Genomic DNA, 72089 nt, shown 5'->3' with positions numbered 1-72089 from the left:
TAAAAGCCATCCATGTCACACCCACAGCCAACATTATACTGAATGGGGAAAAGTGAAAGCATTCCCTCTGAAAACTGGACAAGACAAGAATGCCCACTTTCACTACTTCTATTCAACATAGTACTGGACGTCCTATCCACAACAATCACGTAAGAGGAAAAAAAGGGCATCCAAAGTGGTAAAGAAGAAGTCAAACTGTTGCTGTTCACTGATGATATCGTATACCTAGAAAACCCTAGGCTGGGCATGGCAGCTTACACCTGTAGTCCCAGCACTTTGGGAGGCACAGATGGGTGGATCACCTGAGGTCACCAGTTCAAGACCAGCCTGGCCAACATGGTGAAACCCCATCTCTACTAGAAATACAAAAATTAGCCAGGTGCAGTGGCAGGTGCCTGTAATCCCAGCTACTGGGGAGGCTGAGGCAGGAGAATTGCTTGAACCCAGGAAGCAGAGGTTGCAGTGAGCCAAGATCATCCCACTGCACTGCAGCCTGGATGACAGAGTAAGACTTTGTCTCAAAGAAAAAAAATGAAAACCATAAAGGCTCATCCAAAAAGCTCCTAAATCTGATGAATGAGTTCAGTAAAGTTTCAAGATATAAACTCAATGTAGTTAAATCAGTAACACCTATACACCAATGGTGACCAAGCTGAGAATCAAATAAAAAACTCAACCCCTTTTACAATAGCTGCAAAACCAATTAAAATACTTAGGAATATACCTAACCAAGTACGTGAACGACCTCTACAAGGAAAACTACAAAATACTGCTGAAAGAAATCACAGATGACACAAACAAATGGAAACACATCCCATGCGCATGGATGGGTAGAATCAATATTGTGAAAATGACCATACTGCCAAATGCAATCTATAAATCCAATGCAATTCCCATCAAAATACCACCATCATTCTTTACAGAACTAGAACAAAACATTTCTAAAATTCATATAGAACCAGAAAAGAGCCCACAGAGCCAAAGTAAGACTAAGAAAAAGAACAAATCTGGAGGCATCACATTACCCAACTTCAAACTATACTGTAAGGCTATAGTCACCAAAACATGGTACTGGTATAAAAATAGGCATATAGACTAATGGAACACAATAGAGAACTCAGAAATAAAGCCAAGTACTTACAGCCAACTGATCTTCAACAAAGGAAACAAAAACATAAAGTAGGGAAAGGATACTCTATTCAACAAATGGTGCTGGAATAAATGGCAAGCCCCATGTAGAAGAATGAAACTGGATCCTCATCTCTTACCTTATTAAAAAATCTACTCAAGGTGGATCAAAGACTTAAATCTAAGACCGAAAGTCATGACAATTCTATAAGATAACATCAGAAAAACACTTATAGACATTGGCTTAGGCAAGGACTTCATGACCAAGAACCAAAAAGCAAATGCAACAAAGACAAAGATAAATAGATGAGACTTAATTAAACTTAAAAGCTTCTGTACAGCAAAAGAAATAATCAGCAGAGTAAACAGACAACCCACAGAGTGGGAGGAAATCTTCACAAACTATGCGTCCGGCAAAGGACTAATATTTAGAATCTACAAGTAACTCAAACAAATCAGAAAAAAAATAATCCTATCAAAAAGTGGGCTAAGGACATGAATAGACACTTTAAAAGAAGATACACAAATGGCCGACAAACATGAAAAAATGCCCAACATCACTAATGATCAGGGAAATGCAAATCAAAGCCATAATGCAATACCAACTTACACCTGCAAGAATGGTCATAATTTAAAAATAAAAAATTATAGATGTTGGCATGGATGTGGTGAAAAGAATAGAATAGAGAGCCCAGAAATAAACCTTTGGCACTGCTGGTGATAATGTAAACTAATACAGCCACTATGGAAAACAGTATGGAGGTTTCTTAAAGAACTAAAATTATATCTACTATTTGATCCAGCAATCTCACTACTGGGTATCAACCCAGAGGAAAATAAGTCATTATATGAAAAAAACAAAAAAACAAAAAACAAACAAACAAACAAAAAACACGCTTCCACACACATGTTTATAGCAGCACAGTTTGAAATGGCAAAAATATGGAACCAGCACAAACACCCATCAATCAATGAATGAGTAGATAAAGAAAATGTGATATATATACACACACATATACATATACATACACACACACACACACACACACACCATGGAATACTACTCAGCCATAAAAAGAAACAAAATAATGGCATTTGCAGTAAACTGGTTGGAATTGGAGACCATAATTCTAAGTGGAGCAACTCAGAAATGGAAGCCAAACATTGTATGTTCTCACTTATAAGTGGGAGCTAAGCTATGAAAACACACTGGCATAAAAATGATACAATGGACTCTGGGGACTCGGGGAATGTCGGGAAGGGGCTGAGGGATAAAAGACTACACATTAGGTACAGTGTACACTGCCCAGGTGACAGGTGCACCAAAATCTCAGAAATCGCCACTAGAACTTATCCATGTAGTAAATAAATAAATAAATAAAATAAACAAAAAAGCACTTGACAAAATTCAACACACTTTCATGATAAAAACACTCAACAAACTAGAAATGGAAGGAAACTATCTCAACGTAATAAAACCAATATATATTAAGAAACAAAACACACAGCCAACCTAGTATTCAGTAGTGAAAGACTGAAAGCTTTTCTCCAAGATCAAGAGCAAAGTAAAGATTCTTTTTCTCCACTTCTATTTAACATAGTTGTGAAAGTTTTAGCCAGAGCAATTAAGCAAGAAAAATACATAAAAATGATCCAATTTGGAAAGAAAGTAAAATTATTTCTGTTTCCAGATGTAATCTTTTTTTTATTTTTTATTTTTTATTTTCTGAGACAGAGTCTCGCTCTGTCGCCCAGGCTGGAGTGCTGTGGCCGGATCTCAGCTCACTGCAAGCTCCACCTCCCGGGTTTATGCCATTCTCCTGCCTCAGCCTCCCGAGTAGCTGGGACTACAGGCTCCTGCCACCTCGCCCGGCTAGTTTTTTTTTGTATTTTTTAGTAGAGACGGGGTTTCACCGGGTTAGCCAGGATGGTCTCGATCTCCTGACCTTGTGATCCACCCATCTTGGCCTTCCAAAGTGCTGGGATTACAGGCCTGAGCCACCGCGCTCGGCCTCCCGATGTAATCTTATACATAAAAACTAAAGATTAATACAAATTGTTTGAATTAATGAATTGACAAAAGTAGCAGGATATAAAGTTAACAGATAAAAATTGTCTTTCTATACATTAACAACGGACATTCTGTAAAGGAAATTAAGAAAATAATTCCATTTACAATAATTTCAAAATGAAGAAAATACTTAGGAATTAACTTAACCAAGAAGATGAAAGACTTGTACAATGAAAACAACAAAAAATGCTGAAATGAAGAGGGCATAAGTAAATGGAAACACATCTTGAATTCATGGGTTGGAAGACTCAATCTTGTTAAGACATCATTATGACCCAAAGCGATTTATAGATTCAGTGGAATTCTTATTAAAATCCCAAGTATTTTTGCAGAAATAGAAAAACCTATCCTAAAATTCATATGGAATTGAAAGGGACCTTGAATAGCCAAGACAATCTATTAAAAAAAAAAATAAAGCTAGAGGACTCACATTTCCTGATTTAAGGACCTACTATAAAGATACAAAATTTAAAACAGTGTGGTATTGGTGTAAAACAGATAAATAAAACAATAGAATAGAATAGAGAGCCCAGAAATAAACCTTTACCTATATGGTCAAATGATTTTTGACAAGGACATCATGTTCATTCAATGAGGAAAGTATAATCTGAATAGACCATGCAGTTCTATCCAACATTTTTTCAAGTATCTCTACACATGTATCAGGCTCTTACAATAAGGGACATGTTGATGTAGGATCAATTTTGCTGCTGTTTCTGCATTTCTCTGCTAAACTAGAAGTGACATAGCAAAATTTATCTTCCAATAGTTTAATAACATCACAATGACTAAGAGATTATTAACAGGCACTGGGATTATATTTCCAAATCTTCAATTTACCTGGTGCTATCAAAATTTGAGCTAGTCTAAAGTACTTTAAACTAATGTTCTGTTTGTTTCATTTTAGCCAAAAACAAGTTGATTTAATATTTGGAGAGAAAGAGGTAAAGTTTATAAAGGTATAGATGTATACTGTATAAAGTTCATATTTTCAACTGTTCTGTAAAACACATAATCATTTTCTTGACTGAATTCATGCTGTACCAAATAATCATTAACATTTATCGGAAAGGTTGAGTTCAAACTTTATGTCTAGGTATTGTTAAACACTAACTTTTCTAGCAAAATTTTATCCACAGTCAATATTTTCATTATCCTTATCAACATTATTCTTAACAACAAAATCCATAGTCTTACTTAAGCTAGGCAATTCTTACCTTTACTGCAATACTACAAATATAATTGTGACTTCAATATTTCTGACTAACTAGTCGCTATTTATGGATATTAGGTTCATGCTTAACACCAAAATTAATTCAGCCAGAGGCGTAAATGGACTACATTTGCTCCTTTTGTCTGTCATGTTAATTACTACCAATCTCTATAGATTAGTCAAGCATTCAAACTGCCATGGCAATCAGACTAAACATTACACACACACACACACATGCACACACACACACACACACACACAGAGACACACATACACATATTCTCACAGATTCAATGCAAGAACTGAATATTTGTTTCCCAATATTACAACTTTACTGAATGATAATAGCTGCAAAAAAACCAAAATATTCAATATTTAATATGTTTGAATCTTTAAAGTGCTGATTTTTAAGTTTATGCTGCATTATCCTGGAACACACAAACAGTTATCTTTCCAGGTGAAGCTAACATTTTCTATTCCAATGACAAGCCTATTAATGAAGCCCAAGTTGACTGTGTAAGCCATGAAGTGTTTGTCTGAGGAGCCAGTTCTGGAGTTTCTTCCATTCCCATCCTGGTTCCTCCATTCTCTGTGTAACCCTGGGCAAATCTGTGTCATTCTTTTTGACTCAAGTTTTCCATATGTAAAGTTACAGTAATAATTGCCATTTATATATTATTTTTTCTGAACAGGTGTCATGAGAATTAATGAGATTATTAACCAGTAGACCTCCAGGCCATTGTCAGTGTCAGGATAGCATTATTGGCCTCTACAGGAAAAGATATGAGAGGGTTCGGGGGAAGAGGAAGAACCTTGATGAAATGGGAAGGACATTGAAAATAGAGCTAGGTAATGATATTACCCTTTTAAAAATTGGATAAAGTAAGTAAGTGAAAAAGGCAAAAAGAAGTCCTTCCATTTCCCCTTATTCTAATGTAGTCCAGCCTTCTCTAACGCTACACTACTTCAACCAAACTAGGTTATCTGTTTCCTCTGTTCTCCCATTATAATCAGCAATGCCCATTTCCTTCCATCATTCATCACAGTAGATTGCTAATATGACTTTCTTGTCCAAAACATTTCAATTAAAAAAAATAAGATGCTGTATTTTATTTGTCTATCTACAGAATAGAGCATTGGGTCAGGCACTTACTTGTGCTAAAAGAAGACAATATGGATGTGAATGGAGGGAGATTTTTGTATAATTGAAAGGTACCATATTGTTTGGAAAGGAGAAGTGGCTTCCTGTTCTGTAATGCATATGCTATGAACAACATTTTTTGGCACTTGGAAATGAATGTCAGGAAAGGCCTTAATCTAATATTCATTCATTCATTTTTTTTTAATTGCCCAATTGCCAAGCCTTGTTTTCTATGATGACAGAGAAGCAGGAAGAACCTCTTATTAAGCTGAAATTGTTGTTCAAAGTAAAGGAACGCAGCACTAAATCTGAATTAGTAATCAACTAAATAGATCAGTCCATATGCTTGATGGTGATGTTTCAGTTAACATTTTCTTTAATCAGCTAATGATGCAATCCACTAATCTTGTCTTTTTCTCTTTAAAATGTTTCTTAAATCTGAAGTCATATAAGCATCTTTTAGTAAAATACAGACCTAAAAATGGAGATAGCTTTTTTAAATTTTTAGATCTAAGCCTAATTTTTATTTTATTAAGAAAATCAACCTAACTCCTTCACTCACTTTTCTCCCATCTTCTGCAGTTAGACTACAAGCAGTTAAAACCACTTTGTTTCCCAAAGACCCAAATTCTAAAGCAAACAACATTTCTAAATAATCACACATAGTGCCCATATACTGCATATTTTGTGGTAATGTGTCTCTATCACCCCATGGCACAGGCAGCTCCAAAAATGCCTGAAGAAAAAGATAACACAGGTATCTTAGTTTTAGTTCGCTATAGTTTGCATGCTCATACAGTTTATAGAAGTGGAAGACTCACAGGGTTGCCTCATTCATCTCTCAGAGCATAGATGAAGATTCTAAGAAACAGCTGTACAAAGATGCACAAGCTGTTAGTTGGAGTTGCAATGCCAGAGCCCTGCCATCCAATCCAGGTAATTTCCCACTGTGTCCTGCTCCTTGCCTGAATTCAACATTATATTATTCACATTTACCTCTATGGAGTAACTCGATTTCTCCATCTTTCTCTCCTTGCCACTCCTGTGCGTCACTCTATTTAATTAAAGAGTCTTTTGTGAACTACTTCAACTCTTTAAAGACTGAGTTAACTGAAGTTAAGTGTTGGAGATTAAATAAATTTGAAAAAAAAGAAATGAAAAAAGTGATTTAAGAAACATCTGTCTTTGTTAATTATACTACCATAAAAAATTTCCTAGCCGGGTGTGGCGGCGAGCGCTTGTAGTCCCAGCTACTTGGGAGGCTGAGGCAGGAGAATGGTGTGAACCCGGGAGGCGGAGCTTGCAGTGAGCCGGGATGGCGCCACTGCACTCCAGCCTGGGGGACCGAGTGAGACTCCGTCTCAAAAAAAAAAAAAAAAAAAAAAAAATTTCCGTAATGTTAAGAACCAGGGTACATGTTTTATTTAAGTGACAAAAGGGTTCTAATCTATAGCAACATTGAGCTATAAATATAGCATGTATTTAAAAAAACAAGAAAGCATAGCATTTGCAGTAAAAAGAGAACTTACCTTAGTTTTTCTGAGGAAAAATGTTATATTTTATTAAGCTTTAATGTCCCTTTCATAATTCCCAGGCCTTTTCTATCAATGTTTAAAAAGTAGAAACATTGCCCTGCAGATATATATTAAGTTTGCAAAAATATATGTACTCATTATACAAAGTAAAATGCTTTAAATATGAGTGGTTCTGCATAAAAGTTTGTCCTATGTCAGTAAATAGATACTTAAAATACAGTTTTTCATGGAAATAATATTCTACATGGTACTTAATTTTACAGGCCAGTTTATGAAAGGCTGGCTTTTCCAAGACAGAATTTACAAAAGCAGAAACACTTCTCTTAGATGGCAGCAATGAGGTAAAAGTCCTCTCCCACACCTAGCAATAGCAACTGGCTGCATTACAGCTCCTGGAGAGGTTGAGGTACAAAGAATTATTCATAAAACGGAAGTTCATAGTTTGTGGTCTGTTCATTCAAGAAATAAATGATATACTAATCTCTTTTATACTGTGGAACAATTATTATGAGGTGGGCATAGAAATACATATTCAGACATACCATAGAAAATGAAACACAAAACCTCACAACACAGAAGAAAAAGAAACTAAATTCATGAGCATTTCCTACATAGCAGAAACTATCACACACAAATAACTTAAACTTCATCCCAGTCCTATCAGGAAGGTATTGTTATGTCTAATCAACAAGGGAGAAAGCTGAGTACAAGAGACCAATGGTTTTCTCCCCAGTCTCTTAGCTGATAGGCAGAAGAACTCTAATTCAAACTCTGCCTGACTCCCAGACCCAAGATTGTTTCTTCACCAGCCCTCTGGTTATGGTACCAAAGACTGCCATCAACCTCTATCTGGAAGCTAAAAAGTTCAAGGAAACGTTTTCAAAAGCTAAAATGAAGCACTACAAAAACTTTTCCTAGTATAGATCTAAGTGTCCCAAGTAACACAAAGAGGAAGAAACCAACTGTGAATGATAATTACATTAATTCCTCGGAGGGCAGAAAAAAATGGAATTTTAAAAACCACATAATTAAAGACATCAGTATAACTATCTGTCCTAAGTTTCAGATCTAACCACCAGAGTGGAGCTAAAACCAATTTTTCCATTCTCCAATGCAGAGGCTGCCAGCCAATAGTGTCTCAAAGGAATGGGACAAAAATTCCATTGAAGCAGAAATAGAGTAGTTTTCAGATAGTGGCAGTGATGTGGATTCTTAAAAATAAAATACACCTAGAATAATTTACATTTCTCTTTTTGACAAGTGATGTTTATTTTGTAACTTTAGTTTTAGTTCGCTTATGCTAAAAGAAATTTCAAGGGTCCAAAAGACTATTCAGTACTTGACAATATGCCATGTGATGGCTGCATTTTGTGCCAGCACACCTGTTTTCTATCATCGTGGTGCCTATATTGTTTAAGTGTTTATAAATTCAGAGAATACATGTACATCTGTAAAACCGTCACTTCCTTTAAATCCTAAGTTATAGTATGCATCAAATTATCATCTTAATACATCAATTTCAAGTCCAGAAAAAAATACACATTTATTTGAGCAATTGCTTCTTATCCTTTATTGTGACTGCATTCCAAACTTAATGATGTTCTTATTATTTAGGTGTTTAGGTATTCGGTGTCAAAAATTATTCTTTAGGCCCTATTTTTTAACTTTACAGTAAGAAAAGAAAATGAAGGTGAACTTACTAATAAAACCCCAAATATCTTAGTAAACCCATAAAAGAAAAATAAGAGGAAATATTTACTCTTTTCCTAAAAAGATGTGATTTCAAACATTATATGTTGAAAAACATTATACATTGAACATTAATTATAATGAATGGTTTTATATGTACCCAGATATTTTACCAATGTGCCTACTTAGGAACTAAGAGAGAGAAAGTAAAAATTATTTAGGAATGAACTGAACTATGGAAAAACTAAAATCATTTAGAATTATTTCTGGGGTTTACATATTATTTTGTTTCATTCACTGCATACATTTGCAAATCATGACATATTAAAGTGAGAATAGAACAATCTCCTCTGAAAAATCATTTTTTCAAAATACTACATTTTAAGTCCATTATATATATTTTATAAGTGTTCATAAATGTAATGAAAATATTTGTGCTTTGAAATCACGCAGCCCTGGATTTTAATCCTGGCTCTACGTTTTACTGGTTGGGAGATGCTGGGCAATTAACATTGTACATTCACACATTTCACACATTTGTTTACCCATCTATAAATGAAGACAACAATAGCATCTATCCTATAGGGTGTTGTGATGATTAAGTGAATTAATGCATAGAGTAAACACACTATCTGTCACATAATGAGCACCAAATGAACAGTAATTCTGTCTATATATACAGTGTTCCAAATTTATCTTTTATTTTTGTATACTTGTAGTTAAGTCATATTGGCATTAACTATACTAATCTCATAAATATCAAAATATCATCCTATGATATTTGGGTTGAAAGAAACCATAGACATTATTTTCTGCAATCCCTATAGATAAAGAACCGTAGGAAATTCCTAGCTCAAACCCTGTAGAACTTTGTATTCTCTAAGGTACTAATAAAATATTTGAGTGAGACAAAGAAGCAGGCCGAATGAGAATCTTTACAAATGTGGATCCCGAAAGGCTAAAACATCACTAGGTTCTAGCTAACTTAATTTCCTACACATGAGTCTCTGCATGACTGGAAAATGTAGATTTCTGTTCTGTGTTAGTGTTACAAATTACCACAAATTTAACAACTTAACACACATTTAACATCCCCTAGTACCTGTAGGTTCAAAGTCTAGGCATGGCATGACCAACCTGTCTGTTCAGACTCTCACCAGATAGAAATAGGTGTCAGCTAGGGCTGTGATCTCAACTGGGGCTTACGGTCCTCTTTCAAGATTACTAATGAATTCATGTTAGAACTCAGTTCCTCACAGTTTAGATTTAGGTCCTCATTTCCTTGCTAGCTGTCAGCTTGGTACCACTCTCAGCAACTAGACACTGGCAGCAGGTTTTTGCCATATGGGCCCTGTAGACAGTTCCACAACATAGATTTTTGCTTTCCTCCATGTGAGGGTTAGTGTGACTCTTTGACTCTCTTCTGCAAACAACCCAGAGAAAATGCTCTGTTTTTAAAGGGCTCGTCAGATAAGATTGGGCCCACCCAGCATGATCTTCCTCTAGCCATATAACATCATGTTCTCAAGGGAGCAACATATCAACCTATTAACAGACCACCCCCACTTATGAGGATTTTACAGGGCATGTACCCCAGGGAATGAAAGTCCCGTAGGTTGTTTTTGGACCCTCTCTAGTACATTTTTGTAACAAAAATAATACTAAAGAGGAAAAGAAAAAAACAAAGGTCCTTGCCAGCACCGATATATCTTGGTTGGATAGTTTTACTATCAGCACATAGAAGTTGCAAAAGTCCCTGAATCTCAAGCTACCAGCCATAAGAAACTCATTCACCTCATTAACTTCACAAAATAAGTGCCCATACGTCTTTAAAGATTGTTTGTTTGAAGGGGTGTTAAATTACTAGCCTACTCTGTACACTCATATTTGTCTCTCAAGTACTCTGTCATTATTATATTTTCTCATTTTAAAGTCTATATATTGAGTTAATGATAGTTTTTGGCTTTGGGATAATGGAGAGATACTTCTTTAATTATATTTGACTATATGGTGAATTCTCATTTCATAAATATGAAAAGGTAAATAAGAAGTAATCAACTTTTAGGACCTACAATATATTTTGTTTTTATTAGAGATGAGGCTTAAAATGATAGAGATGTTGGCCGGGCGCGGTGGCTCAAGCCTGTAATCCCAGCACTTTGGGAGGCCGAGACGGGTGGATCACGAGGTCAGGAGATCGAGACCATCCTGGTCTACACGGTGAAACCCCGTCTCTACTAAAAAATAAAAAAAACTAGCCGGGCGAGATGGCGGGTGCCTGTAGTCCCAGCTACTTGGGAGGCTGAGGCAGGAGAATGGCGTAAACCCGGGAGGCGGAGCTTGCAGTGAGCCGAGATCGCGCCACTGCACTCCAGCCTGGGCGACAGAGAAAAAAAAAAAAAAAAAAAAAAAAAAATGATAGAGATGTTAAGCGATTTTATTAAGACCACAGTCTAACATTGGGAGGAGAGAGTAAACAGCTGATAGCAGCTCAAGCCATGGGTACATAGAGTTCACTCCAGGCAGCCCTGATGTCAGATCTCAAGCGCACTGCTAATTACCAGGCTTCACATGCAGCTAGGAGTTAGAGTTTTAGTGAGCACCTTCCCAAGGTTAGGACTGGGGTAGGAACTGCATGGAATTGCCTTGCAATAGAAAGACATTACTGGACTGCAGTTGAGAGTGACCAGGAAATGAAGCACTGGCAAGCAGTTAGTCGGGTAAACGCTTCACTTGGAAATCACTTATTTAGAGTCTTTTATAAATAACTCTCTACAGTTGGCAGATTCTTTGTTCCTTTTGTTTTCTTCTGGAAGCCAGTAAAGCAGATGATCCCCCTTCTCTACAAGAACATCCTCAACTCTTCTCACCCCAGGGAATAGTTAATGAAATAATTATTTGAGATTATTTGAATGATTGATATTTGGAAGAAGTAATCTGCGGATATTGGCTTCCTGGAAACAGAGGAGAAAATTTGAGAGAAAATCACACTGCTTTCTCAAATCAAGAACTTTGTGAGTGGGCCTGCTGTGTGCAGGCTACAATCCTTGGATAGGTTTCTGTGCCAGAGGGATAGAGTAGAGGGCAATTCTAAGAAGATGGGCCCACCCTATAAAGGTGGCAAAATAAACTTACCTAAATAGCAACGTGGGCTTTATTAGACCAATCTATTCACCACCTTCTTCGGGAAATTTAAAAGTTTAGAAGGCTTTACCCATACATTTTTAACATGTTATGGCAACTTGAAATTTGAGGATAACAGGAGACTGACAAGAGCTAGGGAAAAGGATGTAGGAATACATGCTTGATAGGGGTGGAAATATGAGGATTCAGCAGTATTTGTAGAAAACACAAATCTGAGGTTAGTGGGAAATTGGAATTGCTTGGTAAAGACTTCATGATATGGTGCATGCCAGTAAAGGATAGAGAGAGGCACCTAATCTGAAGAGAAATCACTGATTTCTGGAACTTTTTGGCCAATGTTATAATCATTCACATTTTTATGAACAATTATTAAAAATTGGAGGCTAAGTATCTCTTTGTTAAGGTATCTTTTATTAGATTATCAAAGTTGTGTAGTAGCCCCTGTTCTGATACCTGCTGCTAGTCTGATATCTGACTGACTTGGAATAAATATGAAACAGTGTTCTCTCATCCTATCTAAGAATGAATAATAGAGAATTTTAGATACGGATTACGTTTTATGAATATAAAAACTTTAGAAAAATGAATCAGTTCCAAAGAATCCCACTTAACTTCTATTTGCCTACAAGAAGCTCTACATAGCAAGATAGAGCTGTACCTAAAATAGATATGGCCATTTGAAAGAAGATGTGAAATACCTTCATATTGTGAGAATGACAGAGGCTTAAAAGGATCTTCAGGTCTCAGCAGAGAGGGTGAGCTGCCCAAATTGAGTTAAAGAAAGGCAGGTGATGCATGTTAGATGGATTAAATTCACGACACCCAATAAGTCACATTTTAAGGAGAAGAATGAGGGTCAATGAGCTCTCTAAGAATATACCAAGCACAGATTTTCATACACATATTCTTACTATAGATCCATCTAAAGTAGAAACTTAAGTTCTGCTCTGCTGTTTTGTAGTAATTCATATCTATGAAATGTGGAAAGCAGCCTCTGGAGTCACCATTTTACCTTGGAGTGACTGCGTGAATCACTCTTCACCGCTGACCTTCTTTAGCACATATTTAAATTTATTTTGTTAATTTTTTAACACTGCTCCTTGGGGAGCAAAGCTACCCTATAAGCAGTGTGCCCAGAGTAGCCTAATTACTGACTGGTTGCTATGCATTATTTTGTATCATCTTAGATTATCCAAAAATTGATTCTATTCTAACATTCTTGAGTTGAAGAATTTGGTTTAATATAGCACTCAGTCTGCTACACAGAGTGGGTAGAAAACCCAAATTTAGTGAATGAACTGAGTGGGAAATCTGTCCAACAAATAGATAAGAATGTCTAGTCTTTTTTCTTGCAGCCCTATCTACTTCATCCATTCAAAAGTTTCCTATTTTTCTCTGAATAGGCATGTTTATGTGGCTTCCTGGACCTAGCTTCAGAAAAAAAAAAAAAGACACAAACTACTGCAATAACAGAAAGACAGAATTGATCTGGTCATATTTCCCTGTACCTAAAACATATATGTAAAAAGGGACTGATTATTTTATCGATTTTTAAAAATCTAGGTTGCAATTCAAAAGGAACAGCACATATAGGCAAAGTCTATGTGAATGTCAGGACATTCTCCTTCAAATAAAAAAAAAATTGCACCCTATTTTTACCTATCACATTATCTGAACACATTTCTGTATTTTAAATTAGTTTCCAAAAACATTTGGTTTGTGCCGATTGACTTTTTCAATTAAACCTTACAGTTTTACTTCCTTGTGAAGTGCTCAAAATCTGCAAAATTCACATCAGAAACCAGTGTCTTTGTCAATGTTAACAATAATATTAGTATGAAACATCTTTCAGATACTCTCATTTCTTTCCTGAATGTAATATAAAGCCTATCATCAACTCAGCCTCTAAGTAAACATAGTAATGTGTAGTCTCAACATGGGAGCCATTCATCACATTGAAGACAGTGTCAATAATTGCTTAAATATTCAAAACTGACTCTGCATCCTAACAGTCAGCAGTAGCACATTTATTCAGCAATGGTTCTTTTATGTAATAGAATGGTTTTTAAAAACCTGCTGTTCTCATCTATTCGTATGTATTATATCTCTTTTAAAACTCACATACATGCTCACAGAAGCACATCCAAGTTTAAATTATATTGTTACTTTATAACAGTTTCAGATGCAGCAAGGCAATATTATCTCTAAATACACAATGAGTATTATGTACAAAAGAGGCAGTGCTCCAATCTGTATCTTCGTTTTAAGGCACTCTAGACTAGGAGCCACTCTAAGCCTTGCTAAGACAAGATAAGCTGCCCCCAAGAGCAGAAACTCACTTGGCATTGTTGCTGCTATGAATGGCAAAACTGCAATTACTTTTGCATCAACTTAATATTTGTGATTCTCTCTTAGCGCACACTCACCTGGATCGCGTCTCTTCCCTTCCTGACTTCTAGTGATGTTTTTTTTCTGAGCTATGTTTTTTCCTAATACCGTGATGGTCATTTGTCATTTACCATTTACCAAACTAGATACCTGTCTCTCAGATACGTGTGCCCAAATTCTCACTTTTTATAGATCCTTCCACTTGACTTGACTTAACTCTAAAGATGGTGGAGTAAAGATGAGATTATGCTGAGCTGTACTGATCCAGAATAGCCCATGACTATAGTCTGGAATAGCCCAGCCAGAAATGGTGGGACTGTCTAGAGCCCAAGAGCTCTTTCCTACCAACAGTCTTTAGATTTAATATTCAGTGCATCACTGTAGGGGGCTGGGCACCCTAGATAAGGTAGGTCAGTGCATCTCCTAACCCCCCACTATACCCTTATGCCCTTGCTTATTGTACCGTGCTTACCCAACTGAATATGCCAATGCCAATATCTTAGAATTAAAGCAGACTCTCCAGCCCTCATGGGGAATATATCTAGTCCTCCATGGTGCCCTTTTACATGAGTCTCTGAAGCCGCGTAAAACTCCAGTCCTGCTTGTGCTTCATTAGCTCCACTGGTTCCATAACTAGTCTTGGTATTGACCCCATCTTGTGGGTTAACCTTCATGTCTCAAACCCAAGACACACTTCTAACATTGTTCCTTTATCTTTTGTATTGTTTTCTGTTATTATTATTATTATTATTTGAGACAGACTTTTGTTCTTCTTGTCCAGGCTGGAGTGCAATGGTACGATCTCGGCTCACTGCAACCTCCACCTCCCGGATTCAAGAGATTCTCCTGCCTCAGCCTCCCGAGTAGCTGGGATTACGGGCATGCACCACCATGCTTGGCTAATATTCTGTATTTTTATTAGAGACAGGGTTTCTCCATGTTGGTCAGGCTGGTCTCGAACTCCCAACCTCAAGTGATCCACCCGCTTCGGCCTCCCAAGGTGCTGGGATTATAGGCATGAGCCACCACGCCTGGCCTGATATTCTTTTCTTACACAGTAATACACCATTATCTAATGCCTGTGACTACTATGGACTTCTATATATTTATTTATAGGGTGGAATGACTAGAATTACCAAAAGGAAGAAATACATAGCTTATATATGAAGAAAGCACTTTGGTAATGAAATTCTCCAAAAAGTGTTTATGATTACTGAATAACTTTTCAGTCATTTTAAGACTGCAATATAAAATTAACCATCATAATTATGTGGCGTCACAATAAACATAAAGGAGACTTGGTAAAAATTTAAAATCACAAAATCTGTACTTTCTAATTTTCAGCTTTCCTTTTCCACAATAGCACAGTTTTGATATTGACTTCTCCTACACAATTTGACTTCTGCTCTAATTTCTTTTTAATGTAAGATTATATCAAATAACTGAAACCCCAATTTCTCAAGCAAGGGGAACATGCAACAGCCAATAATATTTTTATAAGCAACCAAACTTGCTGCTGAAAACAAGTGAGCAGAGAGGTGCCAAGTGCGAGTGTGTTCTGTGATGATAGCATTCACTATCAAGTTTTAATAACTTTCCAGTTATTGAACACATGATCCTAGGTGACAAAGCTGCAATTTCAGCTGAACAGAATATTTATATAGCTCTCATTCTCTGCAGTAACTCAAGATGCACAAATATTAATTGATCATCTGTATGGAAAATATTTGGAATATTCCTTTTGGATTCCAAAGAATGAAATTTGGACTGACACTTTGGTAACTGAGTCTAGATGATAGCAGAATAGGCCTGAAGCATTCTGTTCTCAGTCACAAGCAAAGTGGGAGGTGAAGAAATTCTGCATATGGGTTTTCCTAACTTAGAGAACATTGAGTACTAAGGCTATTGAACCAACAGGCAAAATTCTGTCAAGGCTGTTTTAAAATGGCAAACAAAAGGATTAGTGAGTCTGGAATTATACTTGCAGGCCCTATACAAGAATTTCATATACCAAGGACTCAATTTATCAAAGTTTAGCTACTTATATTCTGCTGTCCTTGTTTTTATACGTTTCTCTTGGGTTTTGTTTTATTTTTCTTTATTTTCTTTTTTTTCTTAAAACTTTATTTAAGTTTCTCTTGGGTTTTGTTTATATTTGTATAATATTTTTATAAAAAGTATTTTGCATTTTAATTTAAATGTATTTTATAATGATAAATTATTCCATTTCTAGAACTTGAAAACCACTAACCCTGTGCCATATGAGATGACTATAAAGCAAACTTGATGAGAACAAAACGTGTTATTAAGCTTTAGTTAGAGGGTGATGCTTAACAAAGGCTCTAAGCCTGAAGATTATCTGAGTTTTTTTGTCAGGGAGAAAACCAAAATTTAGAGTACTGTTTAAGACATATTAGAACTAAATTGAGACTTTTCTCCTTGAAGTAATCAAGTCTGAAAGATAATTGGAAAATACTTTTCTAACCACATAATTTAATATTACCCAAAGTTATTTCCACTGTTGAGAGTACCACACTGATATGGTTTGCCTGTATCCCCATCCAAATCTCTTCTTGAATTGTAGTTCCCAAAATCCCCACGTGTCATGGGAGGGACCTGGTGGGAGGTGATTTAATCATGGGAGCATTTGCTCTCATGCTGTTCTCATGATACTGAATGAGTTCTCACAAGATCTGATGGTTTTAAAAGATGCTTTTCCTCTTGATGCTGTTATGTGAAGAAGGATGTGTTTGCTTCCCCTTCTGTTATAACTGTTAAGTTTCCTGAGGTCCCCACCCCAGTCATGCTGAACTGTGATTCAGTTAAACCTGTTTCCTTTATAAAGTATCCAGTCTGTGGTATGCCTTTATTAGCAGTATGAGAATGAACTAATACAGTAAAATGGTATCAAGAGTGGGGTTCTGCTGTAAAAACACCTGAAAATGGGAAGCAACTTTGGAACTGGGTAACTGACAGAGTTTGGAACAGTTTAGATGACTCAGAAGAAGACAGGAAAATGTGGGAAAGTTTGGAAATTCCTAGAGACTTGGAGGGCTCAGAAGACAGGAAGATGTGGGAAAGTTTGGAACTTTCTAGATACTTTTTGTATGGCTTTGACCAAAATGCTGATAGTGATATGGAGAATAAAGTCCAGGCTGAGGTGGTCTCAGATGGACTTCCCTCAGATGTTGGGAACAGGAGTAAAGGTTACTCTTGCTATTCAAAGAGACTGGTGGCATTTTGCCTCTGCACTAGAGATCTGTGGAACTTTGAACTTGAGAGAGATGATTTAGGATATCTGGTGGAAGAAATTTCTAAGCTGCAAAGCATTCAAGAGGAAGCAGAGCATAAAAGTTTGGAAAATTTACAGTCTGATTATGCTATAGAAAAAAAGAGAACCCATTTTCTGGGAAGAAATTCAAGCCTGCTCTAGAAATTTGCCTAAGTAATGAGGAGCCAAACATTAATTACCAAGACAATGGGGAAACTGTCTCCAGGGCATGTCAGAGATCTTCATGGCAGCCCCTCCCATCACAGTCCTGGAGTGCTAGGAGGGAAAAGTGGTTTCACAGGCTGGGCCCAGGATCCCCCTGCTCTATGCAGGCTTGGGACATAGGTCCCAGGGTCCCAGCTGCTTCATCTCCAGCTGTGGCTAAAAGCCACCAATGTATAGCTCAGGCTGTTGCTTCTGATGGTGCAAGCCCCAAACCTTTGTGGCTTCCATCTGGTGTTGGTCCTGCAGGTGCACAGAAGACAATAATTGAGATTTGGGAACCTCTGCCTACATTTCAGAGGATGTATGGAAATGCCTGGATGTCCAGGCAGAATTTTACCACAGAGACAGAGCCCTCGTGAAGAACCTCTGCTAGGACAGTGTGAAAGGGAAATTTGGGGTTGGAACCCCCACACAGAATGCCCAGTAGGGCACTGCCTAGTGGAACAGTAAGAAGAAGGCTACAGTTCTCCAGACTCCAGAATGGTATATCCACCAACAGTTTGCACCATGCAACTGGAAAATCTTCAGACACTCAATGCCAGCCTGTGAAAGCATCTGGGAGAGGGGTTTTATCCTGCAAAGCTACAGGAGTGGAGCTGCCCAAGGCCATGGGGGTCCACCTGTTGCATCAGCATGACATGCATGTGAGATATGGTGTCAGAGGAGATCATTTTGGAACTTGAAGGTTTAATTACTACCTATTGGATTTTGGACTTCCATGGGGCCTGTAGCCCCTTCATTTTGGCCCTTTTCTCCCATTTAAAATGGGTGTATTTACCTGATGCCTGTACCAACATTGTGTCTAGGAAGTAACTAACTTGCTTTTGATTTTACAGGCTCATAGGTGGAAGGAATTTACCTCAGATGAGACTTTGGACTTAGACTCTTGAGTTAATGTTGGACTTTGAAGGACTGTTGGAAGGGCATTATTATGTTTTGAAATGTGATGACATGAGATTTGGCAGAGGCCAAGGGCAGAATGATATGGTATGGCTGTGTCTCCACCTAAATCTCATCTTAAATTGTAGTTCCCATAATTCCCATGTGTCTTGGGAGGGACATGGTGGAAGATGATTGAATCACATTTGTGGTTACTCTCATGCTGTTCTCATGATAGTGAGTGAGTTCTCATGAGGTCTGATGGGTTTTTAAGGGTCTTTTCCCCCTTTTGCTTGGCACTACTCCTTGCTGCCACCATGTGAAGAAAGACATATTTGTGTCCCCTTCTGCTACGATTGTAAGTTTCCTGAGGCTTCCCCAGCTATGTTAAACTGTGACTCAATTAAACTTCTTTCCTCTATAAATTACCCAGCATTGGGTATATCTTTTAATAAAGGAGCATGAGAACAGACTAATATCCACACTATAAGATAATATGAAACATTTGAGCATATTATAATAGCTCACTGGCTGCTGTGTCTGTAGGTTTTCGTGCATATAATAAAATCGAATATAGAGTAGCTTAATCAAGTGGACTTTTTGTTTTCACATTAATCAAAATCTGAAGGTAGGGAGTAGAGGGATAAGGAAGATGCTTGAGAAAGTCATTATGTCTCAGTTTCTTCTAATTTTTTGCTTCACTGCCTTTAATATTGCATCCATCTCTATAGAGGAAGAAGAGTAAAGACAAAAGGCAATGGGTCACTAGTCAAGCCTTTCTTTCTATTGTGAAGAAACATAGCTTATTCTTCAGATAGACTTCCATTTCCATCGCATGGGTCAGAAAGAGTCACATGGCTACTCTTAGCTGCAAAGAAATCTGGGCAGTTATGCATTTTTCCTGGTCATTTTCTCTCTGAATAAAACTGAGGCCCTATTAATAAAGATGATGTGGATGAAGCAATGTCTGGCATATACAATGCTAACACTTCTCTTCTTGGAATTGCCAATTATTATTCTTCACACATCTCGCTATTTGAGAGAAATTCATAACAGCTACTACTTAGGGTCACAGGATATAACTTGGGATATCATCAATGACATATATTCTTGTTGCTAGATTCCATCATATAAAAATGGACTTACTTAGCAATGTAAGCTTGTAAGAAACCTGAATTTCATTTCCCCTTGATGTATGATAGCCTAGATTTATTACTACCCACAATTAGCTAGATTTCTCCTCTCTCCCTAGCCCCAATTTCTTTCTTTTCTGTCTCACCATATCTACATTATCATTCAAGCACAAATAAAAATTATATTATATTTACAATATATTAGTTGTATCAACAAAAGTAAAATGTGTTTTGCTAATCATTTTAGCAAATACCTCAGATATTTACAATGTTGGTTGGTTTGTTCAGGCACAGCCACCATGTGTATATATGTATGTATGTGTGATTGCTATTTGTGATTCCCCTTAGCACACACTCACCTGAATTACTTTCCTTCCCTTCCTAACATTCTAATGATGCTTTGTCTTGAGCTATGTTTTTCTACAATTCAGTGATGGCTATTTACCACCAAACCAGATACACACACACACACACACACACACACATTTCCCCCTGATGCTTTGTGGTTGTTCATCTAACTGCGTTCTGGCATCATCTGCTTACATGAACCATTTATCTCACTCAAATGCAGAGAACAATTTCCCCTCCAAAGCAGTTTGAATACCTTAGAAAAAAGAAAATGCAATTGAGAAAAATTGTGGCTCCCACGAGTCTAAGGGCTTAGAAACCACTCTTATGCTTTCCATTTCTCTGAAAAATCTAAGACTTAATGTGAATAATCATTGTGGTTACATTTTATCCAGAGAGATTACATATCTGTCAAGTTACTAACTGCCAAAGTCTACTCTAGTAGAATAAAATGCGGAAGAAAAACTATTTATTTGATAAATCAAGAGTTTCCATTTTTGTTGAAAATAACCAGAGAATATATATAGAAGCAAATTTTTAAAATCTTAGTTTTCCTAATCTATGTTTTAGATATCTACTTTGTTAATATACATCTAACTTAATAATAGTTGATATTTTGTCTTATGCTTGAGAAATGCCAAAGTATTTGAACATAAATAATCTTATTTGACTCTAACTTTTATAAAGTAAGTGGAAAATATATTGCCAGCTACATTTTATAGATAAAATTGGAAGTGTTTAAATTTAGGTGTAGAGCCTGCATTCCTGATTGCTAGACCATTGGGACAAATTTTTCTTTTACTTAATAAAAAGAAAGATAACTGTTGTATTGTTGAAAATAAGCATAAAGCCTCATAACTAGATGTCTCATTGTTACAATTTCTCTGTACAATAGATAAATCTTTCAAATTCCAGCCTGAGGACAAATTCTTCCTTCTTTTTGCTAAGTTGGGAGATAAGGTCCCAAAAAATAAAGTTTGATAAGAGGAGGAAAATCAATTATTCTTTTCCTATATGGTTTATCATTTTGAGTATCTTATTTAAGCAGACTTTTTATGCTCCAAATTGTTAGCAATATTGTCCTATATTTTCCTAAGAATATCCATTTATGGGGAAAATTGTTTTCTCATTTATGTGTTTCAAATTACTTTGTATTTATTCTCGAGCACAATATGAGGTAGAGATCTAAATTTGTCCCATGCATATAAGCTATTGTCTCAAACTCTTTTACTGAAGTGTCATCCTCGCTCCACTAATTTATAGTATATTGATGTGAAATGTTTGTTGTCATATGTTATTTTTGTTTGTGTGTGGATCTGTCTATGAATAAGCCAGGAGATCAATGTGTCTGTACCAACTGACATCCCGTTGTTTCAGATGTAAAACTTTTTGTGAATGGTATACTTCCTCTCTTTATTACCAGACTTGGTACATTTGGGCTGAATCATATAGCTCCTGTCTTAAAATTTTCCCTTGATTTTCCACCTCACTTGGAGTAAAATTCAAAATCTTTAATATGAGCTACACAGTCTAAAGACCTCATCACTTGCTACTCTCTACTTTTGACTATCTGCTTTGTCCACATAGGCTTTGTTTCAGTTCCTCAAACATGACAGCCATGCTTCTACCACAGGGCCTTTGCACATGCACATTCTCTGCATAGGAAGCCCCCTTCATGTATATTGTGATAGCTACTCCCTCATTTTATGCTTCTCTCTGTTGGAAAGGCATTTCATTAAAGAGGCTTTTCCTGGCCACCCTATGTAAGAGAGCATCTCCCCCAACTGTCAGTCTTTAACCTTTTACTGTGCTTTATTTTTCTTCATGGCACTGTGCTTTATTTTTCTTCATGCCACTTAATCCCCCTGGAAACATTATACATGTATTTGCTTACTACCTGATCTCCCTACCATACTCCCAATGTTTGTAAGCATCATTTCAGTAAGTACTCTGTCTCTGGTTCATTTTTCTATATCCCAGAAAATTAGAGCTACACTTAACTCATTGCAGACCTTGCATTATTCAATACAAGCAAGAGAGAGAGACAATACCACCTACCTTTGAAAGATAATTAAGGACTCATGGAGGACACTTAGTTAAAATCATAAACTTTGGGGTCAGGTATAGCAGAAATTTAAAACTTTGCTCTGAGATTTATTAAATATGTCAGGTGAGTTACTTTAAGCCTTGTCCTTATCACTTATTCTATGGAATAATAATACCAGCCTCATGAGAATGACTGGATGATCAAACGCCGCACTTTCTGTGAAAGTAGTGCTTCATAAATACTGATTTGGTTTCCTTCATCAACTTTACTCTTTTATTTAAGTGTCAATTCAGAATAAAGAATAAATAAAAGCTGAAAGACCTTATCTTTCACCTGAGAATCAGGTGAAAGAACAGAAATGTATTTGGCCTGGTTTCACTAGGACAATCTGTATTTGGGGTTATTTGGTCTTCAAAAAAAGGAGACAAAGTTGAGCTAACATTTACTGAGAATTAATAATGTACCAACAATTTCACTTATGGTATTTTATTTGTTCTCTTTTAACTTTATGTTTTACGATTCTTCCATTTTACAGATGAGAAAACTGACCATCAAAGAGGTTAGATATCTTGTTCAAAGTCTATCAGGTAGAGGCAGAAAAGTAGATTCCCATTTAAGATCTATTTGACATCCACCCTCTTTCACTGTGCTGAGTTTTAGAAATACAACAACAAGAAGGTGCTAATAAGATACTTAGCACCTCCGTTCTAACAGCTGGAATACACTGAACCACACTGGGGTTATTAAAACCAGTGACAAAGATCTGGTACAAGCAGTAACTGGGAGAAAAGTAACCCAGTTTTGAAAAGGTCAGCGCTCGAAAATAAAACTGCAATTCATTTCTGTTTCTTTAAACCCTTGCACTTGCACTGTTTCATAAGAAAAATAAATTAGTGTGTTTTTTATTGTGCAAAACCAAATCTGTTTTCATTTATAAAAGTGAACTAGGGATTTGTTTTTCTCAGTTGCCCCAGCAGAAAGGGTTCCAAAGTGTAAAACAATATTTAACAGACGTTTGTGGGGATGGGTCCAGAGAATAATTCTACAGGTTGTTTCCTGAGGTTCCTCATAGAATGGCAGGAAATTAGTGAATTTGTCATAATCTGACCTTCTTTGCAGGATTCCTAGATTTGTTCCCACTCCTAGAATAGACCCTTCTCCTGGGAACCTATTTATTTTAACAAAATATTTTATTCCCAAAACCTAGATACATCACTCCTTTGGATCTGTCACTACGTCTACTTGGTTATGAGCTAGTCTTCCTGGCCAGGAATCATGATGAGGATGAGGACAGTCACAACAATAATGATAATAGTGATCACTGCGATGATGATGATAGTGATAACGATAATAACAATAAAAAAGAGAAACGATAAAGGAACTTTTCCGGTATACACCCTGAAATCTTAGTATTTTTGAATGACACAGAGAGCCCTGTTTGTATGGTGGATTTTGAGCCTTTTCCCAATAATAGCAATGTGAAAGCCTTGTGCTATGCTTTTTAGCAAAGTTTCACTTTACTATCTCTTGTATTTTGTTTTTCCCTTAGGAAAAAAAGAAAATGAAGGGGCACATTTTATTCCTATGTTATCGTAACACAATTTCCCTATTATGTTATGTGGAATTGAAATATATCTGCCCAGAGAAAATGGAAGAAAATGCAAAACTCATTATAAAGAATGTGAATATTAAAAACTGGAGTAATGAAGCTAACCTGGAACTGCAGAAACCGTGGATCTCATAATCATTAATTTCCTGTTTCGAATAGTGTGCACTATTGCCTTTCTGGGGCAGAACATTATGACATATAATAACAGAGATGACCAGTGAGTCTTTCTGAAGTTTACATATAAACCTCTTCCTTCAGTTTATGGCTGTGATCACTGTTTATTATTGGCTTTAGGCTTATGTTTTTCACCAACAAACTCATTGCATTAACTGTTATTTTGCTCTTTGCCACATTGACTTTTTGTTGCTGATTTCAAATATTTCCATCAATAGAAGTTTTTTGAAAGAGTGCCTCTTTGTGTGCTATATGCTTGTGCCTGAATTCTCTAATTATGGATAAGTTATAAAATTTTTCTTTACATTTTAGTTATGCAGTCTTAAACTTTGTAATGCTAGCCCTGTAAATAAAAAAATGCATCAATGCATCACACTGGTTCACAGTGGGATTAGGATTATACACTGTTTCTGTTATCAGTATGAGTCCCAAAATTGTGTATGCCTGGGCAGTATTCCTCAGATCCTTCCTAGTGTTGGACTTTCAAAATTATAAATGAAAGCTAATCTAATTGGCTTTCACTGAAGATAATTACAAGGGATGGCCTGATATCTGAAGTCTTCAAAGTGTTGGAGTCTTTATTTTTAAGGCCACAATTTATCACATACTTTAGTTTCCTCTATATGAAGATGTAAATATAAAGAATGAAGAAACACTTGCTTCTTCTCTTAAGCTAGTTAGACCAAGTCATCATTTCTCCCTGAGATACACAGACAAAAATTCTTTCTTATACTTTGCTATAATTCCAGAAAATGCACACAACAGTTTCACCCATTTCTTAAAAAAACACAAGCTTTCCATGAGTTTAGTAACTCTTATTCAAAATGTGGGAGCTAACGAAGAAGGTTCAAATAGTGTTGGTAAGGCCTATTGTCACCTCACTGTCTTACCATCCACCCCAGGTGGCTTAATAAGCTTCACAGTTTTCCCTGTTATGGAGAGAAACACAGTTTTCCACCTCTCTTATTCCCAAACTTGAAAGTTCCAATCTATCAATGTGCCCTGCAGAACAAAGGGCCTCCCATTATCACAGCTTTACTTTTTTCAAAAGGAGTTGTAGTTACAGATCCCAACTTATTTTTCATCCTGTTACACACAGATGCTTACGGTGAGCACCGTATGATCAATCCAATCCTATTTCGTCGGCGTTTCTTCAGAGCGCTCAAAGCTAAAAGAAAATGAAGGGGCCCCTTTTATTCCTGTATTATTTTACAGGATTTTTGAATACTTTTTCTTAATCCATGTTTTTGGATTAATCCATGTTTTTGAATATTTGTGTTATCCTTGTCATTGTTTTTGATTATCTGTGTTATCATCATCATTGTTTTTGAATATTTGTGTTATCATCGTCATTGTGCTTTACATGACTCCCAAGATTTTATTCTTATCTAGATTGCTTTATTTTTCTTTTAAACAGCTCAAATGCTTTTTAGACATAAATGGACTATTAATAATGTCTTCTTTTTAATGTGTATATATGCATACGTGTGTGTGTATATATATATATACACACACACTTTTTTTTCCTCCAAGAACTTTTCCCTAATCTCTCCTATTTAATTTACAGTGCTATTCATGCTACCTCATCATTGCAAATTTTCATCTTCACTTTAGGGCCAGCTTGTGGGAGGTATAAATGAAGCTGCTTAAGGAGCTTCATGTGATAGCTGGAGGATGTTTCAATCTCAGATTCACAAGAGAACTGGGCATTAACACGTATGAGACTTTCCATTTGTCATGAAGCTATCATGGCCCAGCTATACCTCTTAGTTGAATAAAATGACTCATGGCTGAGACTGGTAATAAAGTAGCCTCCCCACCAGTTGTTTCAAATGATATTAAGATTGAAAGGCTGTAAGCAATAATGAGAAGAAAGAAACACATTTAAGAATTTTGTCTAGAAAATAACTTTGGTATTGTCAAAAACAAATCTAAAGTAAGCAAAGACTTTATTCAAAAGGATTATTGCAATAGGGAGAATATGCCAGTGACAAGATGTGCAAAGATTAGGCAGAAAGGTCTTTTCCTTTTATAGGCAAGAGTAAACAAAGCTGGAAAGAACCCAGTGTTGGGGAGGGGGCTAAGCGGGAGGTGTGATTGGACAGTCAAGCAGGAAATTATTTTCCCTACAGTCAGCCAGCTCTCAGGAGGGGTTGGCTGTGTAGGAGAGTTGTTCGGCATTTTGGCGCTTGCTTAAGCTTAGAAACAAAATGAAGTTCCAGGGCCTGGAGGAAGGAGAGAGGCTGGTTAAAGATTGGTCAAGTCAATTTGATGGACACTTTGCACAGATTAATCAGTGGAGGCAAACAGCTCAGCCAATCATTTGTGAGATGATAATGTGAATGTGGAAGTTCTGTGTCAGGTGTCATCTTAGATAAACAAGGGGCCATCTTTGAATTTTGTCTTATTCATATGTGGAAGGGTAGTTCTTTGTAGTAAGTTATTTCCAGGAACACAAAAAGATGGGAGATTTCTTAACCATCACTCTTTTTTCAGTAGCACAGAGATCAGATGAAGTTCAACATTGTCAGGAATTACTGGGACATGGCATTCTCTAAAGAAAAGGGATCACAGTTCCACTAAACTGTGGAAGAAAGTGTACTGACAAACCATCAGCTCAATCTTTGAAAAATCTTTGGCCAAACTTTAAAATAACTCTTGATACCCCACATTTACGTGAGTGAGAGAGAGCCTAAAGAAAGCATACAGTCTCCAAATTGTGCATTTGTCCTAATTTTCACTTTAATTATGGTGATGGAGAATAACAAACGAAAAAGAATCTCAAATATTTCTGCACCTGGGGTTATGGAGGGCAACGAACAAGAGATATCTCCAAGAATCCTGAACGATTTAGAAAACGTCATCACCTTCAAAGTAGGAGGCCTTCAAAGTTGCTATGGCTGGAATATTTCCTTTTAAAATGGATTTCATTGTGAGTATTCTGTATCTGCTCCATTCTTGTTTAATGGTAAATCCATGGCGAGTTGCAGATAGCTTGTTCTTTTGTTCTTTTAGACCTTTTACGGAAGCAGAAACTCAAGTTTGGAGAGATTAAGAAACCAGAGTTGGCTACACAGCTCACATGGAGACAAGGTAGTACTCAAACTCCTCCATGTGCCGCACATCATGTTTGGTTTATAGAAATCTTTCTCATATATTGTCTTGCTTAATTTCCATAGCAATTTTTAATGTAGGTCATTCTTAAAGATGAAAAAAATAGAGGCACATAGAAGTGACAAAACTCAAGGCTCAAAATATCTTGGTGGAAAAGCTGAAGCTTGAATGTATTTCTTCTATCAATGCTCTTTCCACCTTTTTATAAGGCCTCTTCACTTTCAAAAGCAACTCCTACCACCTAAAAAATGGTATTCTATTGTCATACATGTGTGAAAATGGTAACTAACAAGCCGCATTGACCAGAATTTTGAAGTCAAGCTTTGCTTTTTTCCATTGATTTAGAGAAGATAACTTTACAAAGAAACATCATTTTACTACTTTCTTGATAACAGAACACTTAGCTCAGTGTAATATTTTTTAATGGTTTTGAAAAGAGATTTAGTTAGAGATTATTAATTTTGTCCAGATGTGAAAGGGTGAAGATAAAGTAAATATTAAGCACAAGAAAGGAGAAATGTGCTTTTCACTTTCACAAAACATTTTTTTTTCTTGCTCTTGACTTCTGCTGTTCACAACCGTATTTGATGGTCCACAAAACCAGAGAAGAATCAGAACAGAAGCAAAACAGGGTATGGAACGGGCAAGTGTGTTCTACTGACTAGCAGGAGTATTAGTTTGTCAAGGCCTCTAGCTCACCTTTGTTACCAACAGTCTCTGAAATAAAAAGTTGCATCTTCAAATTGCTACATACAGTTTTATACTAAAGTTCTAATGCTAATCAGAAAATGGATAGAATTTAAATTATGTTTCTTGGAGAAGGCAATTATGCATCATTACTTGGTACCATACATGCATGTTTATTTGTGTATGAAGATTCTGAGACAAGAGGGACTTCTCCCACCTTCAATTATGCGGGGCTATGAGAAAAATTTAAAGTTACTTTTCAGAACCTTATCAACAGAGAATGTTGATAAGTCTTTGGAGGGCTGCTGGTGCAGGTTTAATCCCTCAAAATGTGTGTCTGTTCAGAAAGCATAGTTACTACACATTCCCATTTGCATTTGCACCCACCCAGTGCTACAAAACTGTTATGGCAAATCCAAAATCCTGTTTCTTGCGGGCCAGCTCAAAATGCATGAAAATGGTGATCAAAGATATCAAAGGAGACCATGATCCCTGGAAGTATTGTTTAACAGTGATCCACAGAAAAACAACATTTCCAGGGCGAAGAATCCCCGATCAGAGCATATTTGTCATAATTTTGTGCCTGATTTCCACTAAGACAGAAAATGTGGCATTAAAAACGTGCCGTGTCTCCCTCGACCTGTGACACATTGGAGGACAGAAAAGGGAGGATGAATATCGTGCATGGGGATGATGAGGGTAGACAGACGGAGTGCTCAACATAAAGGCAGCCCATGATCTGCAACACGAACACTATAAATTCACAAGTAAACCATTATTAAAAATTTCCAGCTCCATAAATGCTGCCATTAATCACTTCCAAATTAACCTGATGTGAGTTAAATTATTGCAAGTTCCCGTGTAAATTAAATTATTATTAGTTGCAGGCTTTATTCGTGTTGGTAGAGGCTGTATTAGGAAGGAAGGGATAGTGAGACCTACTGGTTTCAATTTACAAAAGAGGGTTTAGGGGAAAAATATTTTTGCTTGATTACAAGAGCAAAACCACTTCACAGTATAATATCATAATAATTATAGCCATATATCATAACATGTCATAAGTCCACGACAAAGCTCAGCCGCCTTTCTTAAGCAGCAGCCAAGAATGCAAGAATAGCAAGTGAATGAGGTAATGGATTTCTTTTCCCTTATTCCACTAGAGAGCAGTGTTCTTTTGTACAAATCAGGTAGGTTGTTTGCTGCAAAGAACCTGTAGAGAAAATCTACATTAAGAGAGGTTTTATTAGCAGCAGAAAGGTCTCTTGCATAAAACTCTGCATTCTGAACAAAAAGTGAAGACAATTTTTTCCAGCCAACTTGCTCTTATTGATGTAGGTATACCTCTGATACCTTATTTTCATGTGGAAAAGTGTTGGCTATTCAAAAATATAACATGCAAACTATAGATTACTTTCTATAGTAAAATCTTTCAGATGGCAATCTTCTGCCAAAACAGATCTGTCAGTAATCAACTATTAGCTATCTTTATGGGTAATGCAAAAATATTAATAATTTTTTTAACAAAAACTCCTAAAACAATTCAGGAACAAAAGAAAGAGTGAAGAGAAGGAATTTATGTGTGTTGTGAAGTTTTACCAACCTCCTCCTTTTTATTTTTAAACTCATTATACTGCTAGTACCTTTATTGCTATTACTGAGAACAGCAACTTTGCGTGATAGACATTTGTCTGCTTCTCTAAGAGAAAATATTCTGTCATAGGCAATTTGGCTACAACTCTTTGATCGATAAGTTGACATTCCAAGAACCCCAAGGCCAAGCTAACAATAGCCGAAGGTTGTTTCCTCATTGATGTTGTATAAATATGCTTCTAACCCTTCAGTTTCAAGAACTTGGAAAAGGCATAGCGAAACCGTAAGTTTATGTGTTATGTGTATATGTAACTGACTGCTTTTCTTGTTCAATATGAATTAAATTACTGGGTAATTTTGGTTTCTTCTAGAAGGAAATGAATATGCTTTTAAGTATTTAGAATCACTAGAAAGCCTTTTAGTTATTCCTGGATACAAATCAATGTCACCTGAAGTGTGGTTTCCTTGTGGATTCAGTCGCATTTTTCTCCATTTGCTTTTAGTATTATTTTTCTGATATACCACATCACTTTGCTATTTCCTTTCCCTAGACACACTGAACAATATAGTTGTAGGCAAAAATATCTTGGGAGAAAAATAAATGGGGAAAAATCTGAGGCCTGAGAAATAACAATGGGAAAGGCCCTTCAGAGTATTCACTTGTTAATTTTGAGAAATCAGAGCATATAAAGTATCAAGTTTGACACAGCAGATCCTGGGATTTATTTGACCCTGCTCTTCTCTGCCTGTGTGCTGCACTTTCTGACGCAGTACATGTAGGGAATTTAATATTCCTTGACCAAAATAAGTGTAGGTTTCTGGAATTTCAAATCCTGATGTCGTGAAGAACAGTGTTTCACATAAGATTTAGTACATAGTTGGTGCTGAATAAACAGGGGTGGATATGCGTATGATTGAATTGGAGATAAAGTAATAAATCCCTCCATTTCAATCTGTTCCAATGCCTAGTGCTTATGAGTCAGCTATATCAAAAGCCATGCTTGTATCACAAAAACCCACAAATCTACTAATTAGACATCAAGAAGAGAACAGAGGACTTAACAGAGTTTCTATAAACAGCTAGACCTAGGTTTGAATCATAGCTTTACTATGTATTTTATGTGTTACATATTAGGCTAAGTTCTTTGAGCCTTGCCTTCAATATTTATACAAATAATGAGACTTAACAATGCTTCCCTGCCAAAATCATGTGGACAACTAATAACTATGTACTCAAAACAGACACTCAAAAACAGAAGAAATCATTTGTAAGTAAATAGGGGCACCCAGCCAGAGGTGGAATCTCTCACTTTTAAATGAAATATTTTGATTAGGTCAGATTATCTTAATGATCTAGGAGAAATGCTAAAATATTGCAATAACATATTTTGCACCCATCTGTGAAAACGTCAGCTAAATAAATTATTAAGTGAACCATCTGATTTAAAATCTTTTGAATATCCCAGCCCTGGAGTAGGGGAGAACAGAAAATTTCAAAACATATATTTAGAAACAATTTCAAAACATATATTTAAACAAGCATTTAGAATCAATACTTTGAAAGACTTTTACACTGAAAATGCATATACCGATTTGGGAGGGCAAGTTGGTGATATGTTCGAAACCAGAAGAAATATTCATAAACCCTAAGGGAGTAATTCCATTCCAAGAAACTCTTCCCAGAGAAATAACAATCAGAAATGTGCAGTCAAAAACCTACATTTCTGGCTGTTTATAACATTTTTTTAGTAATTGTGAAAAATTAGTTACAATTTAAGTGTCTCACAATAGAAGATTAGTTAAACATATTATGGTATTTCTTATAATAGTCTATTATGAAGCCATTACAACTGTATTTTCAAATACTGTTTAATGACATGGAAAATGATCAAATATAAATTTAAGTGAAAAAGGAGGACGTAAAACCGAATTTACAATATGTTGTCAATTTTGTAATACTGAGCATTTCATATAATTATTTTTATTTGACATGTTTCAAGTATTCAACCAAAATATTGTCGAAGAATAAAACCTTAAGACAAATGAACTGCAAGATTAAAAATAAAATACTGTTTTCTCTCTTCTATCCACGTCTATCTGAAGCTCATATTAATTACCATGAGCATAGACTGGTACAATCTACATTTTAATAAGATTATAATTTACTTCTCTGTACATTTTATTGTTCTTCAAATATAACATAAGAACATAGAACATTTATTGACAGAAAGTAAAACAATAAATAATTTAACTACAGATGGATTGTAGTTTAAGATACTGTCTTTTACTTTACACTATTATGTTTAAGAAAATTTGACCATGTTTGGCAAATTTTTGAATGGGCCCAAATGAATTTGATTCTACTTCATCTGAATTTTCGAAAGGGCTGAGGCATGTTGTAATAAAATGCATCTGATTTAAATTTACCTGTCTGACTGATCACTTAAGGGGACTCCTTAGAAGTTTATTTGCAAAGAGTCTGCAGAAAACCTGCTAGGACATGGCAGAACCAAGTAAAGAAACAGGAGCTAGATAACTTTAGTCACCCTCAGAGAAAAATAGTATTTATATGTGGCCTAGACTCAAAGCTAGCCCTGTCTAAAGCTACGGAATCCTTCCTATATGGGGGGAAAAAGAAGAGAGTTGTAGGTAAAAACCTGTACATGCTGCTTCTCTAAACTCTCTAACACATTTGGGTTCAAGCAATACTTCTTTGAAATCCCTTCAACAGATCATCAGGTAAAAAGAAAAAATAGGCGTTTTTCACTCCTCTTTAGCACTAATACCCTGAAAACTTATAGAAGCTATGAATTTAAAAATTGAGTCCTTGGTTTCTCAAGGGGAGAGACTTGGCACTTGGTCTAGCAACCACTGGCAGGAACATTGCTATTCCTAACCAAGCTACACCACAATGCACTGTGCCTGCAAGACAGAGAACATTTTCCTGAATATATCTGAGGTACCCAAAAGGTGCTTCCAGATATAATGTGGAGGGAGGTGATTTGTATGCAGCTGGAATTTCTGGATGAGAAAAAGAGACAGAGCCAGAGAAATAAAATGTATTTTGGTCCTATTTCCCTGGAAGCTGTTTATTTTCAGTTCAAAAGCTGAAGTTGTTTACGGAATCAAGATTTTCACAGTCTTCCACCTATGGGTGCAGTGAACTAGATCAAAGTCCTCAGGAATGATCCAGAACAAAACTGATGCCGAATTGGATTTATAAGGAAAATTGCAATGAATAAAATAGAAGTGTATCACCAGAGTGCTAGCCTCAATATTGTACATACTGTAGAAGAACGGATAGCATATTTCAACATAATCACAAACATAAAGTGCTAATGTCTGCTCTCAAAAAGTATTTGATTATCTAATTGGCTCAATACATCATTAGGGTTTATCTGGCCCAGTTTTTGTTTCTGAATACATTTTTTAAAGAATAGTTCTATTTTTAAGTATGGATACTTCATGACTTTTTCTTAGGGATCTTCCAAAGAACAAAGAGAATGATTCACTTTTTAAAATTAAAGTAAAATAAAACTCATTCTGTTTTATAATTATCATTTGAATCATTGGACCCTTTAAGTATAAGATTCATTATAGGTTCTTAGTGATTTTATTTTTTTCTATATTTGCTGTTTCATTATCCTAGAAATTATTTTTCTCATTACTTATCAATTATTCTTAGCTATGCTAAAGAAAAAGAAACTTTAACAAGAAATCAGAATGATGTAGTCACCCAGAAAGATGTTTAAAAGGTCAAAATAATAACAATTCCTTTATCTTTCAGTTTTCTTATTACATTGTTTGAAGTACTGCATCATGATCTGAGAAGGTGTAATGGGAGACTGGAGACACGATCTTTGTAGTCTACTTTTAGATTTAATTGAACATAATTTTGAATTCAAAATTTCTCATCTTCAGTCCATAATAGCAAACAGAAGAAAACTGAGAGAGGAAGATATTTCACAACTGCAAGATGAATCAGAAATTAATGCGAACAGACAGATAGAAGCACTCTAGTATATTCTAACAATGATAGTGAAATTCATCACATAAAACTTCTGATTATAAGTATTCAAATGACAATATCTCTCTGAGATGAACTTTCTCAAATTTAAGAATCAGCAAGTGAACAATATATTTCTATGGATGAAAATAAATATGGTTTTCTCATATTCAACAGGAAGGACGTCATGTTACAATGTTTTGTGACAAAAATTAGACCATGCCATTTCGTTAAAAAAAATGTGAAATTGTTATTTTACTTATTTTGATGTCTGCATGTCAAACTTTCCTTGATATAGTTTGTAAGAGACAGATGTTGAAAACAAGTGTGTATAAAAAGATATTTAGAACAAAATATAAATAATGTAGAAGTTGAAAAAATTCACTCTAATTGGTATTTATAAATGTTGAGCTGAAAATGATTTGGAATTAAAAATCAAAGAAGACTCAACCAATGTTATGAGTCATTGAAAAGTTTCAAAAACTGTTAGGTATTGAATTTTGATGATGCAAATGTAGTAAGAACAAAAATCAATGATAAGCTAAAACTTATTAGATATATATTTGAAATATGAAATCTGTATTTACAAGATGGATATGTCCCAAGTTCATTCATGACTGCTGATGATGAACCAATTAATTCAGAGGATGTTATCCATTGGGAGCATATATATAACATCAAAATCAGGGAAACGTGGAATAAAATTTGAGTTTATGGTGCTTAAATTCTTATTTGAATTTCTAAATCATTTTCAATATCCCTTTAGTCTTACTATTGTGAACTATTTGTTAAATGATTTTAAAAGATAAAAGAAAATTGAAAGTACATTGGATCCAGATGGTAAATAACATGGCTATTTTTCCTGGCATGTGAAGGTTAAAGTGTAAGATCTAGAAATAGATTCTTGAACTGGACCCTAGTGTGATGCTGAACTAAGAATATTTCATGAAAAGTTCTGGGAATTAGTTTAAAACAAAACACATGTGGTAAAAATAAAATCTGGGGCCGAAATTATATAATTACATAAAAGGTGTTAATGTTTTCGGACAAACATAGCAGTAAATTTTCAGGCAATTTTCCCCTCTCCTTCTACCCCTCCCTTTCTTTCTGCCTCGATCTTCTTCTTTGTCTCACTTCCTGTCTCGCCCTCCATGCTCTTTTATGAATCTGGACTAATTCAGGAACTGCTGAAAGAATATCTAAATGGCTGTCCTCACTTTATTGCAATTATGGATCAACAGAAAAAATGTTGGCTGTCTCTCAAGGAAGATCAATCCACTGAAACCTTCCAGATATCTTTTTTTAAACCAAAAGGATGTATATGGTTTTAGAGAAAAAAATCTTAATGAGGAATAATTACCATAATCTCAATTAATAAGATGTCCTTTTCATAATCTTGATTGTTGCAAGTGAATGTTTTAGTATGTGTACATTTATTGAGCAACTGCTGTATGCAATATATTGGGAATGTGAAAATAAATAAGATATGGTCTCTTCTCTCAAAGAGAGATGGGTTCAAATAGTAAGCAATTATAAAATTTAAGGGCTAAGTAAGCAAAAGGTGCAAAGAGAGCACCTCCCCCCAAAAAAGATAATGCATTCCCATGGGAGAGGCTTGAGTTAAATACCTATTGAAGCAATAGAAACTCAATGGAGCCTGTGTTTTTTGTTCATTTCATAGGTGAGAATAAGATTTGTTTACTCTGTGGCAATAAAGTATCTGGCATAGCTATTGCCAACTTACGTTTCCTACAAATTGTTGCCTTTCCACTCTTTCAAGGTGCATGTGGCTCAAGAGTCTATTTGGCAAACCAGTTAAGAAGGGTGTGTTAGCTTTGGATTAACATTTTGCCTAAACTAATGTTTCTTGCCAATGACCTGAATCTCAATTCAAAAGGGCGATAATGGCCTAAGATGGAAGAAATGGATTTTTTTCAGTTTATCCACCGAAGTAGTAAAAACATGTAAAATCTATATCCAAATACACATAATAAATTTCCATTGCTTTAGGGACAATATTAAAGCATTTCTGTTTCCTTTTTATTCTGGATCACAGCCCTGACTACATAGAGTTCATATATATCTATGTTTTTCTAATGGACTTTCAATGCTCAAGATTATTTTCTTTTTAAAAGTGGTCCTGATAACTTTTAGTATAGTTGCTCTCTGGGAATGCTAATTTTTCCTCCTGTTTAATTTGCCCCTTTCCACACCCACTCCCCAGGTCCCATATTTTCAGTAATGCAAATTACGCAATTATTTACTTTTTGTTTGAGTTTAAAAAGCACATCTACACCACACAAATGCATTTTGGATCCCGTTCATGCTGAAAAATTACTGGTAACTTGATGAATCTGCAAGTAATTTTACAAAAATGTTGAGTTAGTTTTGCCAAGGATGTCTGACCCCCGGCCTTACTTCACTGATGTAAGTTTTTCAGCATTGGCCTGGTCTGATCAGTACCAGCTGTGAGTGCTTTGGTTGTACACATCGGATGTTAAACAAAGGGGAAAGAACAGTGTACTCTAGTTCAAGCATGGAGGTTTGTGAATTGGGACAGAAATAAGACTGTGTTTGGAACTGAGGCATGTCTTTCAATTCCACTAAGCTTCCCTTTGCTCAGTTAAGCTATTTGATTGCATCTTGGTGTGTCACTTAAAAATCACTCTCAATCAAATGCTGCTCAGACCAGAGAAAGTGAATATCTCTAAAAAATAATAAACAGAATTTATTAGGAAATGGTTTTGTCTAACAGTTTTTTAAAATTATATTTTTTTGGTCCAAACTCTATGGAATTCTAAGGGAGAAAAGAAAACAATAAAATATTGATAAGGTATTTTAATTTCCTTAGAGAGTAATAAATAATCGATTGCAGGACACATGGTGATAGCAGAAGTTAAACTGGTTTAACTTTTTAATTTTTGCTTTGAGAGAGAACGGAGCTGGTGAAAGTGTGGAATGTTTTGAGTATGTTTACATTTAGCCTAAATACTAACAGAGTGATGCCCATAAAATCCATGTATAGAACAGAACTGGTATTCTATGTTTTATTGTATCTAAAGATAAATTATGTAATGACAAGGTTCATGGTATCAAAGCAACCTACAGTTCAGGTTGAGGATGGCAGAAACAGTTGCTGAAGATTGATGTTTGGAGAGAGGTGGTAGTTACGGATTGATGACGAAATGTCCATCAGGAAGATGAAATAATTGCAGCATTATTCACAGTAGCCAACAGGTGGATGCAACCCAAATGATGAACCCCATTAGTAAATAGAGAAACAAAATGTGGTATATCCATACAGTGACCTATGGAGTCAAGAAGCGATACATGCTGCAACATGGATAAATCTTATAAATACTATGCTAAGTGAAAGACGCTAGATGCAAAAGGCCACATATTGAATTATTCCATTTATATAAATGGAATAGGCAATTCCCTAGAGGCAGAAAGTAGAATGGCAGGTGACTTCTAATGGGCACAAGATTTACTTAAGGGTGATGAAAATATTCTAGAACTAGATATTGGTAATTGCACAACTTTGTGAATTTACTAAAGAACATGAAAGCATACTTTTAAAGCATAAATTTTATGTAATGTAAGTAGTATCTTGATTTAAAAAACATATGAGGAAGAAAAAATAAGCCAATTGTAATTGTGAAATGTGGGTTGTTTGCATATTGCATCTTCGTGTGCTCTCCATTGTCGCCCTCTGAGAATCTATGTAGTAGAAAGCTTCATTGCATTGCCCAAGTCTCAAATTTTCTACTTCTTTATGCTTATCTGCTGCATTCTAAGCCATCTCTTTTTTTTCTAATTTCCTGTTCTTAAGTTTTTCTTTTCAAAAGTGTGTCTGATCACCTATTAAACCTATATTGACATCTGAGTTTTAATTATTATATTTTTCATTTTAAGATATTATATTTGGAACTTTTTCTAAAGTTTCCTAGTCATAGTTTGTTCTCTTGTTTCTAAGACATGTATTCAATATTCTCTTTTATTGCTTTAATTGTATGTGACAAGCTTTTTAATTATCTCTGACTGATAATTCCAGTATCTCCAAAATTGTGAGTTGAATTTTTCAGTTTGTTGCTTCTGTCAACTCTTACTCAAAGTGTCTTGTTCCTTCATTTATGTCTTCATGAATATGTGTGTGTGTGCCTGTGTGTGCATGGGGGAAAAGCAGGATGTGTTCCTTGTAACTTTATGGTAAACTTTAAGAGTTGAACTTAAACACTACTTTTCCACTGGCTATTTGTTTTTTTCTTCTTTTAGGTGCCTGGATAAACAAGAAATTCAGAACACTTTGAGTTTGGACATTTTCGGAACACCTAGATAGCCTCAGTCATACCTCCGTACCTGTGTGAGTACTAGTTTGTAGTTCAAACATTCAAGAGAAAATTTTTCTTTTTCTTATGTAAAAGGATATCACTCAGGGACTTTTTCTTTCACTCTTTCTCTTTTTTAAAAAAATAAGTTGTATTTTAATGGGCAGGAAGGGGGTGTTACCTTTCAAGGATTCTAGCTTTAATGTGAGATTTTATAACATCGTTTGTATGGGTCCTATTTTTTGTCTCCTGTTCCCTGTGAAGATATCATCCATTTATGTAAATTAATATGAAGACTGTAATTTGTATAAGAATGTATATTGCTGCTTTATTTTTGATATTCTCAAATTGGAAACAACCAAAATGCCAATCCCCAAGAGGATGGATATGCATATCAGAATATATTTTATGATGAAATAATTCTCAGCATTAATCTTAAAAAAGCAACTGATACACAAAACAATATGAATATGTTTCAAAAACATGCTGGATGAAAGAAGCCAAACCAACAAATTTTGAGATCAGGAAAAGCCAATGGATAGTAATAAAAATCAGAATAATGATTCTGCATAGGGAATTGGGACTAACCGAAAAGGTTGAGAAAACTTTCTTTATCTTAAGTGGCTCACAAGGGTGTATATGTGTTTATGTATTCAACAAAATCCATCAAATTGTACACTTACATTCTGTGCATTTTAGTTTATGTAAATTTTATCTCAATGGACTAATAAAGACTCTCTGAAAGCGGTAGCAAACTGATATTTGAAAATTTTGTAGATAAATGAAAGCAAAAGAGGTAACCTTTTCACTGATAACCTTAGAACAAAAGAGGGCAGAAAAATCAGATGGATCAGCTAATAAAAATAAATTTCAGTCTATTTAGATTCAAGTAAGGATTACAAATACATGGCTTATATCCCAGCATTTCCTTCTTCTCCACGCAGGGTCAACATTACTAATTGTTTCAACACTTTACAAAATTTTTGACTCAAAATAATCTTTTCAACATTTCTGGGTAACCATTGCCAATTTGCAAACAAGATAGACATTATTTACCACTAACATTTTAAACAGCCAAAATTTAAGTTACTCGTGTATCAATTTCTCTTTTTCTCTTTTATTCCACATCCAATATATCCTAGTGCTATTAACTCTATCTAAAACTTATTTCTAAATTCTGATAACTTCTTTCCACCTTTGTGACTACCATCCTAGCCCAGCCACCATCATCTCTTGACCGTACCATTGCTCCCTCGTTGTTCTTCTTGTTTCTACACCTTCCATCCTACTTTATTACATAGAAGCAGAAGGATTCTTTCAAAATATGTCACATAGGGGGCCTCCCACCTCCTTTAGGGTAACGGCCAAGCTCTTATCAAGGTCTAACTCCCGTTTTAGATCTGGCTGCCATGAATTTTCTTGCCTTTTACTATATTCTTGCTTGATCTCTCCATTGGAGACAGATTAAGTTCCTTGCTGTTTTTTAAATACAGCATGCATACCTCTGGTTCACTGCCTTAGCACTTATCACCTCTTTTGCTGCAAATGCTTTCCACGTTATCTTCATTGAATGTCACCTCATTTTCTTCATGTTATCTACTCAAATGTCAACTTACCAGAGAAGCATTTCCAGACCATCCTATCTAAAATATTATACAGTCCTCCATCCCCTGTTCAACTTTCTCTCTTTACTGCTTGACTTTTTTATAGAACATATTCTCTCTCCCTCTTTCTCTCTCTGACACACACACACACACACACACACACACACACACACACACACACACACACATTATTTTCTGTCACTTTCCCCTGGAAGTAAAATGTATTTACTTTGGGAAGTTTAACTATTTGTTCACTATCCTATATCCAGACCCTAGAATATAGTAGTTATAAGTTTATATATCTTCAGAACCTGGCACACAGTAGATTTCATAAGTATTAGTTAAATAAGTATACCCAAGGAATTTATATTTGGAAGAAAAAAATCAATGCTACATCCCACTCCTTGAGGAGAAAAGAAAAGCAAAACTGTTCTTCCCCTCTCTCATACTATTGGATATCTGAAACCATTATTTTTGAAAGAAAAAATATGAGTTTCGCTGATATTACAAACTATATTCACACAAGGAAAATTATTTGATGCTCTGTTATTTTTTACCTCTCTGCTTCAGTTTTTATAACTTATATTGATGAGAATTCAAATTCACTGATTCTTTATTCTGCTATGTCAATCTACTGTTTAAACCCATCCAAAAAGTTATTAATTTCAGACACTTTTCAGTTATATAATATCTATTTGATTTTCTTTATAGGGTTTCTACTTATTTGTTACAATTATTAATTTTTCAGATATTTTGTTCATCCTTGCCTCTATTTTTAACATATGTATGATAATCATTTTAAATTGTTTATCAACAAGTTCTAACCTCTGAGGCAACTATATTTCAGCTTTTGTTTCTTATTTTTGCTCTTGATTTAGGGTTATATTTTCCTGCTTCTTCACTTGCCTTTTAAATTGCAGGTGTATGTCAGATATTTTATATTTTAAAAAAACAAAGACTAAAATGGATATTATTTTCCCTCAGAGAATATACCCTTTTATATTTCTAGCAGCTAGTATGAGGAGTTGAATATATATTAATTCATTCAAAAGATGTGCTATGTCAGCAATGGATAGCAGTGTCTGTTTTAATTTATGTCTGGTATCAAAGGTTTTGAGAATATTATATGTATCTGTGCTATGTGCATTATAGGCAAATCATTCTAGCAGAAATTTGGGATCGATATGCAAGGATATGATGAAGATCATTTTCCCTTTCCAATCTAGCCTTCTTTGGCCATACTCTTGGTAAATGTTTCATAAGTGAAGCCTGGTAGGTCGGAAGAACAACCTCTGTCAGATTTCAGTCAATCATGCCACCTATATGGTTATTAAAAATTTCACTAGTTTCTCTTGATCCCAACATATTTCCTCTACCTATATGGTAGGAGGGACCTTCTACTCATATGCCCAGATACAGCTAGTGCCCCCAGAGAAGAAAGGGCCAACATCCTGCATTCAATCAAGAAGATCTCATTCTTCTATAGAACTGACTTCATTTAGTTATTATTATTATTATTATTATTGGACCTGCAACCATTGAATATCTTTTAAAAATAATATAGGAAGAAACTTAAATGTATATTTTTAAGTGAAAGAAGCCAATTTGAAAAGGCTACATATTGTATGATTCCAACTATATGACATTCTGGAAAAGGCAAAACGGTGAAGACAGTACAAAGATCTGGGTGTGAAAAGAAGGAATGAAAAGACACAGCTCAGAGGATTTTTAAGACAGTGAATCTACTCTGTACGATACTTGATATGGTTTGGTTGTGTCCCCACCCAAATCTCATCTTGAATTGTAATGCCCATTAGCTCCACGTGTCATGGTAGAGACCTGGTGGAAGGGAATTGAATCATGGGGACTGTTTCCCTCATGCTATTCTCATGATAATGAGTGAGTTCTCACAAGATCTGACGATTTTATAAGCATCTGGCATTTCCTCTGCTGGCACTCATTCTCTCTCCTGCTGCCCTGGGAAGAGGTGCCTTCTGCCATGATTGTAAGTTTCCTGAGGCCTCCCCAGTCATGTGAAACTCTGAGTAAATTAGACCTCTTTTCTTTATAAATTACCCAGTCTTGGGTATTTCCTTATAGCAATGTGAGAACACACTAATACAATATTCTAATGGCGGGTACATGTCACTATACATTTGCCCACACCCATACAATGTACAACAGCAAGAACTAAGTCTCATGTAAACTATGAACTTTGGGTGTAATGATATGTCAACGTAGGCCCATCAACTGTAACAAATATACACTGCTGGTGGCGGATGTCAATAATAGGCGAGGCTGTAGATGTGTGGAAGCATGTGATATTTCCATACTTTCTGCTCAACTTTTCTGGGAACCTGAAACTGCTCTAAAAATAAAGTCTCTTAAAAAAGACTTTTTAATATATATATATAGTATATAGAAGTATATATAATATGCATTAGTTAATATGGACTTTTTAATCTATATAATATAATGTGTGTGTGTGTAGTGCGTATATACATATATACGCACACATACACACTACCTACATTTTCCCTAGCTGTTATGGAAGAAGCAATGGTTTCTCACAAGCTTCTGCATTCTAACAAAAGTTAAACTTACATAAATTATTGGAAATTAGTATAGTTCTGGGAAATCCAAAGTATTGCATCTATTGGAGCAGTTATCTCTCTCGCCTACTATTTAGGCAGCAATTGATAATAGATGATGAATAGGAACAAAATCATCAAGAGTTACAGACGAGGCTTTCAATTTTTTTTCTGAAGTGTTTAAAACAACCATGCTTGAAATCATCTCTCAGAGAATTAGTAACTTCTTAGGTGATAAAAAGGCTCATTTTCAAATTGACTATTCTAAGAATAAAGCAGTAAGAAAATAAAATATATGTGGGGATCATAAGAATTTACTATACTGTAGAAGTAATGCCAAAAGGTTTTAAAATAAAATTATGGATAATCAATCTTCAATATACACTTGAACGGGAGGATTATTTGACCTCTGTCACTGAGAATATGACACTAAGAACATAGCCCTTACTGACTTCCGTTTCTCTCATCTAGAATGACATAATCTTAACATTTCTTCCACTTCTAACTTTCTTTGACACCATTCTGATGTCCACTAAGATATCCACACAGCCTTTAGCAGTTAGTAAAGTATTGTAGTTATAAACCTGGACTCAAGAATAAAACAAATTTGAGCTTTAATCTCAGCTCTCTCTACATGTCCCGCACTATTATCTTCAGCAAGTTACCTAGGCCTTTTGAGACTTAATTTTCTTATCTGTAAATGGAAATAAACACACCCACCTCAAACTGTTCTTACATAGTGAGGACTTAGTAAATGATATAAATATTTTATTTCCTCACTTCTAAGGCACCATTAATGTAGAAACATTTCATGAGAATAAACTAAGAGAAATACTCTGAGATATATATATACATATATATATACACACACACACATATATACATATATATATATAAAACAAGTTGTTTCCCAATGCAGAAGTCTAAAATGAGAAAAAAAATAACTTTTTTAAAAAGAAATAATTCTTATATATTTTCCTTTTTGGGGCTGAATTGCTCTCGGTGTATAATAGTGGGATTTCTGAAAGAGGACAAAATGAAAGTGCTGTGGTTTCAAATGAAAAGTTAGCATTCACAATTCCACCCATTAGTAGTGGCTTTTTCACTAGTGGAAAGAAAAAAGTGGAGTTACACTGTAATTGAAAAATTGGTAAGAGAAAAATTGAAGGTCCACTTATTTTTAAAAATTCTACCTGAATTATGCTTATTAGACAATTCCACAGCCAATCTACAGTACTTTTTTAGAAAGTAAAATGGATAAACTTTACTTAGTGGTTGTCAAGGTTACTTGATTACTAACATGCTCATATAACCAACTATTTCAGAAGAGTGGCAACTTGCAAAGTAATATAGCTAAGACATATAACAAAGGGGAGAAAGCCATCTGATAACCATAAAACTGTGGATATATTGAAAAGGAAAATCAGGCTAGATGCCTTCCTAAAAATTTCATTTTGTATGAGCTATTCCAAATTTAATATTTTAAAAAGAACTGAACTATAAGCTAGAATAAAACCTATCAAATACTTAATGAATTGTTCACTTTCATTTCTGAAATCTTGAATTCCATTTTTACAGAAAATATCAAGTAGTCTATGAAGTGGAGGTACAAACTAGTCATTACATTTTATTCATGTTTTAAAGTTAGATCTTAGTTTTAAAGTTAGACCTTCTTTTTAATTATTAGGAATTACATATCTGTTGATTTTATTACTGATTATTTATTGATTGATTCATCTGCCTTGACCTTTCAGCAGTACTCTTTACCAAAAGCCTAATCTGAAAAACGAATGTTTAGCTAATTTTTTCCCTATTAAGTAGTGAAGAATCATGACCTAGAAATTCAAAAGAAATAAACCAGGAAAACTAAAATGGCATTGACAAAGAAAGCATGGCTGAACATGAGGAAAAATAGTTTTTTATTCCTCCCATAAGTTGGCCAAAACCAAATGACTAAAGTTTTTAAATCCGGAGTGTAAAACTTTTGAAGGTAGACCTTTTAAAAGAGAAAATATGTAAAACCTTACAGAACGGCTTTAAACTATCTGAATATTGAGAGAATATGCTTCAATTTCAGTAACCTTGAATTAAGTCTTATTAAACCTGGAAAATCCATTTATCTCCTTTAATTTTATGGCTTATTGTGGAGAGAAATAATGCTTTATCTAGTGTGTCCTAGCCTTTGAGAAAAGAAAAATAAGAAACTCTTCCTAGGTAAATAGTTTGGCTTCTGGTATGGAAATGTTTCAGTATTATAACACGCCTAATCTATCTCACATGCCAACCCAAAATAGGACCTGCATATTAGACATGTAGAGGAAATGACTGGATTAATTTTGTATTGTTATTAATTATTATGCATGGGGAAATATATGGGAAAATTATTTATCATATAATCTCAAGGAAGAGATGGGCCATCTCTATGCCCCTTCTTGGATCAAAGTAAAGCTGAGGAAAGGTTTTGACTGAGACCTCAAAGAAACAAGTTTCCTCTGGAGACGTATTCTTCACAAAGGGCTTCGTATAACATGTGAGCCAAGGTAATGAGGTACTGGAAAGAAATCTTGAAATCATGGGTTACGTTTTATTGTTTTCAAGTAAAAAGAAAAACATTGTTCATTTTTCCATAGTTTTACCATTAAGAGTCCCTTGAGGAAAGTGAATGAGAAGTTACACATTTCTGACAAAGAAATTCATTTACCCACACATTTCCAGGTTGTGATTAGAGCATCAGTAACTGGCTAGAGAAGAGATTGCACTGAGGCAGATAATAAAGTTCATTGAACTATGTGATCTGGGCAGTGCACACACATGGTAAAGCTCTTCCTGGGATTACAGATCTGACATTTTGAGCTTACCAGTTAAGGAGAGATTTTTGAGAAAAGCAAGCAAAAGTAAAAACAACAAAACCAAATTAATTTTTTCCTTTAAACTGTGAAACCACCACCTAAACAATAGTCTTTTCTCTGCCTAGGGCACTTACTAAAACATTTTCTACAACTACCTTGAGCTGATAATATCAAAAGTAGAATAATAAGTATATTAATAATATTAAATTTCATATTACTAAGAAAGTAAGTTGATTAGTAAGAATAACTATTTACAACTAATATTAAGAAATAACTTTCTTTACATTATTTGGGTATAGCTAATGAAAATACCCCAAATCTGGAATAATATTTTTACTAATAAATATCTTTCCAGTACAACCTGATACTTGATAATCATAAAACAAATAACCATGTCATGTTTTAGAAATATAAAATGCCATAAATTACAACAATGATTATATTTTATATCTCCAAGTACTTTTTAATTACGGAAAAAGTTGATTAGTACATTCATCAATTTCCCCCTTATTTTCCTTTGATTTACTAAAATTACACTAAGCAATTCAGGAACACAATTCTAATTCATTAGAGACTTTAACTTCAGACAAATTTTAAAATGTTTAATTGCACAATTGTCTTATTAAAATGCTGGTGGACTTCTGCTGGCATGAACTGTAACTTTCTACTTTTATAAATATGAATAGATTAGAATCCAAGAATAAAACAAACAAGAAACAGAAAGAATGATTCTTACATTCTGCATATACTCTATAGAGAACCTCAATAACCTTTCTACTAATGAGTGGAGTAGATCTGATGAAATTCCCCTTTGGACATTTTTCAGATATTAAATTTTGAAATGACATATCTTGCAAACAAAGGTGGAAGCAAATTTATCCTATTAACAGCTTGAAATTTTGCACAATGAAAATGGAAAGGGAAAGTAAAATGAGGTTAAAGAGAAAGCTAATTAGAATTTGGAAGTTTGCTGGGTTAATGTCTAGACTTTGGAGGTCTAGGTTTAACAATTTGTGTACCACATAGTTTAGCTCTAAAGATTGACCTGTACTTAACAGACTTAACGAATAGAACTCTTTCTCAGAATGCTAAAGACGCACATTGCAATATCATGAGAGTGAATGTGTGGGAAAAGAAACACACAAACAGAATACGCAGAGCTTTTTATAAATCTTATGTACTCAGAAGGTTCTCGAAATTAACGTAGAAAAGAAGCTACAGAAAAGGGAAAAATACTTCTGAAGAGTATTTTTCCCATGGAACAGCCTCTCAGACAGAACTGTTTGCTTACCTGGTAAGAATATAGCCCAGAAACATTCTCCACTATACTCGATGAATTGTTTTTCTTCATTACACTCTGAAAGTTTTCACCAATTATGAATTGACTGGATTGAAACTGTCTCGATTAGGATGCAAATTCCCATGGTATAAGCTATCAAGTGATCTAATTTAAATTTTTAGAATCAGATAACTGAAAACAATAAGGAAAAAGAAAGTATTATTTGGTGATAGAGGGGAGAGCCAGTCCTTTTTGATGTTGAACAATTTTATTTGATAGGGCAGGTAGAAACAGTAGAAAAAGGAAAGGGGCCCAGGAAGCCTTATGATAACCCTGGGTACCAAATGACTGGGAAGGAACCTGAGATTGAGAAGAATCAGATGATGTGAAAGAGACTGTATGATAATTATGAAATGATGCCCATCATCAACATGGTGTATGTGCCCCATACTGATGTGTCATATCAATCAGGAGGTTCAGCTGCAAGTAACAACACGTCCCTCTCAAACCACTGTAGAAAAATCAGTGGGGCCCTCTGGGCAAAACAACACAGGTTCTAGGTCACTTCCAACATTCTAACTCCAGAGATGCCATGGAATAAAAGTGAAAGTACTGGAGTCCGAAGAACTAATGCAAAATTCATGAGAGACCACAGACAGAGTAACACCGAATGTCACTATGAAAGTATATATATGAGGTGGCATGGGGACAGGCTGGAGAAGGGTAAGGGCCAAAAAAAGAAAGTATTATAAGGTATTAAGTAATGAAACTAATAAAGATTATTCAAGATTTGATAAAGAAAAAATTTAATATCTAGGCTACTACATAAAATATTATTTGAATAATTAGGCAGATGTAGCATGTGCAGAGATGAAAAAACTTAAAGTGCAAGGATGTTATGGCTGCCAAATTAATCTACAAATTCAATGTTATGCAAATCAAACTGCAGTTGAGGTATTTTGGGCATTCAACAAGTAAATTCTAAAATTCAGATAAAAGAATGTATCATAGTAGCGAAATCTATGTTGGTAAAAAAAATTGAGGCCGGGCGCGGTGGCTCAAGCCTGTAATCCCAGCACTTTGGGAGGCCGAGACGGGCGGATCACGAGGTCAAGAGATCGAGACCATCCTGGCTAACACGGTGAAACCCCGTCTCTACTAAAAAATACAAAAAACTAGCTGGGCGAGGTGGCGGGCGCCTGTAGTCCCAGCTACTCGGGAGGCTGAGGCAGGAGAATGGTGTAAACCCGGGAGGTGGAGCTTGCAGTGAGCTGAGATCCGGCCACTGCACTCCAGCCTGGGTGACAGAGCAAAACTCCGTCTCAAAAAAAAAAAAAAAAAAAAAATTGAAAGAGGGTAACTAGTTCCACCAGATGTTAAAGCACACCACAAAAATGCAACAACAGGAGTATGGAACTAGTATAGAAACAAATAGACCAATAGATAATAACATATACCTCAGCTGCAGACCTACGTGTATAAAGGAATTTTATACACGATAAAGCTGGCAACAGACAGCAATGGAGAAGGGAGTTTAGTAATGGTATTAGAGTGATTGACTTACTAAATATAAAACTGGCTTCCTAATCAATGCTATATTCAAAGATGTACTCATGGGAGATTCATGACCCAATGTGAAAGACAAAAAATAAAAATGCTAATATGTACATATTGAAGAAGATCTTTATAAATTGAGAATGAGAAAATGTCCTAAGCAAGACCCACAAACTGCCTATCATTAATGAAGGCATCAATATATTTGACTTAAGCAAAATTAATAACGTTTATTCCTCAAAGGACAGATAGACAAAATTAACAGATAGGTAACACAGTGAGAGAAGATATTTGTACGGTATCTGTAATGTCTATAATTGACAAATAAAAATTGTTTATACAACAAAACTTCTGTAAAAGAAGAAAAAGGAGTTATTGAACCCAATAACTAGAAAAATGTAAGCCAAGAAAATAATGCAATAATTTATATACATAAGAATGACAAGAGTGTGTAGGAAGGCAATGCAAAATATTGGCCAGGATGTAGAAGAAGAGAACATTGACTAACTTTTGGTGAAAGCATAAATTGGCCATTCAGAAAAGCAGGTGGCAGTATTCAGCTAATTGCAGGGTATGTCTGCTTTCTGAACTAAAGAATCTACTCAAATTAGCTGGGTGTGGTGGCGGGCGCCTGTAATCCCAGCTACTTGGGAGGCTGGGGCAGGAGAATCAGTTGAACCCGGGGGGCAGAGGTTGCAGCTAGCTGAGATCGCACCACTGCACTCCAGCCTGGGTCACAGGAGCGAAACTCCATCTTAAAAAAAAAAAAAAAAAAGAATCAACTCTTGGGCATATATCACAGAAAAATATTTGCAAAGTTCCAACAGAGATCATATCCTAAGTTGTTTACCATGGTAGCAATAATATTTTGCCTCCAACTCACTGTTTCCGTAAACAGCATGCAGGTAGAAGCAAGGAGGAGGAGGCAAACTACACATTTGCTTCCAAAGAGTGAAGAAGCTCAATACAGTGGATGCATCCTATGGAAACTTCTTCAGCAGCTTAAACCAACATATCTATAGACAGTGTCATAAATAGACTTTAAGGGCACTATAATAAAATAAAATTTACAGCAAAATACCATTAATGTGAATTAAAAAACACATATGCATATAAAACTTAATGTTATTTTAGAAGGCTGCTTGCAGAGATCACACGTGGCCAAGATTTTTAACGTGGAAGCTTATGGTAGGTAGGGAAAAGCAAGTGAATATCAGCACGAATGGGAAAAAAAGCATATGCCATGAATAGCTCTGGCATCAGTAGATGATGATAATTCACTCTGATCTAAGCAGTATTTTTAAGTCAGTTATCAAAACTTGGCATCACCAGAAGGAAGAGTTGGAGGAGGAGAATCCAGTATCCTCTGGCCTGATGTGGTGGCTCAGAAATGTGAGCGGGACTCTTTATTCTTTGTGTCTGCTTGCTTGGTATTGGCTTCTTTCTTGGCAGATTTCTCCTTCAGTGATCCCATGCTGCCTCTTGGTTTCTCTTTTATATTCAGTAAGGAAGAAGGTTATTCACTTCTGATCAATCAAGGAAAGTCCTAGTCTTCTTTATAATTTGGTTGATAACTGTCTTATGACATCACTGTGGACAGGCATGTGTGAATCTTTGTTCTCCTTTGGAGCCTGGTGTCTAGCTTCCCGTCTTCTGAAAATGGAGCTTGATTCTCCTTCATGTCCCTCATTATGAAGGCCTAACTCTGTTTCTTTTCCCTGGGAATGGTTCTACTTCAGCTTCCCCTCACTGCTCTAGTTTTTTTTGTTTTTTGAGACGGAGTCTCGCTCTGTCGCCCAGGCTGGAGTGCAGTGGCCGGAACTCGGCTCACTGCAAGCTCCTCCTCCGGGTTCACGCCATTCTCCTGCCTCAGCCTCCCGAGTAGCTGGGACTATAGGTGCCCGCCACCACGCCCAGCTAATTTTTGTGTATTTTTAGTAGAGAGGGGGTTTCACCATGTTAGCCAGGATGGTCTCTATCTCGCGTGATCCGCCCACCTCAGCCTCCTAAAGTGCCGGGATTACAGACGTGAGCCACCACGCCTGGCCAACAAACTTTTGAAATAAAATTTGTTAAATATTGGAAACTACCTGCATATTGAAATAATCCTGAAACATGGTTTAATAACATGTAAAATAGTAAAATATTTTTATGAATAAAGAGCAAAATGTTCAAATGGAAAGAAACTGGGTTTTTTAAATTCCAAGAAACTAAGTACTATTAGTACTTGGGAATTACTGTTAGGACAAAGTTATTGCTATTTAAGACAAAATTATGTAATTACTATGAACATTTAGTAATAGTCATTACGATTTAGAGCAAAGAATGCAACTTTCCAAGAAAATTGGTTCAGTACAGAGTGCAGGAATAAACAACGATGGATCTGTGTATCTACATGTGTGATTTCTCAGTGTTTGACAAGACTAGTACTGAAATCACCTTTGCAAAATTATGACTGACACAGTGAAAGAGATCTAACTTGGTCCACTCCAACTTGCTTCTAACCTCCAAGCTGTTCTTGTTCATTCTTGGGCTTAGACTAAACTAACTTTGGGATAAACTTAGTTTATAGTTTAAAACAAAGATGATAACAGCCCTTTCCCAAAGCAGACCTCCTTCTTGTCTGGGGACTAGTTTGCCTTTGTAGGGACTAACATTAGCCACAAGATTAAAAATTATGGTTTAGGAGTCATGCAGCTTGAAGGCTACAAGGTTCTGACCCTTCCTAAACTGCTCCTAAGATCAGTGCTTGAGATATTTTGCAGACTCTGTACTTGACGGATCAGTTGGCACCACCTGGATGGATTAACTGGCTCATCTTATCTTGTGGCCCACACCCGGGAACTGACTCAGTGCAAGAAGACAACTTTGACTCCCTGTGATTTCATCCCTGACCAGTCAGCTCTCCTGGCTCACTGGCTTACTCCACAACCCACCAAGGTGTCCTTAAAAATTCTGCTCCCCAGCCAGGCACAGTGACTCATGCCTGTAATCCAGTACTTTGGGAGGCTGAGGCAGGCAGACCACCTGAGATCAGGAGTTCGAGATGAACCTTGGCAACACGGTGAAATCCCATCTCTACTAAAAATAAAAATTAGCTGGGTGTGGTGGCGTGTATCTGTAATCCCAGCTACTCAGGAGGCTGAAGCAGGAAAATTGCTTGAACCTGGGAGATGCAGGTTGCAGCGAGCCGAGATCGCACCATTGCACTCCAGCCTGGGTGACAGAGCAAGACTCCGTCTAAAAAACAAACAAACAAACAAACAAACAAAATAAACGACTCTGATCCCTGAAACTCGGGCAGACTGATTTGAGTAATAATAGAACTCTGATCTCTTGCACAGCCAGCTCTGCGTGAATTACTCTTTCTTTTTTTACTCAATTCCCCTGTCTAGGCAGCGGGTAAGGTAAACCCACTGGGCAGTTACAATACCTCCTTCCAGTGATTCTTGAATCAAATATGTAAAAACCACTGAAAGAGCATGTGTAGTTAATTTGACCAAACATATTTATTCTCCAAAAAACTTTACCTGGGGAAAAATTAATCAATATTTATAGCCTTCCTACCCCATATCTTAACATTGCTTGTTATGTAAATGTGACTGTTAACTTTTAGAAGGCATTTGACTATGCCTATGTTTAATATCTACATTTTGCAGATGAGAAGACTGTGGTCTATGGGCTTCAGAGATGTGGCCAAAGCAAACAGCCAAGTCAAATCTTGGCCATCCATGAGTGACATATTGCTTTTTGTTGTTGTTGTTATCTGTATCATCTTCTTTATGTTGCCTACATCACTGTAGTTCTAAGGCAGAAACACTGAGGTCAAATGGGACTGGAAATGTGAGTGCTCACCTATCAGTGTTGGGATCACTACTCAAAATCATAATTAATGGAAGGGGTCATTAACATCTCTACAGATAAAAAAAAGAACACTTAATTCATAAGTCAGTGTGTTAGAATGCTAAAGACTTTCAGATTTAAGAATGAGCCTAGTACAATACGTAATTTTCTTATTCATTTATTTATTATACTAAATGGTTACATTCATCACATTCTAGCCTTTGAGTTATTTTATAACATTAGTGGAAAAATACTCTTCCAATTTAAATATATTACTCTGACCAACACAAAAATCACACACAATTCCTGCAGTAAACACACACAAAGAGAGAGAGAGAGAGAGCTGCTTTTGGGAAAGTATTTAAGAAGCTCCTTCAAATAATGTTTCTGATTTTTGTATTTTACTTTTTATTTTTATTGTTACATTACTCAATCATAAATCCTAAAATATCTTGCTATTTTACCCTCAAATGTATTTTAACAATTCTCTTGGAATCTGTTCTTCCTGGTAGAGAGGATGTTGGTTTTTAAGCAACTTCAACAGAGCACTTGAAATCACTAAATGACTAATCTGCATATTTCAGTGAAACTCTTCATACTTCCAGAGAAACTAGAAACAAAAAGATTCTAGTCAGAAAAATAACAAAACAAAGAGCTAAATGTGTCTAATTTTAAGCAAGCTACTGAAACACTTACGGAATAGTAAGCTAACAATCCAAAGAGTTAATGCAGTTTTCAAGGCCCTTGCTCTCTAAAAAGAGTTTTATTCTGGGAAAAATCTGGAACAATTTATTCTATTTCCATTTTCTCATAGTGTGTAGAATTATTGAAAGGCACAGTGAAAGCATGGTGTTATTATCTGATATTTATTTACGTGTCTCCCGGAGTGTGGTGGTCTAACATTAGCTATAACAGCATTGGTCTTCATGTCTACCTTCAAACAGACAAGAACAAATATAATGATAGAGACTCAAATAGTTAATCTCAAAACAAAAGCATTTGGTTATTTCATGTGTGCCAAGTAAATTGAAGGTGGGACCTTGCTAGATTTTAGGAAGTTCAGTTCAGCATAATGGAAATGAAAGTTGGAAATAACATTATCCTGAAGACCAAGCATTTCCACTAAGCCCCATTATTTGATCTTTTATAGACTTAAGTAAGTCACAGCAAAATGCCTTAGAATAGGAGGGTAAAAGCTGAGATTCATTAGGGGGGCATGATGGGGTTTTAATACAATTCTGGAACAGTATGGTAAATTATGTGTATTTCTAAAAATTAAGGAAAAGATCCAAACTTTCACTGGATTCTCCGAGGTACATATGATGAAAAAGTTAAGAACCACTGTCTTATAAAGGGATTATAGTGAATTTCCTAAATGAAATTAAATGGAAACCAAGGGTTGTCATTTGTTTTCTGTGACAGATGCAGGTAATACCACTGATCAATTCTCGGGGACCTTGACTTTGTGAAATGATCAGATCACAGTAAGCCAAGCAGAGAAGTGATCAAAAATATGTACTTAAATTATCTCATTTTTTGTTCCCTATATTCAAAACCTTCTACTTCTTTACTGTTCCAGACTCACCACTGCCATTTCTATTCATAGAAACTGCAGCCTAAATGACTGCTACCTTTACTAATCTATACTTAGATCTTCTATCTAGAGATATAGTGGAACACTATTGAGAAACAAAAGTGAAATTTAACTTTTTTTTTTTTTTTTTTTTAAAGACAGATTCTTGCCCTGTCGCCCGGGGTGGAGTGCAGTGGCCTGAATTCTGCTCACTGCAACCTCTGCCTCCCAGGTCCAAGCAATTGTCCTGCCTCAGCCTCCCAAGTAGCTGGAATTACAGGCATCCACCACCATACCCAGCTAATTTTTGTATTTTTAGTAGAGACGGGGTTTCACCGTGTTGGTCAAGCTGGTCTTGACTCCTGACCTCGAGTGATCTGCCCGCCTCAGCCTCCCAAAGTGCTGGGATTATAGGCATGAGCCACCACACCCGGCCTTTTGTTTTGTTTTTTTAAGCAGCAAAACTAGGTACTGTAAAGGGTAGTCCTTTTAATCTACCTTCAATCATAATTGTGTGAGTTTTCAGAAAATTTTGTCCTGATCATTTAAAAATAATTTTCAAATTTTAAGCAGTATTAGATTTATAGAAAAATTGTGATTGTGTTATAAGATGTCCTATACACCCTACTCCCAGGTCCCACTACTATTAACATCTTACGTTAGTATAGTACATTTGTCACAATTAATTAACCAATACTGATACATTATTATTAATAAAAGTGCATACTTTATTCGGATGTATTAGTTTTTATCTGATGCCAGGATTCTTGTTCCAAGAGTCTATGGTTTCACATTACATTTAATTGTCATGTTTCCTTAGGCTCCTTGGTGCTGTGACACTTTCTCAGACTTTCCTTGTTTTCAATGACCTTTACAGTTTTGAAGAGGACTAGTTAGATATTTTGTAAAATGTCTCTCAATTCAGTCTTGTCTGATGTTTTTCTCATGATAAGACTACAGTGATTATGAGTTTGGGGGAGGAAAACCACAGAGGTAAAGTGCCATTCTCATTGTCATCATATCAAGTCTGCGTCCTATCAAAGTTAACTCATCATCATTGAGGTCAGTATTGATCAACTGACTGAAGTAGTTTTTGTCAGGTTTCTCCACTGTAAAGTTACTCTTTTTTAGCCTTTTCCATATTGTACACCTTCAAAGAAAGTCATTATGCATAGCTCACACCTCAGAAGTAGGGCATTATGCTCTACCTATTTTAGGGCAGAGTATCTACATTAATAATTTTGACTTTTCTGCATGAAGCGTTATCTATCTTTCATATATGAGTGTATAGACTCATTTACACGAGTCTATATATAAGTATATATACTCTATGAGTCTAGGAGTATGTATGAGTCTATAGATGAATATATATACTACGTATGAGTCTAGAAGTATACATGAGTCTATATATGAGTATATAGACTCTGTGTATGAGGACACAATCACAATCCAGTGCATGTTTTTTTGCTCAAATTGCTCTAAATTTGGCTATAGTCTACTCTGTCAGCTAGCACTGGTGTCTTTTTGACCTATTCCCCCATCATTGTGACTTTTTTGAGCAATTCTTTACTTTCTGACAATAGGTGATGTTCCAGATTTGCTATAATTCTATCTTCCTTTCATTTGCTTGTTCTCTATTTACCTTTTTTTCTTTATGCAGATCAAATTGTAAATAGTTTTAGGTTTACAGAGATGTGATGATGTTGTAAGATTTTCCATATGTCCTCCTCCCAGTTTCCTCTACTATTTTAAAATGCTAAAAACCAGATCTGAGTTCCCAACCTACACCAATTTTTTCTCTCTGAAGAAATTCCTCTGAACATTTCTTACAGGGCAGGTTGCTGGTAATAAATTCCCTCAGTTTTTGTTTTTATGAGAAAGCCTTTATTTCTTCTTCACTTTTGAAGGATAATATAACTGAATATTGAATTCTAGATGGGTATTTATTTTCTTTCCTTTCAACACTTTAAGTATTTCACTCCACTTTCTTCTTGCTTGCATGGTTTCTGAAGAGAAGTCTGCTGTAATTCTTATCCTCATTCATTATAAGGAAGGTTTCCTGTTTGTTTTCCCTGTCTGTATTCTTTCAAGGTTTTTCTTTATCTTTGGTTCTTAAGTCTGAATATGATACACCTATTTGTAGTTTAAAAATTTATTTGATTTAGTGTTTTCTAAATTTCCTAGATGTGATGTCTGTCATTACTATCAGGATTTCCCCACAATTATTAATTTAAATATTTCTTCTGTTTCTTTCTTGTTCTGCTGGTATTCAAGCTGAGATAATCTGACACCTTTTGAAATCCCCCCAGAGTCTTTGGATGTTCTGCTCTGTTATATTTACTTATTTATTGTGTTCGTACTTCAGTTGCGGGTGTTTCTATTAACCGTCTTTTCCTTTGCTTGGCTGTGTCTATTCAAATAATGAGCCTATCAAAAGATTCCTCTTTCTGTTATTGTGTTTTTTATTGCAAATATTTTCTTTTAATTTTTTTCTTAGCGTTTCCACCTCTCTGCTTACATTACCCATCTCTCCTTCCATGTTGTGTATATTCTCCATTAGATTTTAAACATATAATTATAGTTATTTGGAATTCCTTATATGATAATTTCAATACCTGACAGAACTGTAGTTTATTTTGATGTTTGCCCTTCACACTGTGCTTCTTCTTTTCTGTTTGTATACCTTGCAAATTTTTTGATTGAGAACTACACATGAGAAATAAGCCTTTAGTGGGAGGCTTTATATTAATCTGGCTAGAAGCTGAACTGTGTTTAATGTTTGCTGTAGCTGCCAGATGGTGCACATTCTTCTATCAGCCCTGTTTTTATCTTTCCTTTGGGCTTTGGGAACCCCTAAGTACTTCTCAGAAAAAGTCTTGCAGCTCTATTAACTCTAATCCACTGTCATTACACTGGAGATCTGTTGCTGTTATAGTAAGGTGTGGGGGAAGGAAAGTGTTCTACAATATTATATTTGAATCTCAGTTTTTGTGTTGACCTGTGTACTACTCTGTGACCTTCATAAGCTTTCTATAGCTTTCTCTGCTTTACCCATCTTAGGTGAGACTGGAAGTCTGGATGGGGCTGGAGTTGGAGAAATGCCTTTTCCCAGGTGAGATAAAGCTCTAGTAAAGTCAACTTCCTTGGACAGTAGGCCTTTGTTATAATAAGTTTTCTGAGTGTATTTCATAATGACTACTCTTCCCCGGCCAGAGCGTGAGAGACTCTTTCTCAGTTCTTCACTGTGAGAACAAGGTGTTGTTGCCAAAGGTAATCCCCATAAAAATGCAGGTATCCCATGAAGACTGCAGCCAATAGAAATCTCTCATTCTCATGCTATTCCACACTTATTCTTTAGCAATTTATCAAAATTACTATCTAAGTGATCCCCCTAGTTATGGCTCCAGTGTCTTCTGCTCCAGATAAGCAGATTTTTATTGTGACTCTTCCAATCACTAGTGTTTCCAGATTACGGAATGGTAGTTTGTCTTGCAACCTCAGCTCTCTGATGAACCCACGAAAAGTAATTAATTTTCAGTTCATTTTTTTTTTTTTTCTGTAAGGATGAGCGTAACAACTTCCAACATTTTTATATGTTGGAGCTAGAATTGGAAATATCATGATATCTTATTGTGGTTCTGTGATCAAAAATGTTTGGCAAATAACTGTTAAACAAGTTAAAATAGTTTTATTTTTCATTTAAAAAATTTTCAAGGCTTCATGATTTTTGTGTATGTTATGTGTATTTGTAGTTTAGTCAAAATCTAACACATTCTGGGATCACCTCACTATTGGATCAAAATAATATAAACACTACAGCATCCTCTTAGTCATTTATTTCTTTATTTTTTAAATCCAGCACTTACAATATTTATGGAAATATAACACTCAGAATAATTCTAAGCATATTTATCCATGTGATTACATCTTTTCAGCCTCCCTAAAACATATACATTAAATAATTACTTTTTCATCCCTTTTCAATTTCTAGTACAATCAATTTCTCTTTCAATTAATTCTTCACATTTCTTTCAATGTGCACACAACCTAGTAGTTTGAATCAATCAGGTTTTCCAAGACACAAGAAAATCTTTTTCTAAATCCTGCCTAACAAGTAGACATCTGAAATTTTTTCTTCTCTAGCCAAACGAAGTGAATGGATGTGCTATTTGTAAATGCTTAAAGTTATATGAAGTGCATATAATACCAGATAATATAAAATACTGTTACTATATTGCATGAAATATCATCACCTAACAAATTTTAGGATGCCAAGAAATCGGATATAAGGGTCAATGAGAAACATGGCTAACACAAGTGTCATACATTGTGTTTTTTATGCTATATAGAAGAAACATCTGGAAAAAAATAAACTAGAATGGGCCACTGAATTAGGTATAAGAATGAACTCAGGAGGAAGCACTTTCTATATAAATTGTAAGGTGAGAAAAAGAGAAACCAAAGCCAAGAAAAGGCTAATTCTCCAGCCAAAACCTATGAATCTTGCCAAAGTGTGGGAGGTGATGGAAGACTGAAGTAGGCATATATCACCCATACTCATTTCCTTAAACCCTTACTCACAGATGCACATTAAAAGACCCACAAATTTTATGTTGGCAACAGCAAAGATAGTTAATCCAATTGCACACACTACTAACTGTTCCAAATTTACATTTCCATGTAAAACTACAGAACGGGCACATTATGGGTGTTTAGACTATACTACACCTGGCTTTTTGAAATTTGAGCTCTCTCCACAAGCACAATCCCAGCTACTGGAATTTTTGATTGGGTTGGGTTGCTCTCTCCACAAGCACAATCCTAGCTACTGGGGTTTTGATTGGGTTGACTTTTTTGGTTGTTATGTTTCAGAGCTTAGGGTTTCTACAAATGGGCTGAAAGAGTAAGCATGCAATATGAAGTGAAGAAGCAAAGAAGATTTTAGGGAATTGGTTGGACAATAATGTGTCACGTGTGGCCAATGTGCAGCCCAGGTGAGGTAGAAGACGCTACCGTATTCCCTGGCCTAGAAAATCTACTCCATTATTCACCCCATATGTTTGCCTTTAGTATCCTAAAAGATAAAGCAGTGTGAACCAATGCCAGGTGATTCTAGATCACACGCAGTGATTATGGAATTGTTAAACTGTGAAATCCTCAGGGGGCTGAATCCAGAGCGTTATACTTGGTGAAAGGAAGTAACAGAGAGTCAAGACTTCTGCAAAAAGTATGTGTGGATGGGGAGAGGAATAGTTCCGGGTGTGGATTCAAGGAGAAATAAATTTGCAAAAAAAAAAAAAAAAAAATTGCAGCAGTTGATAGACACTCTCCCCAGCAAACTACATTCAGGTGTCAAAGAGGAACAGAAAGGATAGGTTGGAGAGAGAAGGAGGGGTGTTGAGATACTTGCTATCATGATGTTGATAACTTACTTTAAAATTTTTCAGAATAAAGTGGAATATGAATGTATATAGCAATGCTTTTTACTTCTCTTTAAGGTTGTCAGACTGTCATTTGTTCTGATGAAAACCCCATACTCCTTGAGTGGTCAGCCAGTTTCATCCCAGGACAGCCACACTTCGGAGGCCTCTACATCATAAGTTTCATCTATCTTCATATTCAGCAAAACACCAGATAAGTGGCTAATTAGCATCATTAACATCAGAAATAGGTTTTCATTGGTGAATTTAGTGGCTTGTTAATCAGCATAATGGATGTTAGAAATAGGTTCTGAATTGTGAAATTAGAAGAAATCAAGATATGTGAATTGGTTAAAATATTATAGAAACATACTTAACACTTGCATAAAATGGGAAATTGGAATCTGTGAGATCTGTTGGGATGGCCCCCAAGGTTACATCATTAAATGGACTTGAGTCCAGTCTTTGGGTGAGAGAATTTCATAGTGACCAATGCAAATTTATAAAGGTAACAAAACCTGCCTCTGAAATATTGCTGTTTGTCTCCTGTAAATCATTCATGTATCAAATATGTATAGTTTGTACATCTAAAAGCACAGTGATCTGGGTCTTTATCAAACTTAAACAACATTGTATTAACTCTTTTGGGTTTGCCTGTACATTCATGTTTAATTAATGTATGTCTATATGAACATAGATTTTGGTCTGAAACTTGCTTTTATTACAACTGGTAACAAAGCTTGCTTACAATGAGCAACAAATACTCATACACATCGAAATGTTCAGCTTTTTTTATAAAGGAACTTCTGAGTTGTATGAAATCAGATTGGTTTACATCAGTTCAGAACAGTTTGCAATAATGTGCTACAGAGAAGTAAACATCTTCTGTTCCAGCATTACAGGATTTTGTAGTGTGTTGAAGACATGCTGTTTGGTAAGATGATCCACACTCCTTGACAGAATTCAGCCCTGATGGCATGACAGTATTATTGTAACTTTTAAATAACTGTAATGTTATTATTTCTGTTTTAGAGAGGAATCTGAGGTCAAAGAAGTTAAGTAGCTTGCCGAATTCTAATACATGGGAAGAAATACAGAAAGCAGTTAATTCCAAATGTCTTACTTTTTAACATCATGTTCTTTTCTCTAAGTCATGGTTCTGTATCTTGGGACAGAAAAAATAGAAAACAAGTTCCAATGAACAACACAGTCAAAAGAGAAGTTTTTGAGGAAAAGCACACATAAATCTCTTTTTTTATTATTATACTTTAAGTTCTAGGGTACATGTGCATAACGTGCAGGTTTGTTACATATGTATACTTGTGCCATGTTGGTGTGCTGCACCCATCAACTCGTCAGCACCCATCAACTTGCCGTTTACATCATGTATAACTCCCCATGCAATCCCCCCACCACCCGTGATAGGCCCCGGTGTATGATGTTCCCCTTCCCGAGTCCAAGTGATCTCATTGTTCAGTTCCCACCTATGAGTGAGAACATGCAGTGTTTGGTTTTCTGTTCTTGCGATAGTTTGCTGAGAATGATGGTTTCCAGCTGCATCCATGTCCCTACAAAGGACACGAATTCATTGTTTTTCATGGCTGCATAGTGTGCCACATTTTCTTAATCCAGTCTGTCACTGATGGACATTTGGGTTGATTCCAAGTCTTTGCTATTGTGAATAGTGCTGCAATAAACATGTGTGCATGTAAATTTCTTAACCTCAAGTGCCAAAGAATGTCTCCTCTTTCTTAGGGATCACAGTAAAATCCTCTTGGTATAAATTCTAGTTGTTGCTTGATGCTAAGTTAAATGTTTACTAAGCACCAGAGTTCATTCCATAGAGTGGGTTCAACAATCCTCAGCTATTTTTTTGTTGTTATTATAAAATCTTAAGTTGAAAAAACCTTTTCAGGTACTGTTACAAAAAGACACGTGAACAGGAGGGAGGTGCCTGAAAATTTTACACAAGATTATGTTTCCCGGAATTGATGAGAAGTACTTCTTAGCAAATACTAATTTATCAAGTCTTCTAATAGGAAGTATTGCAGTGTACAATCAGGTCGTTTTTAACTAGGAATCATTTCATTTTGAAATAAATCACAGGTTTACATATAAACACACACACCGCCCACATATATTTGTCAGCGTAACCATATGCAGCTCTGATAGCTCTGGTTAAATATATGCTTCCAACCCTATAAACAGCAAGATCCACAGTCGCTTCCTTGAGGTAATTATTTCACCAAGGCTGGATAAATGGCAAAACTTCTTCCTCTCTTCCAGCTGTAACCATTCCCTTTCTTTCTGGGATCCTCTGTCCTCCCTCCTTGGAAAAGCACCCTCCATAACATACTGAGAGTAAAGAGTACAGTGCTCTTGTGAAGGCAGAATAAAAACTTGGAGGTACTTACTGAGAATACTAGAGCTGGGTCTGAGAGCTCCATGAATGCCGATGACAGAACAGGCCACTTCAAATAGATAAAACTGCATTAGTGCTTTTAAATTTGTCCTTGGGAATACGCTCCTCTGAAACAATGATTGCAGAGACAAATCAGATGAATGCTGCTTTCGGAACTAAATGAATGCTCTAAGAGAGCAGCTCTGAGAGAAATACATTTGAAGAGTCTGGAAAGTAATTTCATGGAAAATAGATTGGGTGCCCAGTTTATTTGAAGAAAGATGGGAGTAGAAAAAGCAAAAGGAAGAAAATGATTTTAAAGGTTATTTGGACATGCCACAAATTATGCCTACACATGTTTTATGCATGAGTTAAATATCTGACAGATAATTATTGATCACAGAAATTCTATATAAAGGATAGATTCCCAAATTGAATCTCTCTACACAGTAAGCTTATGTAATTCAAATATTTTTCTCATGTCATGTGTTGTTTATATATACAAAGGCTTGTATTATTCTAAAAGGGGCACATTAAAAATAAAAACTCAGCCAAATGATCGAGAAGAATTTAGGACACACTAACCTTAAAAACCAGCACAAAAAAGTAACTATCCTCTGAATGGGTTATGTTTTTCCCATATAGTAAGGCCCTGCTGGATAGTTATTTAGATGCCTTGAGAACTATCATCATGTCATCCTCAAGACTTAGGCCCTGGGGCTGCGAAGAGCTATTTCATCCCAGGATGATCAGAAATAGGAAATATGAATCAAGAATGATTTGTGGCAGAATTGGGTCTGACTCATGAATGGCAATGCCTTTTTTCTTCCTTTATCTTTAAAGGAGATCCTTTGAAGGCGATAACTAGGTATTCAGGAAAATGAGATACTTGTCCATGAAAAAGTCCAATTATTCCAGGTAACAGAGCTCAGAGCAGTCTTCCACAAGGCTTGACAATTCAAACCAAACAATAAGAAATCCACTTAAAATTTCTTAACTTTCCTCTTTCGCAGAATGATATTTTATCTCAGGGGTATTTATGTAGCTACAGAAAACAAGGGTAGAGGCCCCAGGCTTCGTTCACAAGGTGTTGATTGATACTATAACTTTCCTGGAGTCCAAGAGGAAAGGACTTAAAATGTACCCATGGGTTCTTGTCTTGGTATCATCAGAAGGAGCATCTCACTGGTGACAGGGTTCCTTTGGGCAACTTTTTACTGCTCAGATGTAGAAACAGTTTATCAAGCTACTGTTTCTTGGGGTGACTTGTTCAAAGTTTCCTTTCACGTAATGGGATGCAACATGAGATGAGAAGTGACAGCTGGAAGCTGAATCTTGCATACAGGATAGGTGCTCGCATATCTTAGTGCTGCCATACAAAAGTTTTTGAGGAGTGAGGTTGTTTTTAAGGCCTACTGATTCAACAAAGTGTGCTTACTCAGTATTTTAGGTAGTTATTAAGGAAGCAGTCCTGCAAGCACTATAAAGCAATGCATATAATTAAATTGTCTTTGACTCAAGACGTGGAACCAACCCAAATGCCCATGACTGATAGACTGGATAAAGAAAATGTGGTACCTACACACCATGAAATACTACGCAGCCATGAAAAGGAATGAGATTACGTATTTTGCGAGACATAGATGAAGCCAGAAGCCATCATCCTCAGCAAACTAACACAGGAACAGAAAACCAAACACCTCATGTTCTCGCTCGTAAGTGGGAGTTGAACAATGAGAACACATGGACCCAGGGAGGGGAACAACACACACCAGGGCCTGTTGGGATGTGGGGGGCCAGGGGAGCAAACTTAGATGATGGGTCAATAGGTGCAGCAAACCACCATGGCACACGTATACCTATGTAACAAACTTGCATGTTCTGCACGTGTGTCTTGTACCTTAAAGTAAAATAAAAGTTTGAAAAAATGTCTTTAATCCATATTTGGAAAAGTCAATGGAATCTCAGGCTCCTCAACCCTTCTTCTTCGGAGTTCTTGATGCCCCACCTCTTCTTCGTGGCAATTGTTATCTTTCCATGGATGTGTTACAGGCCCTTCTGTTGTCCAGTCAGTAACTAGCATTTACTTAGTATCAGTTATTCAATCCCTGATACTAGACTTGGTTGATACCAATCTAGCTCTTCGCACAACTTCAAGTAGGACCTCATTCTTATTGGATCCCCAAATGGAAAGAGCCACTTTCAGTGTTCTTTTATTATCTGACTGTTCTCTTAGGTCTTGAGGAAACATTCTCTAGGACTATGTGAGAGAAGACTCTAGTGGCCCCATTCATTGTTAAAGCCAAAGGTGTCGGGTCGCACCACTCGACTTGTCTCAGAATCTTGTCCAGGGCCTGGATTTGGCTCCATCACAGGCTCAATGCGCCGCTGCACACTGTAGTGCTTTCTGCTGAATGTGTGGCATCCCTTTTTGCTTAAGGCCAGACCGGCGGTTCACCATGGGTTTCAAAAACTCTCAGTCTGAGCTCACTATATTCTCATTCAGTTAGGATATGCAGAAGTAAGGTGGCCTTTCAGCCTGGCAAAGGAAACAGATGAGTGATGTTTCAATTTTGATAACTAGTAATTTATAGACCCTGTGAAGAATTGCTGATTAGCATGAGAATAGACAGTCCAGTTTTTTTAGCTCGTATTTTCTGAATTTTTCTATATTGAACAATTAGGAGTATTTTTATAGGAACTAAGGCCTGGTTTTTCTATACATCTATAACATTCTTAATTTTAAGTATATATACATATGAAATTTTGTATTTAACATTTATGTAACTTTATTTTTGTCTAATAATTCAAGATGAATAAAATAAAGAGAACATCTACAATTAAAAAAGTTTTAATGACTTTTTCACCCATTTATATTCTGATATTCAATTTAATTAATTGATGCATTAGGTAGCTATTTCCAAATGTGTGGGAAATTGATGTGAAATAATAATTAAGTATGTAGGTTTCTGAGCAGCAATAGCAGGCAGAGACTTTGAGAACAGTATTACAATATCTCTACTTGAGGCTGCCTGCTGTTCTGCCTAAAATGAATACGTAATGATAAATTATGCCCAAAATGGTATATTGATTTCTTCAGGGAAAAAGGTTTTTATTATTAACTGGTTCAAGACCATTTCCAAGATGTCTTTGTCATTCCCATGAGGGCCAGCTTAATACAAAGTAGGCAAATGCAAGATATTGGAGTTGATTTTACTTTATTAGATCCATACACAACTCAAGAAAATTAAGGCTGACTTTCATGATGTGTCATGTTAAGTTTGAAGGATAAACTCTCAGGCTAGATAACTTCTAGAATTATCAAAAAATTACTTGGGATATACACATAGAATAATGCACTGATATTGTATAAAGAAAAGTAGATTTTTTCTTCATTTCAATTAGTATCACAACAATTTTAGTCACTTAGGCTATCAATTGTTAATGGCAGACAAAATTATCATTTACTTTTCTATGGTGATTGAATGAGCCAGATCACTGCCAAGTTTACATATTTACATTGTGTAAATTAAACATTTAGAGCAATAGTAACACATTGCTCTAAACATAATGTGTCTAAAATAGGTACAAACACACATACACAGAGAGAAAGAGAGTGAGAGAGAGAGAGACGGAGTCTCACTCTGTTTACCATGCTGGAGTGCAGTGGCACAATCACATCTCAGTGCACTCTTGACCTCCTGGATTCAGCCTCCCAGGTAGCTGGGACTACAGGTATGAGCCACCACACCCAGCTAATTTTTTTTTAATCTTTTTATAGACATAGGGTTCACCAGGTGACCCAGGCTGGTCTCCAACTCCTAGGCTCAAGCAATCTGCCAACCTCTGACTCTTACAGGGCTGGGATTACAGGCATGAGTGACTGTGCCTGGCCAATAAAGCGTTTCTTTCACCAGAAAGAAAGAAATCTGCTCTAACACATTAGTTTTATTTTATATAGGCAGAATTGTTTATTAGTCCAACTTTTAATGTCATTATCTATTCACATACTTCTGGATGGAAAATGGGTAGACGTTATAGAAATGCAAGGGGTTCAGTCTGGGTCTTGCTGCTTGCCGCACAGAACACCAAGCACTGAGACGAATATTGCCAAGGAAGAAGGCTTCGATCAGGTGCTGCAGCTGAGGTGGACCTCCTCAGCTGTAGGTTGTCTCCCAACCAACTAAAATTAGGGTTGTCTATATAGTGGGGAAGGCAGGAAAACAGGAATTAGGGAACGGAAGGAGGCTGATATGGTTTGACTGTGTCTCCATTCAAATCTCATCTTGAATTGTAGCGCCCGTAATTCCCACGTGTTGTAGGAGGGACCCAGTGGGAGATAATTGAATCCTGGGGGTAATTTCCTCCATACTGTTCTTGTGGTAGTGAATAAGTCTCACGAGATCTGATTGCTTTATAAGGGGAAACTCCGTTCCCTTGGTTTTTCATTCTCTCTTCCTTGCCGCCATGTGAGATGTTCCTTGTTCTTCTGCCGTGATTGTGAGGCCTTCCCCAGCCATGTGGAACTGTGAGTCAGTAAAACCTCTTTCCTTTATAAGTTACCCAGTCTTGGGCATGTCTTTATTAGCAGCATGAGAAAATACTAATACAGAGGCACTCATGATGGATAAGGGTTCTGGCAGTCTTGTCTGAAGGCAGTGATCTGGGGAGTTCCAGTCCCTTGCCTGAAGTTTGGTTTCCTGAGGGAGGAACTCGGATGGGACAATGTGAATTTCAAGTTTTGAGAACCGGAGAATCCATTTCTATGTTTATTTTTTAAATGTAAATAATAGCTCTATGGGACAATTGGACCAGTTTCAGATGGAGACCAAGAGCAAGTAACATTTCTAAGCCATCATAAGAAGAACCTAGGTTTTGTTTTTCTTTTAGGATTTTCATCTGTTTGGTGTAATTATGTGTAAATATGCAAACTTGGCTAGGCTATATTACATAGTTTTTAATCAACCACTAATCTCAGGTGTTGCTGTGTAGATAGTTTGTCAATGTAGTTAGCACTTAAAATCAGTTGACTTTAATTAAAGATTATCCTTGATAGTTAAGTGGGCTTCATTCAGTCAGCTGAAGTTCTTAAGAGCAAAAGCTGAGGTTTCCTGAGAAGAAAAATTCTACTTCAAGACCCAAAATCAACCCCAGCCTGAGTTTCCAACCTACCAGCCTGTCCTGTAGAGTGCAGACTTGCCAGTCCCAACAATTATTTGAGCTAGATTTCCTTGAAATAAATATCTTTGAATTTATTTAGGATTAATAGGCTACACACACACATATATATTCTATTGATTCTGTTATATGTTATACAACATGATTCTGGAGAAGCCAACCCTATAATAGGTTTTTAAAAATATGTGGTATCTTTTCACCACTAGGTGTGTACTATTTATCCCAATATTCCAAAATAAATGAGTAGATATAGACATCACTATACACAATAATAAAGGTTAATATCAATAGCTCTAATTTATACCATATATGATAGAGTACTGAATATTCGTATACTTTCATTCATTCATTTTTCCTTCAACAAATATCTTTTGAGAATCTGCCATCTACCAGGCACTAGTCTAAGTGTAAAACAATGAAAGACAATTCTAGAAGACAAGTATTATCAACCATATTTCGAAAATGAGAAAACTAAAGTTTAGGGAATTTTCTCAAGATAACATGTCACCCCACCCCATCAAGACTGTTTAAGCAATAGAGACTTAATAAACTTTAGGATTGAAAAAGAACAAACTTTTTTCTCTTTAAGTATATTATGAATCAAAGAATGAAAATTTGCTTATATACACACACAGATCATCTATTAGCATTTATTAGTTAACATATATACATATATAGAAAGTTTACGTATCTATAGATGATACATAAATTGTATGTAATCCACAAGATATACTGCATAGATAATGTGTGTATATGTGTATGCACAAAACTGTGAATATGTTTACACATAAAGCTATCAGTATGTGAGTATTGAAGAAGTTTGGTTATTACACTGTAGTTTTTATAAATTCTCTGCAAATTGTTTTTACTAATTATTAAAAAGAAAAATAATACAAAGGGACAGCCGCTAAAGTTTTTTTGTGTGTGTGAAAATCCTGATTGTTCAAACGAAGGGGCAGTTTTAAAATATAGAGTGAACGTTCTTAAAATCAACTATTTGGTTGGATTTAGCTATAGTTCAACACAATTCTGGATGATTAATATGTAAACATCTGATTTCCAGGTAAAATAAATAGAAAGATTCAAGATGCTGTGGACCACTGCAAAGCAGAAAAACATAGTTGTATATGTAAATGAATTAGCCACGTTACACTGTTAATGAGCAGCAAAGCCCAGGTTCCATAACTCCTGAGACAACACTTTTTACACTTCAGAACACAAATACGTTATTTTTTTCACTTGACCACAGCCATGTGGGAATAGTATTGGCTTTATTACCAGTAAGATGTTTCTAAAACTCTCTCTCGCCATCACACACACACACATAACTCCACACCCACACACCATAAATATTTACATGAACTGTAAACTGAAAATTCAAACTTTAAGGCAAAGAGTTATTGTCCCTTAGATTATCCGTGTAATTCCCTTGATTTTTTTCCTGACAGCCAATATATCTTGCAAATTCAATTAACTCTCGGTTTTCTTACTCCCCTCAGTTTCCTCTTCCCATTTGATAGTCCTGTGGAAATCCAATCTTTTCAAGATAATAAATTTGATAATCCTCAGAGGTGTCTTGTCATTTGCAGCACAATATTTTTCTTTGTCAATTATTATCAACTTTAGGCACTGTTTATCTATTTTGAGCACAGCAGGAGATGTCCTTAGCTCAGCTAACACAGGCTATGTACAATTAGATAAGACACAAAGCGGTACTGGTGCTGAGTAGCCAATTTCCTGCCCCTGTTGTGTTCATAATCTTTATAGAATTATACGGTAGTGTGCCCTCTCAGTTCTGTTTGTCCACATGAATCTTAGCTGCTCAAGTGTTTAATGCACTATTACCATAGGGTGGCTTTCAGAGATTTATAGCATTGTTTACTACTTTCACGTAGCATACAATAATTAAAAGGATACAATTCCCCATTAAAAACAAAGCATACAATAGTGGTAAGAATTATATTTCTTTCCTAGGCCACCAGTATTCACTCTTGATTAACTTCAGGCATAGTTTTCCTTATAAAATAAGTTTTAGTGGGCAGAAAGATAAGTCAGATATATCTGGCATCACAATCTCAGAAATAATATATGGTGGCTGTAGGAAATGAAGTTTCCAATGGTTTTCTAAGTATTTATTTACAGAAGAAAAACACCATACAATGTATATAGGCTACTTTTTTTCTCTAACATTAATCCAGCCTAAAGCACTGCTAATAGCTTCACGCATGACAGTATTCTGACATTATGGAGTTCATTTTTGTATTACTTCTCTTTTTAGTTTTTGAAAAACTCGGGAAATTTGAATTGTTGCCAGTAACTCAGCTGCACACTGTAATCAGAGTTTTGTGGGTTTCTTTTATAAAAAGTATTTCTTCAGTTTGCCTTCTCGAACTTTGAATATTTCAAGCTTTCACCTCTGAGATATGCACGATGATCTTCAGTGAATTATCCAGACCCCTGGTGTATTTCATTCTAACTTGAATATTGCACTTGTAAGATCAACATTATTCCATAATGACTTACCTGCTACAGTCCCCAGAGACTATTTCTCCTTCTCTGGATGTATAACTCAATGTCTATAAGAGAAACCCTGGATTACAATTAGCAATTATCATGGTAAAAGTAAGGAATAAAGAAAAATTTTAAAGAAATAGCCCCCATATGGGAAAGGAGGAGGTAAATTAAAGGGATTATAAACTGTTAAGTTATTCAGTGTATTTTTGTAACTGCCTAAGATAACAGGGGAAAAAGCAGCATAATAAGGGAATCAAACTTTGTTGCATCTTTCACGTCACTCAAATTGCAGAATAAAACATGCATTCTAATCATTAACTTTTAATAGCTATGATTTTGGTTTAAAAAGTTGGCAGGTGGGGAATTTGTTGTTACCATTGATAAAAATCATATATTACATCAAGCTGTGAGTGCTTAAAGGGAGATTCCATTGTGGTCAAAGAAATCACATATCTCTTACTAGAAACATAAAGAGACAATAAACAGCTGTCCACTGTGAAAGCAGTTATATTTTAGCTTTCCTAAGAATTTAGGAGTGGATTATTTAGTCTCATAGCAGGCCAGAGGTAGGAATTCAGAATTTCCACTTCAAAATGTTGCTTCATCAGGATGAAAATGAATAAATGTGAGGAATGCTCCAGTTCCAAGCTGAAATCCAGGAAATTCCATTCAGCAGGGCTTTCTGAGCCAAGGCCTTAGTCACCAAAACACTTCATGGGAGTCTCCTAGCCAGTTGGGACCAACCTCCTGTTATTGGGCAGAGAAGCTCTCCGAGTTGGGTGGATTTGTACACCCCTATCCAGAGAAACCTGATTCAGCAGTTGGAAGAAGTCAGGGTTGGACAACTAGGGTCCTAAGTGTTGTCATTTATAGCAGCATTTTATAACCATAGCAGCATTAAAAAGAGACATGAATGAGCCTGCAATGAAAGGAGAAAGCTGCTAAAATTTGTAAAATACGTTTGTAAACTGTGGGAGATAAAATAGATGATTCTCTCTGAAGTCAATATCACAGATGACTGTTGACCAAATGTTTACAGTTGTGCATTTCTTACTTTATGCCTTGGCTTGACCAAACTTTAGACTTCTTTCCTTAACACAGGGCCCAGAACTTCGGCTTGCCCCCAGATCTGGCAAGCACTAAAGTGCAGAACAGTCCCCAGCTCCAGCTTCCCATCTTGAGAATCAGCTGAGCACAGTGAGTAACACTTCCCATCAGAACTCCTTCCCTTGATCACTCTCCCTTGGAAGTCCCTGGTTACCCCTTCCTACAAAAGAGAAGCCTCTGTTTCTGTTTGATTTTTGAGACATTTGCAGATCTTGAAACTGAAACTTGAAACTGAAATTTTCCTTATTGCCATGGTCTTTTTGAATAAAGTCTCTCTTTAAGTTTGGATCTCACATCCTAAAGATGGAAAATGGCCTCTTTCGATTAGAAAATATGCCGGTTCTGTCTGAGTAACTGTTGACTTAACATCTATGCTCATTTTGTTTTCTCTCATTTTCCGGTGTTGGAGGCTGGGTTCTCTTCCACCTTTTAGTGTCAATCATACTCTTTGTGTATTATTTTCTTTCGGCTGATTCTGATGTCTTGAGTAATTATATTCCTTCTGAAGGAATCCGTAAGTGCCTGGGGATCCTAACCTTCTTCTCAGGGTCTGATCATCCCTGAGATGACAAGATTGAGGTACTGAGGACCTGAGCTTTGTTAGAGAAGTTTGAAGGGAGGCAAAGCAATTCAGTGGAAGGTATTTGGAGGCAGCATGTACTGTTTTACACACCATCTTATTTGAGTTTTCAAGTTGTATGGCCTTGGAATGTTACTTAATCCCCCTAAATGGCCAGAAAATAGAAATAAGAATCTCTATGTGCTAAGGGTTTTATGCAGATTGAATGTGGAAAATCGGTGTCCTGCCTATCATAATGGCTGGTACTAAGAGATGCTCAAGCAGTAGTAGGTATATTTAATGAATTAAGTCCTCTTGACTCAGTGTCCCCTTTTTTTCATTTCCCCTGCTGCTGTCTAATGTGTTCCCTCTACTAGACTGAAGTTAACTCCTTGAAGACATATTCGTCCTTTCTAGTCCCAAAGCTTGGGTCAGAAGAGTCACCCAGCTAACATTTTTTGAATGAAGTTTATTCATGTTTATAACATAAAAATCAAATCATGAATTTATCTTTCCTGTTACCAGACAGGTTTTACTGAAGTCTCCTTGATTTGATTGCAGAGACACCACAAATATATTATGAGGGAAGTTGTATTAGATGTCCTCTAAAGACCAATTCAAGACTAAGACTCTCTAATACTTTAGGGAAAAAAATGTACTGGATTATGCTAATGTTCCATATTTTCTTACTCCTAAGAGTACTTAGCATCTACACCATTGTTCATATTATATGATGCCAAACAACCAGATGAAAAAGTGAGAAATGCTGTCAGGCATCCCGATATTTTACCTAGTTGGTGCCAAACATCTGGGTGTTTAGAAACACTGACTGAATTTTTCACTTTTCACCTGGGTGTTTGGCATTGTACAGACAGAGCAAATGGCAAGCAGACATCTTGGCAGAGCAAACACTGAGACATATGGACGTGGGTGATAGTGTCATAGAATTCAAGCTGTTTGCCACAGAAGGAAAAGTTCACAATGGCATTTTGATCAAACTGATATATTTTTGTTATTGAAGGGACTTTTCCTGCAAGAGAGGCTCTTGGCCTGCTTTGCAGTTGTGATACCTCTTTGGCATTATATCCTTGTAGCCCACAATACTAGGCTGGTTAACCACTCCATTTAGAAACCTTCCTAAGACTCTGGGAATCAGAAGGAGCTCAATGACTCGCTACTCACACTGAGGCAGTTTTGCTGAGTGACTTGTTCTTACCTTGTTTCCCGTGTGTTTTGGCCTTGTGTTTTGGCCTTGCCTGCAGTTTATATTGTAACTAAATCTCTGAAATTAACTCCAGAAACTAGTCTTTGCCTCATACTTTCTAGTAATTGAACTCCAGCTTTGTCCAGACTCCTGAGACCCTAGAAGGAATTTCTTAGGCCTACAGGCTATCTTCCCTTACATATACCTGTCTGTGTCCCTCTGCCAGTCACCTTGGACATCCTAGTTTAAATACTGTGTGAGTGGAGACATGCTAGATGCTGCTGCTGTGATAAACAAACTTACAATTTCTGTGGTTTAAAACAACAAAGTTTTCTCATTCACAGTATTTACTGTGAATATAAGATATTCTTCAAGGCAAACACTTCTATGTTAGCTAGTACTTCACTGAGCAGGTTTCTCGGTTATCCCCTAGATCTAGAAAATCTGGAAGAAGGGTTCATCTTAGTCTTACAGCAAAAATTAGCCAGACTAACTTCAAAATCACAGGCTAATAGAGAGCTGATGTTGCTCAACAAACAATAGACCCCAAATCGAAGGAGAAATGGTGCTTACAGGAAGAACAATGTGAATATGCACTAAGCTGGGGGAGAAACAACCAGAAATGCTAAGAACTCAGCTAAAATAGATGAAAAATATGTATACAGTAATAAACAATACATTTTATTGTTTCAT

The sequence above is a fragment of the Colobus angolensis genome, unplaced genomic scaffold (genome assembly GCF_000951035.1).
Source record: "Colobus angolensis palliatus isolate OR3802 unplaced genomic scaffold, Cang.pa_1.0 Scaffold445, whole genome shotgun sequence".
Lineage (NCBI taxonomy): Eukaryota > Metazoa > Chordata > Mammalia > Primates > Cercopithecidae > Colobus > Colobus angolensis.
The sequence above is the reverse complement of the archived record's forward strand: the minus strand, read 5'-3'. Positions refer to the sequence as shown.